This window comes from Colias eurytheme, chromosome 32, assembly GCF_061535395.1.
Source record: "Colias eurytheme isolate Ceu_HAF_F1 chromosome 32, ilColEury1 Martin Lab GWU primary, whole genome shotgun sequence".
Classification (NCBI taxonomy): domain Eukaryota; kingdom Metazoa; phylum Arthropoda; class Insecta; order Lepidoptera; family Pieridae; genus Colias; species Colias eurytheme.
This window is the reverse complement of record NC_143011.1, coordinates 4,200,375-4,261,322: the sequence shown is the minus strand read 5'-3', so window position 1 is coordinate 4,261,322 and position 60,948 is coordinate 4,200,375. Positions and strand designations below refer to the sequence as shown.

Here is a 60,948-nt window from a genome sequence, read left to right as displayed (position 1 = left end):
CTGCAGCGAGGCTCTCCGCGAAGCCTTCTTACGGAGAAACATCCCATCGGAAGCTGTCGAACTAATGTTGGCATCGCTTTCCAGTAACACTAAGAATCAATATAACGTAACTTATAAACTATGGTGGCAATTTTGTCTAGATAGAAATATTTCCAATTTTGAAAGTACAGTAGCGACAGTTATATCGTTTTTAACAAATGAGTTTAACAAAGGGGCTTCATATGGTACTTTAAACTCGCACAGGTCTGCCTTGTCTTTAATCTTAGGAAATAATATCGGGTCGGATGAATGCATAAAACGACTCCTAAAGGGAGCATTCAAATTGAAACCCAGTAATCCTAAATACAATTATTCTTGGGACCCACAATTAGTTTTGAACCATATCTCAAGCTGGTTTCCTAATATAAACATTAATTTGGAGCAGTTGACTAAAAAATTAGTAATTTTACTTGCGCTGTGTACAGCACAGCGGTTCCAAACTTTATCCCTTATCAATCTTAATAATATTTATTTCTCAGACAGTGGAGCTAAGATTTTCATAACAGACTTGATAAAAACTTCGGCTCCGGGTAGAGATCAACCCCTTCTTATACTTCCATACTTTAAAGAAAATATAAGTATTTGTCCCGCTACTGCACTTTCTGATTATATCAATGTCACAAAACATTTGAGGAATGAGGAGGACAATAGATTAATACTAACTTTTAAAAAACCTAATAAACCCGCCACAACTCACACAATCAGTCGTTGGATCAAAAACGTGTTATCGGAAAGTGGTGTCAACATTTCAATATTTAGTTCACATAGCACAAGACACGCTTCAACATCTACTGCTTGTGCTAGTGGTGTATGCGTTGATAATATACGTAAAACTGCTGGCTGGACTAAACATTCCGAAACCTTTGCAAGGTTTTATAAACTTAATGTAGTTAATGAAAACGAATTTGCAGAATCAATTTTGCAAGAATAATGTTTGATTATATTTTTGTTAATATACAAAATAAAACTACGCCTAGCGCTTTTATCTGCAATCCGCCACCACTTGTCATCCCCTCTATTGGCGCTGTTTTAGTTTTTGTCTAACACGGCCTCTCCTGACTGGAGGACGTCCTCGTTCTCCTTTGTTTTATGCGGAGAAGTACAGGCTCCTCTCGAAGTGCCTGATGCAGGTTCAACAACAACGACTGGGTCATTTGTGGACTCCTCATCTTCAATACTGGCAGCATCTGGGAAGGATTAATGATAAGGTATTAGCAACTAATAAACATTACACTCCCCTTATAACAGGTAAGCGCAATACACAGAGAGGAAGCACTACGTTCGCTATCTCTGACACCAATGACAGTATAACATGGGCACAACGTTCGCGTATTATACTTTACGCATATAAAATAAAACGACCATATGACATAGGCACGACGTTAGCATATCATGAGTCCAAAACAAATGACGTATAACATAGGCACGACGTTAGCATATTATACGTTACGCATATAAAATAAAACGACCACATGACATAGGCACGACGTTAGCATATCATGAGTCCAAGACAAATGTATAACATAGGCAGGTTATCACTAAATTAATATAACCATGTATAAATTTAGTTTATATTCTTTACACTAGCAACTCAATTTATTATATTATTTAGTGTTTTATATTAATAAATTAAATTAAAAAAAAAATCGTAAGTTGTTACTTTCGACCCCGTAAGCAGGTCGAAAGTAACACGTCGTGGGTCGAAAGTAACAAGACAAAGGGGTTGGTAATTAATACAATATTATGATGGTAAATCAACAAATTATTTGTTTAAAGACTTTGTATTAATAACACATATCAACTTTTGTATTTTAAATATAATACTTACAAATATAATAAAAAATATTCGAAGTTCAAGTAATGAGATTAATTAAGGGAATCATTCTTTTTATAATTAAAAATTCTGCATCCTGCATCCATCCACTAGCATTCCCAGCTCCAGAACAACCAACAAGACCCTCGGCAATACGAAAAAAGCGGAATGTGTTCTCCTAGAGCATTAATGGCAACAGCAACAGTTAGTAATTTTCCAGGCTCTGCTAAGGTTATGGCACCTACTTGTTTAACCCCTTTTTAATCTACAATTTTGCTAGGTTTTTGGACAGTGGTCACCCCTGTCTCGTCCATATTCCAAATATCTTTTGACTCAAATTGGTACCTTTCCCAATACCTCAGCAAGGTTATCAAAAAAATTATTCACATTATGCTAGTCGATGGAGATAACTGAAAAAAAACTGCAGAGCACTCGATTAAATAGTCGCGTAGATTACTTTACTTGTATTAGTAAATCTCGATCGACGCAAGGTAGCTGCACTAGTATTACCGGCTTTTATTTTTTTTATAAATCTATATAATGTTACATGGCAAATATTATTATATTTTTGCAAGGCCTCTAATTGTTGCACCATCTTTCAAAATGGTGCAACAATTAGAGGCCGTGTCGGTAATTCCTCGATCAGTAGTTCTAATGCGTTGTCGCGGCATTCTGTTGAAGTAAAGATGTACATAAAAATATACATAATCATAATGGGACAAAAATATCATGTTACTTTTGTACCCATAGGGCTATGTTACTTTTGTACCCGTCTATATTTTTGCCAAGACGTGCAACAAAACTTTAAAACGGAACGTGCTACATAAATATGATTATGAGCAATGTACAATTACTCTAATCAAGAATTGATATGCAAACATTCAGATTTCTATCATCCTTTTAAGACTACGTAAACGTTTAATAAAAAAATGTCGAAAATCTTACTTTTGATTCGTGAAAACACGTAGCGTCCTGTCACACAGCCTAACAGCGCGTTGCGCACGCGGCGAATGAATACAATTAAGGGGGACGTTCTCGGCTATCGCCTGACAGAGGCTAAGCGGTGTTCGCCCATTGGATAAATCTAGAGAGCATTTGTTACTTTCGACCCACCGTTACTTTTGTACCCGGTCTCCCCTAATATTATAAAGAGGAAAGGTTTGTATGTATGTATGGTTTTCACGCATAAACTACTGAACCGATTTTGATGAAATTTGGCACAGATAATCTTTAGACATTGAGAAAGAACATAGACTACCTTTTATTGTGAAATATGTACCACGGGCGGAGCCGGGGTGGACCGCTAGTTCCTAACTAAAACTGCACTTTTGTATTACTTTTTTTAATTAATTATACTGAAGTATAATTTTTTGTTGATTAATAATACCAATATTAGAGTTGATTGCCCATAGGTATTAAGTAAATAGTAAAAATGAGTCTTGAAACAAACAATAAATATAATTTCTTAGTTAACATTTGGTTTCATTAGACTACTTCCCATTAATATTTTAATACTAAGTTGACATAATTCAGGTTACGTCCAAATGCATGCATAGAACAAAAATACTAAAGTGACTCATTCCCAAACTAGTCAAAGATGAGTTACAAGTTTTCAGTACTAAAGTGACGCAATATCTAATGGTAATTTTTAAAAAAAGATAAAAAATATTTAAATTTAATTTAATTTATTTTTTATGGATTGTATGGGTGGATAATATCCTCTAAAATGATATCAGACTTTAATATCTTATATAACTTTGCATTCGAACAAATTATGACATGATTTGTAAATAGTTCTGTAAATTACGAACACTTTTTTGATGATTCCCAAAAAACACGAATTTCGTATTAGGTCACTTTCGTTCTCAGCGTGCGAATTATGATGTTAGACTATATTTTTACATATGAACACATGTTGTAACAACCCCAGAAATATACTTTTTTCGTGTTTTTTTGTAGTTGTGGCCTTATGAACGAGTACTTCATGGAATAACTCAATGTATTCACATAATTTTTTTTTTACTCTTTGCAATATAACGACTTATGCCCTTATGCACTATGTTCATAATCGCACAACACGACTTATATTATTGCCAGTTTTGGTTTTATAGAAATGATGTGACTTATTATGCTTGAAATTTGTGTACTTTATGACTCAATTGAGGCTTTTTAGTGGAAAAACTATGCACGTAGCTTGAAAAACGAATGAAATCAACGGGTTTTTTTTATCGTTATTAGATAATAAAAACAAAACATCATTTAGGCAATTTTGCGAAACGCGGGGCCTAATATTGTAGTGTGAACATATTCATACTAATATTATAAATGCGAAAGTAACTCTGTCTGTCTGTCTGTTACTCAATCACGTCTAAACTACTGAACCAATTTGCATGACATTTGGTATGGAGATATTTTGATACCCGAGAAAGGACATAGGCTACTTTTTATTGCGAAATATGTACCACGGGCGAAGCCGGGGCGGACCTCTAGTTATAGAATAATATCTAATGTTAATACGTAGCTGCTTTGACAAATATAATCTTTTTGTTCATCTTAAATTTTTGTGAATTATGTTCGTCAAAACTTTACGGAAGTTTTAGCGAATAATAAATATAAAGCGAATTCATACAGACCATTAACATAGCACAATAATTAGTTTACTTTCCTTTTTTCAATATAATTTTGCGTAGATATTAGGTAAGATCGAGCTGAGTGAATGAAATGATACGTCCAGGGTACTTTTTTCAAGTTTTGTGGTGTATTAGTTTCTAGATTAGTCAAGACTAATAAGGCGTGTGAATGTGTGCGTTTCGAGTCACGGGATCGTCCATTTGTTTTATTCAAGGTCGAACGCGGAGGGGGGAGGGGGGGGGGAAGTTGGTTAAGTAGTAGTTAGTAGTCGGAAGAATGTCACGAATTGTCAATAGAGGGGTTACCATGTTTTATAGGAGTATTATTTCCAATGTGGGCAAGTGATGGCGCTCGACTACTAATACAGGGTTAATGAAAATTAGCGCATAACCTCTTGTAGGCATCCTAACAGTATTTGTTCTACCTCTAATTTTCATTACCTAACCCTGTAGAGCGCTGTCATTTCCACACTGGATAAAATACTGCATTAAACATTATGGGGCGGGGCAGGTGCTAGGGGGGAAGAAATGAGATCACGTGTATTTTTAAATATAAGGTATATTTTTATATATAGGTAATAATAAGGTAGGTGTTCACCTAAGATAACACAAAACAAATACATATATGTCAATTTAATTAAGAGGGGTTAACATATGAATGAGAGATCTAAAATAGTATCTACATACCAGCAATGTGGCGTTCGATTCTAACAATTGTTTCAAAAGTCTAAAATTCTCATATTATCTGCGTTATATAAGAAATACACGTGAATTTGTAGGCGTGGTCGGTTTGTAGGTTGGGCGGGGGCGAGTTGGTCGTAAATATTGAGGGTAGATAAGAACCATCCCTGTGTGAAAACATTGAAAAACAAAGAGTCAAATACCGGCAGAAAAGATCAATATTAAAGTGATTTTCAAAAGTTATTACAACAATTTATAAAATTCAATCTTATAAATAAATAAATCGAAAATTCAAACTTAACAAAAATATTTCAAAATTTTCATTTGACCTAATATTACCTATGATATCAAACATCTAATAAGAAAGTATTTATGTAGTTACCAACTTTTCATCTATACTCTTTTATTATTGTGTTTAATTTCAAATCTTTTCTGATATTTGATGCCTTTAGACAAACAGTTCTTATAACCTTTTCCACGATTTTATTACCTTAGGACTTTATACCCATAATTTAAAATCATCAAGATTATATTATAGGGATGGTAGGGGGTTTGGGGGTCTAATGAAATAACGGACGACCCCATGACGATTAGAATGTATGTCATACAATTTTAGTACAAAACAATGTAGATACCACAAGCTACAAATGTATTTATTGGGCGATATAAGGGTATTATATTTAATAATTATCACATATGGGCACACGAAAAGATTTGTGTAAATATAGATTACTTATAAGATTCGAAATGTGATTTCGTATGTAGATATGTAAATATAGGTTTAAACAAATTCAAATGACCCGCGTATCTTAGTTATTAAATAGCTTATGTTACCTATTATAAATACCAACACAATAGCTGGTTAAATCTGAATTGATGGTCATTGGTTAAACTTAAGTGTTTTTATTAAAATTGAGACATTTTAATAGCTAACATTTAATTTCTGTCAGTTTTATCTGCAAAGTGTTACCTCACATGTGTTATAAAAATATTATTTCATCCACTTTAAATTTGTCGATAGTTTTTTATTGTTTGGATGAAATATAAAATCAACCGCGCTTTTTAACACGCATTTTGCTAGTAAACATCAAATTTTGTAAGGCCACCTAGGTTTAACCAATGTCTCCCGATTAAACTTCGTTCTAGCCATTATAAACAAGGTGCAGCCTCGATTCATATTATGTGGGTATCACTATTTATTGGTATAGAGTTTTTCAATAAGTAAAAAATGATTAATAAATAATAATAAAATAAGAGTTTTTCAATAATAATAAGAGGCGTAGGGATGTGACGACCCCACCGCCCACGGGCTGGATAACTGTGTGACAGTAGTTATCCAACCCGTGCAGCCAGTCAGTACCCATTCCCAGCAAGTGTGCAAACCGTGCTTCAGCTGGGGAGTACATAGGGTACTAAAAATATATGCAATTAACGGTTTCCTCGGGGAAGTGGGCGACCCTCGAGTGTATAAAGCCTGGTTAATGGATGGCAGACAACAGAATACGATCAGGGCCGCTTCCTGGGGGTCGACCGACCCGACCACCTGGTCGGTCGAACCCACCATCCCCACCAGTTAGCTTGACGACAGCAGGGCCGGCAACGACCCAGCATGACCCAACGACCTGCTGAATGACCGCCAATACGGCTTTCGACGTAATAGATCAACTGGCGATCTTTTGGTGCATGTGACTCATCTTTTAGGAGAAGCCGTTGAGGAATTCGGGGAGGCCCTTGCGGTCTCTTTGGATATCTCAAAGGCTTTCGATAGGGTTTGGCACGATAGCCTCTTAAACAAGCTCCCCTCTTATGGAATTCCAAGAGACCTTTGCACTTGGATCGCTGATTTTCTGCAGGACCGGTCTATACGAGTTGTTGTTGACGGATGCTCCTCCGAGCCAATGTCGATCAATGCCGGCGTTCCGCAGGGGTCCGTTCTCTCGGCAACACTGTTTCTTCTGCACATTAACGACATGATTGCTCCCAACATGTTTAGTTATGCAGATGACAGCACTATTGTCGAGAGATATAAATCCAGTGCCCGTACTTCAAAGGTTGAAATTGAATGTCTTCGGGAGGAAATGATCGATCGCTTAAACCTTACACTTCAGGCTGTGTCCGATTGGGGCGATGCCAATCTTGTTGGGTTTAATGCAGCGAAAACTCAAGCGTGTTTGTTTTCCGCAAAACGGAGTTCTATATCAACTACTCCGACCTTCCGAAATGTGCCACTAGTAATAGCCGACTGTCTGGAGTTGCTTGGTGTCTCCCTTTCGTCTACACTCAACTTTGGGCAGTTTATTGAATCCAAGGCCCATCTGGCCGCAAAAAAGCTCGGAATTCTGAACAAGGTCAAGCAGTACTTCACACCGGGACAGCTTCTTAACCTTTACCAAGCTCAAGTCCGTTCGTGTGTGGAGTACTGCAGTCACTTGTGGGCTGGCGCCGCTAAATGCCACCTAGGGGCTTTGGATTCAATTGAAAGACGTGCCAAACGTATCATCAACAACCCTTCCTTAGTTGAAGCTCGGCTCTTGAGTCTTGAGCATCGTCGTGAGGTGGCATGTCTTTCGGTGCTCTACAGATTGCATTTCGGAGAATGTGCGTATGGATTACACAATTTAATTCCTCCATCTCCATTACATAATCGTACCTCGAGGCGCTCCGAAGGATATCATCCTTTTATTGTGGATATCCCCAATATTCGAACTCGCCGCTTCGAGTCTTCCTTCATCATAAAAACAGCTAAGCAATGGAATTCACTCCCTAACACCATTTTTCCTAAACAATACAACTTGGACCTCTTCAAAGCCAGGGTGAATAGGCTCCTTCTAGGCAGACGTGCAACCAAGTAGGCCACATCACCGCTTCCCATCAGGTGGGATTGTGGCCAAACCTCTGCCTATTGTTAATAAAAATAAAAAAATAAAAAAAAAAATGTGGAGTCCGCTACTGGTGGAAACAGAAAGACTCGCATGAGATGGTCAGTAGACCAAAATAAAAATGCCATGCGAACATATTATAGGGCGACTGAGGGTGAAACCAACCGGACTGGATACCGAGTGAGACTGCTTCGCGAATTCAACACCTTGGAACCCAACATCGCCCTCACTGAACAAAATCTGGTTGACCGAGTTCGATACATCTTGCGCAGGAACATCTTTAGCGCCTCCGAACTCGAACAACTAGGATGTGCGGCTGTTTCCGCGGAAGCCCCTGAACCGACGCGCGTTGATGACCCACCCGATGTGTCAGTCCTTTATGAGGAGAACACCGGGGTGGAGATCAATGCGATCGGAGCGGAGGAAACTGAGGAAATAGCTGCCCAGGACATGGAAAAAATCAGGAGAGAGCTTGAGGAGATGATCTCTCATTACCGAGGAATACCGGTTAAGCAGCGCTCCCAGCTTCCTCGCGTTCCCTACAGAGCGTCGTAAATTGTTTATTCCTGTAATTTGGCATACATACTGATTTATCATATAAGCAACCAATAAAAATATATATTTTATACCTAACTATAGATGGCATCGATACGAAATTTCCGGCATAAGCTTCCAAAATCTACATACTAATACGTGCTTATTGAAAAACTCTATCTAAATTTCAGTGACACTTTCTACTTAGTCGTGTCTTGAAATAAAACTAGAAGATAAGGTACTTGAATAAAGTACTTAAATAAAAAAGTGGGATATTTCAAGGGCTTGCACACAAGTAGATTGTAAAGATTGTATATCATGTACACTGTGAGTACGTTATTTGTTCCTATAGAGCTAAATTATTGTTCATTTATATCTAGTTCATTCATTCATTCATTCATCAGCCCAAAAAAATGAAAAAAAAAAACAAAAAAAAAGTCACGCTGTCTCAATATTATTGATAAGAACACAATAGAAACACACTAAACTGTCTAGGTTAATTACCATAAAAATCATACTAATTGTATTCTAGTTGATAAGAAAAAAAAACATAATAAAATGAAAAAAAAATCACCCCGTTATTACTTATTATTGATAGGAACATTACAAATTGTCATCACACTATAATATCGATTACTCTAGAATATATTGTAAATTTTGTAAAAGTTACTAAATAAATAAAAAAAAATACAAAAAAAGTCATGCATACATCATTACTCATTATCGATAGCAACACAATGGGGATTGAACACAATATCGATGTGAATTACTTAAAAAAATAGTTACTAAGAAATAAACTTCTTATGGGCACTCTTCACAATCTTCGCGTCGGCGAGTAGTGCCTCTACTACGTTGAAAATGTTTAAATATCTAAAGTATTAAAATACATTTATTTTATGACTTTTTCGATTACGATATTGAAAAGTAAAAAGGGGTTTACAATCCCGATTATGGTTTATTTTCTCTTTTGTGTTTCAAGAAAATGTCAAGAAATTTAATTCAACACATCAAAGATAACTTTATGCATTGCTGCGTATAAAAGTTACATATTTATTAATCAATTCCTTGAACATAAATAACATTTGAACGTTATCGACGAATAGGTGTTTCAAAAGTTCAAAAGCTAATCTTAATTCCATCCACCAGGTAAATAATAAAAACATCACATAACTAATCGTTTAACAATTACTGGAAATACAAAAATACCCATTAATTAGAAAACATATGAAGCCTAGAACTTAAAGAAAGATATTCGATCGAAATCATTATTCATAAATCATTCTCATTCATGACGTCATTGTAAATATAACATTTAAAAATCATAAACTCTGGTGCGTATCACAATATAGTTAAGATTTGATGGGATTATGTGCACAACACTTATGATAGTTAAGTAATATAAAGGATTTGATGTATCCTATTTGGGGTATAAAAGACTGTCCTAATAGATATTATAAGTTAGGTAAGGCTATTTTAATTTTCGTTAACGTTAAAATCCAGTCAAATTACAGCCAGAAGCATCTAGAAGTAGCAGAATTCAAACACCCCTTATTGTGACAGGGTTAAAGCAAATCGCGCTTATAATATAAGAACATCATAATAGGCGTAAGAATCTGTAGAATTCGACATGTCATTGTAGAAGATATAACATGTAACGTGTTAATAAAAACGTATATAAAGCAAACATGTCAGTTTCACAGGGGTCTGTCTTTATTGTTCATGCAAAATATAACAAAAAAATATATATAGATTCGATACAAGACTGTTTAAATTAAAGACAATCTTTTGGCGTATGTATATTTCAAAATTTCATCAAGTTCCTTTATAATTAACAATAAGTAATTTTTCGTTTTTGACGTGACAACGTCTTATAATTCGATAAAGCTGGCTGCTCGCACGAAAAAACATGACTCATGCGGCGTTACCTCGCTCTGACTCATCTGAGGCGTTCCATGTAAGGCTTGAAGTGCGAGCGAGAGCGCGGAACGAGCGACAAAGAAGCACAATCGGACGTTGTCACGTTCAACAGCTATCGTCAGTAAACCGACTTTACAGACAACCAATTTTTTTGACGTGACAACGTCTTATAATTCGATATAGCCGGCTGCACGCACGAAAAAACATGACTCATGCAGCGTTACCTCGCTCTGAGGCGTTCCATGTAAGTCTTGAAGTGCAAGCGAGAGCGCGGAAAGAGCGACAAAGAAGCACAATCGGACGTTGTCACGTTCAACTATCGTCAGTAAACCGACTTTACAGACAACCAATTTTTTTTTATTAACACGTTATACAGACAGGACAAGCCATCATATACCTAGTTATTATATTATAAGGAGACACTATGATCATACTCTACTATAAATCTCGAGTTATAACCCAAGCCAATGAGTGGAGGATTGAATGAAAAAAATTGTACTATCATTTTATGTTCAACATCGTTCCAATCAGTAAATAACGGTACTTTAATATACTTTTTGCATACGTTTAACTTGAACAATGTATGAATTTTGGAATATAACACGTCCCGGAAAGTTCATTGAATAACAGCTTACCCTAGAATAGCCTTTTTTGGTGTACTTCTGTTATCAAAAACCGTAACAGTTACACTTATTTAAATCTGATGAAAGTGTGAGTGATTGATATTCCATTTGTATATACAGATCCATCTATATAATAATTATTAGACATTAATTGATTGAAATATGAAGCTGGATGAAATACACGATTTAAAATAGAATCGACACATATTTAAGTCTTCAAAATTTTTTGATGAGTGGTGTTTTGTATGTGAACCATTACGTTTTTGGGGTTTTAATTTGTCACGTCTAATTATATTATGTACTTTCAAAATTTCAAGGTCATAAGACTGTTAGATTGCACTACATGTGTTCATTAATTAGTGTAGGAGATAATCATCAAATTAACATACTTTAAATGTACATAAAATGTAAAAAGTATTCTAAGAGTTATTTGTTCAATACTAGAAAACTAATAAAATTGATCGACTCAGGCCAAACATCCTGATAAATAACTTTTTAATAAATAAGCTGTTGGGTTGTGGAATGAAACGCCTTCTTCACAACTGATATTTTAATATTCCTCCTTGTTACATTCACTTTTTACTATAATATTCGCAATCTTTCACAATCTTAAATAATAGATTTAAATAACCCTAAAACAAGCATGAGGCACGGCTAAGGCACTGACTTGTTGACCGCACTGGTCGGCTGTTCAGGATCAATTGCTAGCTGATCGTTTCTTCAAAAAATGTGAGCGATCGACTGACAACTAACCGACTGGAGGGGAGGTTAAGTTGTCAGGCGGTAGATTATAAATAACAGAAAACCTTGTCTATGGAAAATAATGTACTATGTATGATTTTAAGATTTGTAACAGCTCGGCCATCCGATCTTCAACGAGTGCCTTCGTTGGCTTAAATTAAATTTAAACAAAAATAAAATGTTAAAATATGGAAAACAAAATGCAACCATACTTACATGAAATTGAAACAAATACTTATAATAATATGTATTTACAACTAGTTCCCGAAGTTTGAATTGGTATGATTAGCTTTTACAAATAATCAAAATTACACAAGGAAACAAGCCTAGAATAAGATTTACAAATTTCGAAAAAAAAAGAAAATAAATAAATATATATATCTCTATTGGAACTACTTCGACAATCGCTACAAACATTTGTATAACAAAAACTCACTTCTCTATCCGTTTGATTAGGACTAATTCAAATTCAAATAATTTATTGCTCACCAATACATTTTTACATATTAGTGACCTTATGCAGGTATTGCAATACAATCATAATGTTATATTTATATTACATAATACTATCTCATACATTTAAATTTGACAATAATTAGATCACAAAAATAACAATGTACAATAATAATTGTTGCTTTCTTATGGGCGGCACACCATTGTACCCAGCATGCCCTCAACAGTAATCAAAATCACTCAGAACTCACTGCTTGCACATAGACTGCATATTGTTACTCTTTGGGCGGCACATCATTGTACCCAGCATGCCCTCAACAGTAATAAAAATCACTCAGTACTCATTGCTTGCACATAGACTGCATATTGTTACTCTTTGGGCGGCACATCATGCCCGGCATGCCCACAGTATGTAAGCTATTCGTTTTGGGCGGCACATCATTGTGCCCGGCATACCCATAATAATCATACAAAATCACTCGGTACTCACTGTTCACACATATACTGCATTTTGGTTCTCGTTGGGCGGCATATTGTGCCCGGCACGCCCACAATATGCAAGCTATTTCAAATTCCATGTGTTTGTTATAAACGTCGATCATTCTTCGTTCATACCAAACACGTAGACTTGACTCGTCATTTATAGAAGGATGTGTATTACAACATACATAAAGAACTTTAAACTACCTAATGTGTATGTATAAAATTTAATTATTTTGATTCTCAATGGCATCAGAACAACTATCATCACCGTCATTATCGCTATCAGACATCGATTTAAAATTTAACCAAGGGTGCATTTTGTCGGCTGCCACGACAGCTTCGTACCGCCTACCTTTTCGAGATAAAGGGGTATCCTCTACCACATAACGGTCGTTTGGTAAAACTTTAATTACGCGGTACGGTCCCTGTAGTTTGGGTTCCAACTTTTTAGACTGCCCGCTGCCAGATGCAACTGCTCTCAAAATTCGCACTAGATCACCTACTTTATATACTTTTGCCGCTTTTCTTTTTCTATTATACCGTTCTTCACTGACCTTCGCTTGCTGTTTCATCAGGCAGCGTGCATCTAATCTAATATCGTCAATCTTACCGTCTACTATTCCATGTCCTACATCCGAAATTACTTCACTTAATATACCTTGCGAAGGATTTGTAACTCTACGCCCAAATAATAATTCACTAGGAGTTTTTTTTGTGACGTCGTGTATTGTCGTATTAATGCCTAACTGTATATCCGATAGATTATCATCCCATGTTCTAGGATCTTTGCCATGGTTCATGGTTCCCAATGATGCCAATATAGTTCGGTTTGACCTTTCTACTTGACCATTTGCTCGCGGCGTGGCTACTGCATTCATAACATGCTTTATGCCTAAGGCCTGTATAAACTTCCTAAACCTCTTGCTGGTAAAACAGCTACCTCTATCAGAAATGAGGCGTGTTGGAGTACCAAAATACCCAATAAGATTTTTTTTAATTACTTTTATAGTTTCCGACGTTTTGGTACTTTTGACGGCAGCCAAAGAAACAAATTTAGTAAAGGCATCGATGATTACTAAGATATATGAGTTCCCCTTCTTACTCTTAATGAAAGGCCAAACATGGTCCACGTGGACCGTGTGAAAGGGGATTTCTACTTTTTCTATGGAATGTAGGTGACCTTGTCGAGCACCACCTGGCATCTTATGGTGAGCACATTCTAAACATGCTGAAACATATTTGGTGACAAAGGTTCTCATTTTAGGAAACCAATATAATGCCCGAATACGATCTAAAGTCTTTTCTAACCCAAAATGGCCTACGTCATCGTGATTGGCTTTAACAATTTGCCAGCGTGCGCCTCTAGGCACTACCCATTTGATATTATCATCAGCTATGATCCTGTATACACGTCCATTTTTTAATTTGTAATTTTGAAATGTACTTACTATGTTGGGGGATTCTGGATCACTTAATATTTCTTTAATACGCCTTATATCGTCATCTGAAGATTGAACAGTAGTAATCCAATCTTCAGCAGTAACACTAAGTATATCAATAACGTGCAAATCGTCTACTTTTGAGTCTGATGGAGCTCGACTCAGGGCATCCACATGTGACATCTTATCTCCTGGTCGATACTCAATTTCACAGTCATATTCTTGTAACTGCACCCACCATCTTGCAATTTTCGGGATCACATCTCGTTTTGTAAGTGTGGTGCGTAATGAATTACAATCTGTTAGTATTTTGAAGCGTAGGCCTAACAAGTAGACCCTAAACTTGTTTAATGACGCTATCACAGCTAGAGTTTCTAACTCAAACGAGTGAAGTTTCTGCTCTTCTACCGTGGTTTGACGACTGTAGTATGCTACAACTCTCCATAAACCTTTCTCGTCTTTCTGAAGAAGAATACCCGCGATGCCGAATCTACACGCATCCGTGTGTAACTGAGTTTCTAAATTTTTGTCGTATAGTGCGAGAATTGGTCTGCTGGTCAATCGTTTTTTTAATCTCTGTAAATGCAGTTGCTTCTTCTTCCCCCCATTTCCAAGGCGCATTTTTCTTTAGAAGACCCGTCAATGGTTTTACTATCAGAGCAAAATCCTTGACAAATCTTCTAAAGAAGCTGGCAAGACCTAAAAATCGTCTAACGTCATGCTGATTTAAGGGAGTAGGAAATTTTGAGACTGCTCCAGTTTTCGCAGAGCCTGGTTGGATACCATTACCACTTATTTCAAACCCTAAAAAGTCTAATTTATCAAACATAAATTTACATTTCTGCATTTTCAGTGTTAAGCCTCCTTCTTTTAATAAGTTCAAAACTTCTTCTAGTCTTTGCAGCGCTTCATCAAAGCAACGCGCGGGTATCAAAACATCATCCATATACACAATTACATAACTTAACCGTGCTTTATTAAGAATCTTATGCATGGCTCTTTGGAAAACCGAAGGAGCGTTTGCTAAGCCAAATGGCATTCTGGTGTATTCATATTGTCCATCTGGCGTAACAAACGCGGTCTTCTCTTGAGACTTCTCCGAGATGGGAATCTGATAGTACCCTGAAGCCAAATCCAGCGATATGAACATCTTATGGCCCGCTAATTGATCAAGAAGGTCTTCTACCCTAGGGAGAGGATAATGGTCTCACTTAGTCCTGCTGTTTAAGGCTCTGTAGTCAACACACATTCGCCTCTCACCACTTTTCTTTCTTACCAATACAATGGGGCTCGCGTAAGGTGATGAAGGTATATAAAGATGCCTACAAAAAAAAATCGCGAGAAACCCTTCAAAACTTTTTTTTTTTTATCGGCCAATTTGCATATGGCTAAATTCCTTAACGTTATGTTTACTTTTGAAAACTCAACTTAAAACAATTAATAAGTGTAGGCTTAAACTCATCTGTGAATCTAATATCGAACGGCAAAAGGGCTGAGCTAAATTTTAGTTTCAACGTAATAAGAATGAACTACTCAACAACTACTGTACAACTACCTAATTGATGTATTCAGTTGACGTCAAACTGCAGCTAGTCACAAAAACTATTATCAAGAAATTACATTAAATGCACACAATGTAAATCGATTAGGTACTATCGAATACTCCACGTTTAGGACTTATTTGAAGCTAAAAACCAAAAAAAAAAAATGTGTGCGTGTGCTACGCGTACGTGTACACACGTAAGAAATGAAACTTCTTTATGACCTTATTTTTTCAAAAAATAATTTACAATATGCAACTTTACAGAAATATGTCAAATCACGCGTGATAGGGATAAGAAAAAAAATGTATGCGTGTACTAGAGTACACACGTAAGAAGTGAAACTTCTTTATGACCTTAAAAATGTCACGAGTATGGCGTAACGCAAAAATGTCACGCGTACGGCGTAACGCAAAAATGTTACCCTAAATTTTTGTCCAACCCCGATAAAGAAGTTTCACTTCAAAAACTTTCAGAAAACCTGGATGGGTTTTTCTTTTCTCTATTCAATTAAACAGACATTATCTGACGATTGTATGTAAACTGTAAAGGCGCTATTAACCTTAAGATTATTTTCATATTCTTTTTTTTTTTTAACCGTCTTAATATCTTAACATTTAACTAACCTAACGTTGATGGGATAGTTAACGAGTTCTTAATTTTAAAGCAATCTAATGTACTAAAACCAAATGTAGATCCAATTATAAGATTTATCTTACGCCAGATGTTTATTTGAACACACGCTAATTATCTGTGACATTGTATTATGAACTGCCTAAATAAGGACCTAATAAATTCTCTGTAAAAATTCAAAACTAAATGCCTCGATTTACCTTTTATTCGATAAAACTAAATCTGCAACATTTCATAAAACTTCATATCGTAAAAACTGTATACTGTGAATTGTTCACAACTTTATTTTAAGAAATTACCTCAAATATCACCTTAAATAAAACCTACGAAAAGTTTTTAAACCTCTAATGCAGTAGTTAACGCATTACTTTTCGTTTTTAATCGAATAGCAATAAGGCTGTCTTTGTGTAGCAATTAATTGCTATTTGTCAAGGGTTAGCCTAAATAAAAAGTAACGCAGGTAGTTTAAGAAATTAATGCGGGTAGTCAAGAAACTAACGCGGGTAGTTAAGAAACTAATTTAAAAGTAATTCGCATACTGTTTTTGTTCTGATACACGGACAAGTGAATGTTTATTGTTTACGTTCGATTGAAGAATCTGGATGCAGTGTACAAATTAATGTGCTTTCTTTCTTTAGTGTTAGCTCACAAAATAACAAACATTAAAGCAGTTCGTTACTTAATTTATCTTGATGGCAGTGCTTACGCCACAAAGTATTTTTAAAATTACGTGAATTACCTACTAAAGTAAACCCGTCCCTGAATAAGTGAAATAGGTACTGTTAATTTATCACTGCGTAACTAAGATGGGCTGAATGTAGTGGAATAAGTTTTAACTAACTACAAAACCGTAACGCAATATCGCATGACCTAATAATAACAGATTTAACTATACACTGGTCTTGTAGGCTACAACTTTTAAAACAAAATCTAATCGTTACATTCGGTACAACCTGTAAATCAGCACTGTTTTTGTGCAGCATTTTGCCGAGGCTGTGACCATTTTCCTCAATTAATTTTAAAATAAATTTTGTAACTAATGTTTTTGGCAATAAATTTCTTTTTCTTTCGAATAAGTTACTACATTTTGAAATCCTATTTTCTTTATCTGACTGTACACTCAAAGTGAAATGTTATCTACTGACCGGTTTTGTATGAGATTGAAGGATAGTTGCACGACACGTCGACACGTCGCTCTGGTTCCGGTGATCTCAGGCTCGACGTGTTGATAGTAGTGATGGTAGCGCGACGCCCGGCGTGGTATTGCGGCGCCTGGCGTGGATGCGCAACGCCTGGCGTGGTGTCGCGGAGCCCAGCTTGGTGCCGCGGCGCACAGTATGGATGCAGCACCACATGGCGCCACGCATGACGCTCGACGCTCGACGCATGATGCTCGACGCATGATGCTCGACGATCGACGCATGATGCTCGAAGCCGGACGCTCGACGCAATGGCACGGTGCACGACATGATGACATGGCGCTGCTCTCGATGATACGGCTTCCGACGCGGTGATGCGAGCGGCAGTGTCATCCGTGCAGCGCGAGGCGAAGTTGCCACCCTGCCCGCACATAACGAGCTCTCCCTTTGTCACTGGCTGCTCAGTGACACGTATGCTCGTAGATCTGTAGGATGCTTCTTCCCGTTGAAACTGGATCGAAGTGCCACGTGGTTGCGGCGCTTTGACTTTTAATCAGGTTATCGTATATCTTATCGAGGTTATCGCCACGTGTTTTCTCATTTGCTCGATTTGATCCCAATTCTGATGTCGGAGCAAGGTGTAGAATGTGAATCTATTTTCAAGCTGTGGGCGTTGCGTTGGGTAATCGAGCAAAGAAACACCTCAAACTCAATCATTTCTTTATTTACCACCGATTCGGAAAGCAGTATCTACAGAGAAGAACCGGCAAGAAACTCCATAGTTGCTCTTTTTAATCATGTCAGTTTTAATACAATCACTTTAAATACAATCACTTAATAACCGTTACGTTACACATTTAAATTAAACACTAGCAAAGAAAAGGTTAACAGTTCCTAGTAGTGGAAGGTCCGAACTCTTCGATGTTCGAATGTGAAGTGCCGTCCCGAGGGCGAGCCTTCACGGGCTCGACCCGGTACAAGCATGAAGTAAGCCGCCAACTTCACTGTGCTGCCACCTCCCGGAACTCGTGCTTAGAGTCGTTTTACATCCGCGCTATTGACCGTCTCCGACATATATTTTTCAATAATTGATTATATAGATTTTTTAATAATTGCGTAATTCGTCTCTTAATTCAGCGAGTCGCCTGTCAAATTGAACTGCGTAGCGTTTGCCTATGTGTGTTTGCTACGCCAGCAGCAGCTACGTATGCTACGACACGTACGTAGCATACGTAGCTTAGCGTAACGAACGTAGCAGTTGTAAATAATCGAAGTAGGATGATCTTACGACTAAACTGCATTACTCTGGATTTTATGCACTAAAGAAACCTTTTTAGTACAGGCTGAAACTGAGTTTTGCTACCTTGCATACGTAAATTTAGTCGACATTTCATGGACATGCACAACTTCCACCTTGGAATTCTGGAATGAAGTAATGGATTATAAAGACGCAGCTGGTAATAACCCTTTTGCAGATTTATCACAGCTGGCAATATCATTATTATCACTACCACATTCCAACGCGGAAATAGAACGTGTTTTTAGCCAAATGAATGTCGTCAAAACTAAGCTTCGCAACCGTTTGTCGGTAAAAACTTTAAATGCCATTTTATACATAAGATTCGACCTAAAGAGGGCAGGAAAATGCTGCTACTCTTACACAGTTCCGGATAATGTACTGCGCTCTATAGGCACCAAGGAAATATATAGTCTTGGCAATGAGGCTTCCACGTCTACGTCAACATTATCGGCTGCGGATGAAGACCAAGATATTAATATTTTATTTGATAATAACACACTCCAGCCAGCAGTTTTACGTATATTATCAACGCATACACCACTAGCACAAGCAGTAGATGTTGAAGCGTGTCTTGTGCTATGTGAACTAAATATTGAAATGTTGACACCACTTTCCGATAACACGTTTTTGATCCAAAGACTGATTGTTTGAGTTGTGGCGGGTTTATTAGGTTTTTTAAAAGTTAGTATTAATCTATTGTCCTCCTCATTCCTCAAATGTTTTGTGACATTGATATAATCAGAAAGTGCAGTAGCGGGACAAATACTTATATTTTCTTTAAAATATGGAAGTATAAGAAGGGGTTGATCTCTACCCGGAGCCGAAGTTTTTATCAAGTCTGTTATGAAAATCTTAGCTCCACTGTCTGAGAAATAAATATTATTAAGATTGATAAGGGATAAAGTTTGGACCCGCTGTGCTGTACACAGCGCAAGTAAAATTACTATTTTTTTAGTCAACTGCTCCAAATTAATGTTTATATTAGGAAACCAGCTTGAGATATGGTTCAAAACTAATTGTGGGTCCCAAGAATAATTATTGTATTTAGGATTACTGGGTTTCAATTTGAATGCTCCCTTTAGGAGTCGTTTTATGCATTCATCCGACCCGATATTATTTCCTAAAATTAAAGACAAGGCAGACCTGTGCGAGTTTAAAGTACCATATGAAGCCCCTTTGTTAAACTCATTTGTTAAAAACGATATAACTGTCGCTACTGTACTTTCAAAATTGGAAATATTTCTATCTAGACAAAATTGCCACCATAGTTTATAAGTTACGTTATATTGCTTCTTAGTGTTACTGGAAAGCGATGCCAACATTAGTTCGACAGCTTCCGATGGGATGTTTCTCCGTAAGAAGGCTTCGCGGAGAGCCTCGCTGCAGCCAGCGTAAGGTGTGAGTGCAGTGGGCGCGACAGGTGACTGAAATGAGAATGCGTTAGATTCGTATCTGCTTTAAACTTGGAACCCCTACCCTTTACGAGAAAGCTCTGCCAAATGACTTCTCATTTCTTTGCTTTTAGGGGGGGGGGGGGGGCAATAAATGAAATGTACAGACTATACGGCTCTGAGTAAGTAGTGTGTATTGTGTATCAAACGTAACATTCAATTATGTATTGTGTTAATTTTATTTATTACGGATTCAACATCAAACAACTCTACGGTAAGTATCAAGGTGCGTATTAACTATAGAGCTATTGCACGCCTCATAAGCGAAGCGTTGAGGTGGGTACTACTGTCACTTCGCGCAAAACATCTGATTTTTCAAATTTAAAATGTCTTTATGTATCATACATTGCACTTGTAAGATAATACATACACACACATATTAAGAAAAAACACTATTTTTAACGTTCATGATATTTTTGATGTCATTTTTGTTATTTAAACTAGTTAAAAAACAGTTTAAAAAAGTTCTGTCTTGGACGTCCGTGTGTCTGTATGTGCGGATCCTTTTTCTTGTTAACACGATAGCGACCGAAATACTTTACTAATCGAGTCTTTTTTTTTCTCTTACGCTTGAGTATGCTCAGGAATAGAACCCTTTCATTTTTCAGGGTCTGATTCGATGTGGTTTAATTGTTATTAAATAAACAAAAATAATAATTAATAAATATTTATTAAAAAAAAATTATGAGGCGTGCACTTTTGGATTTTCCAAATTATTATTTATTACCTTACCTAATACCTATAGGTATGTTATAGCTAATTGCTGCTGGGCGCTGGCTGCGATTTCGTCCATGTATCTACTGAAAGGTTTCATGACATAATATGAGCACAGGGGAATAAAATAAAAATACCAGTATGTACATCCAAAAATATTTATTTCAATTATTACAAATTATCCTTAATCTAATTTTGAAAATCTAACACTGAATTAGATTCCTTACAATAATATTATTCAAATTAATAACAAAATAACGTATTTTACGGCTAAATTAATATTGAACTAATTATGTAGTTAAAACACGAAAGCGCATTACCTTGTTATACCAGCTGCATTAACCAAAAATTTTATATGATACAATATTTTCAACTGATATCGAAATGTACGAAAATAGTAGGATTTATTTTGTTTTTTTTATTACTATACTTCATAAAGACACAATTAACACTAGAGCGCACGCGCGTGGGACATAGGTCACCCAGTGCTATATATTGCTAAATATTTTTTTAAACAATCGTGCTTGAGTGTTGTTGTCTCAGGTATTCCCCGACTACCAATCACCGGACATTTTAGCAGCGTATCAGCTTCCTTGGTGCAACGAAGTGTACACTGCGAAAATATAAAAGTACATGGGTGACGCAGGTCCCCCGCGCGAGCGTTCTAGGAAGTTTTTGAAATCATACAATTACGAGTGAAAATCAAGTATACCGCTTTTATTTGTTACTGCTCTTATGATCAATTTATACTTTTAAGAAATTATTAATATATGGGTAACGAAAATCGAAATAAAATACTCATATTCGAGTGCTAGGACATACTTATTTTTTATCCATACTATAATATTATAAATGCGAAAGTAACTCTGTCTGTCTGTCTGTTACTCAATCACGCCTAAACTACTGAACCAATTTTTATGAAATTTGGTATGGAGATATTTTGATACCCGAGGAAGGACATAGGCTACTTTTTATCCCGGGAAAATCCCGGAAATCCCACGGGAGCGGGAACTATGCGGGTTTTCTTTGACGGCGCGAGCGAAGCCGCGGGCGGAAACCTAGTTGACAATAAAATTTTATTGGATAAGAACAACTTATTCTTAAACTTTATAATTAGATGATTATTTTTACCAAATTTGTAGTTTCCAAAGTAAAAAAAACTGATTGATCACAATAAGTAATAAATTAGTTACTTTTCACAGAGGTTTATGTTTAGCTCATAATTTAAGTAAAATGAGAAAATATTGATATTTTTTTGTTTCATCACTTAAAAATAAAGTTGATTCATAAATAAGTACTTCGTTTACTTTTTTAACTACGATTTTTATGAAAAAAACGTGCGTCGTATTGGGTGACATATGTGACCCACGCGTGCACTCAAGGAAAATTTTAGGCGCGAGCGCTCTAGTGTTAACTCGTACCTACTCATAATACGATACCTTGGAGTTGGAGCGAAAATATTGTTTGTAATAATTTGGCTAGGTAACTAATTATTGAAATGAAAATAATAATTAGAAAAATGCATTGTGAAACCGTTTTAACCCGGCGTCATTGAGGTTGGGTCAAAATGACCCGGCTTGTTTAATGTTTGATTATATTTTTGTTAATATACAAAATAAAACTAATAATATCTATATATGTTTTATTCTAAACTTGCACCCAAAATGATTCTTACAAAACTTTTATCTCTTAACATCTACATAGTGAATAATATCTGAAGAATGAAGCGATGAAATATAATATATGATCAAACGAACTTCAGAGTGAAGTTCGATCATTATTATATGAATCGCTTCATTCGAAGATATTAACACCCACCACACCCTAACCCAAAGTTTTGTAAGATTACAGACTCTAAAAATAACGAATATCGTACAAAGCGAGCAAATACTTGTCAGGTCGTAATACCCACAATTAAAAAAAAATAAAATCTAAAGGCGTGCGTAGTTGCTAGCATTGAAAAAGGGAACTACATAGTAAATAATATCTTCGAATGAAACGATTCATATAATAATGATCAAACTTCACTCTGAAGTTCGTTTGATCATACATTAGTACATTTCGCATTCAAATCATTCAAAATTATTGTAAAATACACGATGAAATTCGAAAATTTAGTTAAAAACATACTTTGTATAGAACGAATTGTAAAAACGCGTTCACTCGACCTAAGTAAGTATCTAATATGATATCAATAAACTAATCTGAATTATTACTGACTCTACAATTCCTATTTTCATTAAGTATTCCAATTATCTTAATATTAGATACCCAATCTCGATTAAACGCGTTTCTATCTGTGCTTTTCCGTAAATCATTGTTTCATTTTCGAATGTCACTTTTAAAGTAACAAAACACGGCTGACCTACCGTGTTTCGAACAAAATGCATGAAAACTTTCATTAGTAGATAGTTAAGTCTTGTATTTTAAAAGCATGCAATAATTTGTATTTCATTCAAAAACATAATTCGTTTATCGAAACGTTTTTTGCTTAAAACGGTTTCACAATGCATTTTTCTAATTATTATTTTCATTTCAATAATTAGTTACCTAGCCAAATTATTACAAACAATATTTTCGCTCCAACTCCAAGGTATCGTATTACGAGTAGGTACGAGTTAATTGTGTCTTTATGAAGTATAGTAATAAAAAAAACAAAATAAATCTCGTGTAGAGCCATTTAAATCTCGATAATTATTTCTATTAATATTACCTATAGGTACAAACTTTTAAAACTGTCAATTAATGTCAATTGCGCGGCAAATTTGTATTTTTTTTTTTCTTTTTGAAAATTTCATCATCTGTTGTTTTACAGTATTTTTCTATGAAAATATGTGCAGTTTACAATAAAAACTACGTATATCGAAACAATACAGCTTTGTCTGAATATTTAACTATTGTCCTAGTGAATCATTTTCACTATCGTCGAATCAATTTAAAATTCGATCAAGTGCGTTCCGTTTCGGAACGCCACAGATAATAAAATATAGATAATAAAAGTGGCAACGCCACAATGTCATGGTGGTATACATTGAGGATACAAGCACTATAAAGAGATAAGAGAAGCCCGAAAACCATATTCCTGTATGTTCAGTTAATACAGGAAAAGTTATAGGTGGTCAGTGGCGATATTTTACGGCATGATATAGAATTTTAACAATTTCTATATCATATAATATCAAAATAATGTAGATAAATGCTAATGCTTCCTTCTAGGGAAGCGCGCTCCATCATAGGCCACATCTCAGCTTACCATTAGGCGAGATCGTGGTCAAGCGCTTCCCTATCACACAATAAAAAATAAAAAAATAAATAAATAAATAAAATACAATGAGCCGCAAAGATTTTATGAAAAAATTAAGCACAGATTTGAAGGTGCCTTGGATGCAAATACGACTTTTAAAACTGTCAATTAATGTCAATTGCGCGGCAAATTTGTATTTTTTTTTTCTTTTTGAAAATTTCATCATCTGTTGTTTTACAGTATTTTTCTATGAAAATATGTGCAGTTTACAATAAAAACTACGTATATCGAAACAATACAGCTTTGTCTGAATATTAAAATATTATGTTCTCAGTTCAATTACATTATTACTATTTTCGTACATTTCGATATCAGTTGAAAATATTGTATATTTAGGAACAGAAGTGGGAATGAAATAAAAAACACAACGTTACAATTATTTACAAAACTCGTTAATAACTTTATTAACACTAATACCATTTAAATTTAAAACCAAGAACACGAAATACAAAATACAAAATTATAAAATAATTTTACACTAATTCCACAATAATTTCTTTAAACATTACAGTAAAAAAATCTTATACAAAGGAAAATAACTAGGCAGTTGACTTCACAAACGGGCAGAGTTGTAGTATGTCAATTGACTCGCGACGAATGGTGCCGCGAATGAGCGCGCCAGCGCTTTTATCTGCAATCCGCCACCACTTGTCATCCCCTCTATTGGCGCTGTTTTAGTTTTTGTCTAACACGGCCTCTCCTGACTGGAGGACGTCCTCGTTCTCCTTTGTTTTATGCGGAGAAGTACAGGCTCCTCTCGAAGTGCCTGATGCAGGTTCAACAACAACGACTGGGTCATTTGTGGACTCCTCATCTTCAATACTGGCAGCATCTGGGAAGGATTAATGATAAGGTATTAGCAACTAATAAACATTACACTCCCCTTATAACAGGTAAGCGCAATACACAGAGAGGAAGCACTACGTTCGCTATCTCTGACACCAATGACAGTATAACATGGGCACAACGTTCGCGTATTATACTTTACGCATATAAAATAAAACGACCATATGACATAGGCACGACGTTAGCATATCATGAGTCCAAAACAAATGACGTATAACATAGGCACGACGTTAGCATATTATACGTTACGCATATAAAATAAAACGACCACATGACATAGGCACGACGTTAGCATATCATGAGTCCAAGACAAATGTATAACATAGGCACGACGTTAGCATATTATACATTACGCATATAAAATAAAACGACCACATGACATAGGCACGACGTTAGCTTATCATGAGTCCAAGACAATTGTATAGCATAGGCACGACGTTAGCATACTATACGTTACACATAGAAAATAAAACAACCACATGACATAGGCACGACGTTAGCTTATCATGAGTCCAAGGCAATTGTATAGCATAGGCACGACGTTAGCATACTATACGTTACACATAGAAAATAAAACAACCACATGACATAGGCACGACGTTAGCTTATCATGAGTCCAAGACAATTGTATAGCATAGGCACGACGTTAGCATACTATACGTTACACATAGAAAATAAAACAACCACATGACATAGGCACGACGTTAGCTTATCATGGGAAAACTATAATTTGTGACATAGGCACGTCGTTCGCTTATCACAAATTAGGGATCAGCTCACCCTCAAAAAACGCAGCACATGTCTCAGGAGTCCACTCCCCACGCCACGGCACCATGAATTCTGTCGCAGCTTGCGTCGATTTGCCATAAGAGCCCTCCAGTAACTGCAGCTCGTATCGACCGTGGGGAAGCGTTTTGACCACGCGATATGGGCCGCGCATACCCGAGTCGAGTTTGCCAGTTGTTTGAGCCTGTTTTATAACAAAAAGCAAAGAATTAATTTCAAATAACCGTGATGCCTTTCGGCTAGCATTCACAGTTTTGTCTTGCCAACGTTGGTTATATTTTTTTTAAACGCTCAGAAACACGTTGTCTACGCATTTCTCGTAATGCGTCGCGATTGGGACGAGAGCCTTCTAGTGCGATGTCACCAATGAGGTAACGTAAAACAGGTCACGCAGCTTTAATACCCACCAATAGATTCAGAGGTGAAAAGCTTGTAGTTTTCTGTTTTGTAATGTTCAGAACCAGCTGTAGTCGCCATATGACATCAGACCAATCATTTTGTCGGTGATTGCATTCTATACGAACCATGTTGAGTAAGGTTCGACAATAACGTTCAACCTGCCCGTTTGAATTATGCATCTCTGGTGTTATGAGATGCATGTCAATGCCCAAGTCAGTAAAAAGTTTTGTTATTTCTGAACTCTGAAACATTCGACCCCGATCTGCCACAAATAATTTTAGAGGTCCCAAACAAAGAGATAACATTATAAAAAAATATTTTTAATTCAGTGGAATCTTGACCAAACATAGGATACAAATTACAAAAGACAGTATTTGGAAAAATGTGCGTTTTTATGTGCTATACATATCAAACAATGGTCAATGTATTTTTTTTTACAAATAATAACACCAACCAGATAGTGTCTATAATTTTGCAAGGCCTTTACAACGGCTAAAGTTTCAAGTTTCCAGCTCATAGGAATGATACCTTGGCTCAGCACCTTGAGTTTGTTTACTGAAGTAACTCACCACCCGCTTATGCCCCTTTTCATGAACCTGAAGAAGCACTGCACCATATCCTATACAGCTGGCATCTATATGAACTTCAATAGGTAAAGCCGGATCATACATAGCTAACACAGGTTCACTGGTAAGATGAGAAATAATTACTTGGCGTGCTTCTTCTTGTTCACTACTCCAAATAAAAGGTACCCCTTTTTTCGTCAACTTTGTAATAGGCACAGCCTTTATAGCAAAGCCAGCTATGTAACGTCGAAAATAACTTGAACTGTCTGGTTTGTTTAACGGTCTTTGGAATCGGTGCTTCGACCAAAGCTTTAATCTTTTGACCACTCGGTCGTACCTGACCCTGACTAATCGTACGTCCCAAATATTCGATTTAAGTAGATAGAAAAGAGCATTTCTTTAAATTTATGGAAAACTCCGCGCTTGTAAGAGTTTTAAGAACTCTACGTAAAATCGACAAACCCTCCTCAACCGTACCGCTCATAATGAGGACATCATCGACGTAAACTAGGGCTTCACGATTTAATATATCGGTGCCAATGATGATTGGTGTATTCATCAATTTTGAACTAACTACGTGTAAATCTACTTCTAAAGTAATTTCATTAAACTCTATTGGTAAAGTGACAAAATAAGTCGATTCAATTTCCTGCCCACCAATACCACGCAAGATCCTAAATGCAGGCATTCGCGCACATTTCAAATGCTTTAATAATGATAAGGAAAATAATGATATACTAGAGCCGCTATCGATTAAGACATCGACTGGGATTCCCTGGATGACAGCTACAACAATCTTTATTCTTACTGTCCGGGTTTTCTTCGCAAAAATTAACATTGTTTGTATTACGTGCCTCCCGACTTTAATTTTGCAAAACACGCCTCAGTTTTATGGCCGGGTTTTTTGCAGAAATCACACAATACAGATTTATTCGAATTATTAATAGAAAAATATTTATGGTCATTACTTTGATTAGAAAGAATCGACTTAGCTTTTTTAGAACAATTTGATTGTGTATGACCATGTTGACCGCACAAGAAACATTTCTGTTCGTTAAATCGTCGTTTACGATTATTAACTACATGTTCAGATTTTAAAGAACGATCATAGCGCGACCTGTGATCAAAATGTCTGTTTGAGGAGGAATTGGATTTAACGTAAATTGAAAAGAATTCAACCAATTCATTTGTCGTTAGCTTTGCATTAATGGCTGCAGCGCGAATCTGCGGATCCGTAATCCCTCGTATTATTATTGCAGATATAAGTTCGTCACTTAACCCCCTAACAACACGCAACCTTAGAAGAGAGCGACGAGCATAGTCTGCATACGTTAGGTATTTATCAGAATTGGTACTCATAACGTCATATAAAATATTCGCGATATCAGGTTTCTTAGGACACAAAGGTTTAAATTCTTTTTTAAAATTGCTCCAACTACGGTCTGATGTTACCCATTCATTGAGCCAGGTCCTAGCATCTCCCTTTAAACAATTACCTATACGAGATAGACACTCATTATCATTCCATTGATTTATAACCTTAGCGCAATCGACCTCCTCACACCAGGTTTCTATATCGTTTATACTCGGATCAAAATTTGAAATGTAATAAGATTGGCTCAACCTCACCGTCGTATTGATTGATCGTATAGCATCAACAATACGATTAGTAGCGTTACGATCGCAGCCGACTGTGGCGCTCCCGGAATGTCCCGGTGAAGAAGGGACCGCCGACCCTGAGTGCGCCGCAGGCTCCGGATGCACAGCGACGGGCTCGACGATCCGTGACCTCGGCGGCGTTGTTGTCACACCGCCAGTGTTGGATCCTCGTCGTGACGGAGAAGAGTGACGTTCTTCTAACGACTTTAGTCTATCTGAAATTTGTTGCATTTGTTGTGTTAATGCATCGTTGAAAGGACTATACCGTCGTCGGCTGCGTATAGGAGGTGTAGCACTACGATTCCTAGAACGGCTTCGGTCTTTGTGCTTCTTATTAGGCATCTCGTACGTAATTTTTTTTTTTTTTTACAATGGAGGAAAATGTCGATACAAGGAAACGATAAAAATTAAATATGAAGAAAAAAAAACTATTAACTTAATATTTCGTTAACGTAAAGAAAAAAACTAAGTTGCGGGTACATTTAAAAAAGAATACGTATCGTACTATACAAAGGTGAAATAAGCGTAATTAAATCATATGCTGTAATTTTGTTAAACAAAACACATAAATCACAAAAGGTTTAAATAAATGCTTCAATTACTATACCAAAGCTGCTTTAAGCTATAAATTGATAAGAAGCTCGCTTCTCCTTAGATAGCAAATGATCGGAATATACTCACCAAAATTTTGCGTTATATACTTAGCCACACAACTACTATTTTAATTTCACTTAAACGAAACAATGAAAAGTTTATAAAGTATTATTGAGGGTAATTTAAAAGTGTAATGAACTAATTCGTTTGAAGAGTCAAACTGCCATTTTCAGAAAGCAAACGGTTAAGGACGCGTGAGAATCACTATCCCTCTTCTGAATTTAGGAACAGAAGTGGGAATGAAATAAAAAACACAACACACCACTTTCCGATAACACGTTTTTGATCCAAAGACTGATTGTTTGAGTTGTGGCGGGTTTATTAGGTTTTTTAAAAGTTAGTATTAATCTATTGTCCTCCTCATTCCTCAAATGTTTTGTGACATTGATATAATCAGAAAGTGCAGTAGCGGGACAAATACTTATATTTTCTTTAAAGTATGGAAGTATAAGAAGGGGTTGATCTCTACCCGGAGCCGAAGTTTTTATCAAGTCTGTTATGAAAATCTTAGCTCCACTGTCTGAGAAATAAATATTATTAAGATTGATAAGGGATAAAGTTTGGACCCGCTGTGCTGTACACAGCGCAAGTAAAATTACTATTTTTTTAGTCAACTGCTCCAAATTAATGTTTATATTAGGAAACCAGCTTGAGATATGGTTCAAAACTAATTGTGGGTCCCAAGAATAATTATTGTATTTAGGATTACTGGGTTTCAATTTGAATGCTCCCTTTAGGAGTCGTTTTATGCATTCATCCGACCCGATATTATTTCCTAAGATTAAAGACAAGGCAGACCTGTGCGAGTTTAAAGTACCATATGAAGCCCCTTTGTTAAACTCATTTGTTAAAAACGATATAACTGTCGCTACTGTACTTTCAAAATTGGAAATATTTCTATCTAGACAAAATTGCCACCATAGTTTATAAGTTACGTTATATTGCTTCTTAGTGTTACTGGAAAGCGATGCCAACATTAGTTCGACAGCTTCCGATGGGATGTTTCTCCGTAAGAAGGCTTCGCGGAGAGCCTCGCTGCAGCCAGCGTAAGGTGTGAGTGCAGTGGGTGCGACAGGTGACTGAAATGAGAATGCGTTAGATTCGTATCTGCTTTAAACTTGGAACCCCTACCCTTTACGAGAAAGCTCCGCCAAATGACTTCTCATTTCTTTGCTTTTAGGGGGGGGGGGGGGGCAATAAATGAAATGTACAGACTATACGGCTTTTAAAATATAAGTCTGGTAAGCGAACTAAACTTTGCTGGTTTAGTTCTTGCTATATCGCTATCCGTGCCTGCTTCTCGTGTTTACGGGTGAATTAAGTTTATCAATAGTCATAAATGCAATGCTATACAGAGGATATACTGCATTTAAAACATGACAAAGTCTGGTAAGCGAACTAAACTTTGCTAGTTTAGTTCTTGCTATATCGCTGTCCGTGGCTGCCTCGCGTGTTTACGGATGAATAAAGTAATGTCCTGTCTTCGCATCCACAGCTAACTGTCCTATACTGTCATAATCTTAACACAGATTCATTCGACATAGCTCCCCACGAGCTCAGTTCTTCATTTTTGCACTCGCACAACTGTGGACAACACAAGAGCAATGCCTCCATTGGTAGCAGTTACAATCAAGGGCTAGCAAGGCAGGCTAGCCATATTACGGATGTTGGAACAACCGACTATATTTAGGGCAATTTTCTTTGTACAGTGTAACGTTTAGACTGTCGTAGCATTCCTACGGAACAAAGATGGGATCAGATCTGCATCCTTAATGAAGTTTATCGAAAGGAGATACTTTCAGACGACGATAGTATTCAAAATCCACCATATTCCTGAACATAATAATGCATAGTTAAGCTTATAATCTCTCTTGCCATTATCCTGCAGCAGAATTCCTTGGCGATAATTTGTTCTCGTTAGAACGAGCGAGGTTGTTACGATAATATGAGAAATCCTGTCAGTTAGAGACCTGAACGACGCGATAGAGTACCGCTATTTCAGTAGTAGTAGCACCTAGAAGGGTGAAGGTATTCTGGAAAGCGGAACTGAAGGCCCGGTCGGCAGCACCAGCCACCTAATAGACAGTGTTCAGTGCTGCACCACTATAATCTGCAAAATGACTCTGACGGTATGAAAATGTACCTACCGTACACGAACGTACATTTTCAAAATATCAAATGATATAGTTGGAATAAAAATCCTATTTGCCTCCGTCTACCCAAAAGACATACGGAGTAGCTAGTAGTAGTTGGTTGAATTAGAATAAAGTACCTATAGTTAAAATCCTTTGTTACTGACTGGATAAATTTGGCTCTTTTCCTATCTGACGTTCATATAGCTGTTGACTGCCTAGTGTTATGCACAAACACAATTGAGTATTTGAATAAAAAAAAATTATTGATTTTTTTTATGTATTTTGAAACTTTATTATTAATAATATTGATATTTAATACAAATAACTTCAAAAACATTTTTTTCCGTTAATTATAAGCAATTAAAAATTGATGAAATTTAAATTAGAATCACGTGACTACAAACGCGCCATGACTGGTCACCATATAGTTGTGACGTCATAATGTTATAACGTTTACGGCTATTACAATAATATTGATTTATTGCTAAGATACGATTTGTTTGTTGGTTCCGAATTAGTTAGTTAGTTACGAAAATAATATTCTTGATGTTGATATATTTATGATCACCGATTTTTGTCAGGAGTTGCCTTTGTAGTATTCGTACATAATGGTACAAAACGATAACTTTTGAGGTTCGCCATTTTTAATATAAATTTAAATAATATAATTAAAATTAATATAATTAATATGTAATTTAATAATGACAACAAAATTAAATAGATCAAAACCCTGTATTTATTATTAACACGCTTTTATTAGCTTCATCTGTATGTTTGTATGTAACCGACTCCTTTCGAAGTTTCGACCCGATTTTGACCCACTTAAAACCGACGGGTTTTGTTCTATCAAGGTCCGATGACAATACAATAATATCATAAATTTATCCTTTTATACTGATAAGGATCGCCAGGATCAGCTTAAAACATATGTTTGTAAGTAACCAATTCTCCTTTCGATTCGATTTAGACCCACTATAAACCGACGGATTTAATTTAAATTTTGTATACTTATAAAAACCCGGTAACAATACAATAATTTTATGAATTTATCTTATTATCCTGTTTAGTTTTTCAAACTACAATACATATTTATTTTTCTATCAACTGCAATGAGTGAAAACTAACATTATGACGTCACACGCATTCGGGTGACGCTTCGGGAGTTGTCGGCGTGTCTTCGGTACTGGATTCAAAGACTAATTTTTATTTTGAAATAACTTTTGAATTATTGCAAAAAAAATAAAAATAAAAACAGTTTTGTTATAAAACTAATATATGATCTTTCCATTTATCACAAAAAAATTTTTCATTCAAATACTCAATTATTATAAATAAGTCAGCCCGAGGCTTTCGGTATATAAGTTCTGATGTAAATCATAATTATATTTTAAAACCGAATTGATTAAAAGTAACGTACTTGGCTGTAGTAATTGCAGTTTTGGGACACAGATAAGCTCCTTATCATTTTAGTCTCTTGAGTTCAGTATATTTGTTTCCAGTACAGAGTTTATGACCTATCAGTTTTAAATAAATAATTCATGCATTGTACTGAAAGTACTAGCCATGTTTAGATTATGATTGGTGGCGTTGGCTCTAAACATTAATAGATACCGCACGGTTTGGTTGGATGTTAAAAATCTGTATTATAATTAAAACCGTTTACCTGTTTTGATATTTTATTGCCTTATTCAAGGGGTGACCTTTTAAATTTATTTCTGACCCCAAAAGTAAGGACCAAGGTCTCTTCTTGTCCGGTTGGGTTAATACTGTGTGAGTTGAGACAGGTGGCAATTCTATGTTAAGATGGTTCAATTGTGCTTCTGCAGAGTTCTAATTGAATAAATAAAGGTTTGAGTTTGAGGTATTTTTGCCTCGTCGGGATCAGCTGTTGCTTCATTTTGTAAGTAACATCTAAATGCGTAATTGAAAGTCGTTACTGGCGCTTTCGCAGATTTACGCTAAAGATAGTGGAAATTGTAGTAACTTTAACTTTTCAAGCCCAAAAGGTTAACTAAGGTACACTTGAACCAATCTCATAAGTTCTAATACTTTTAATCATTATGATTAAAAAAATACTGTAAAACAACAGATGATGAAATTTTCAAAAAGAAAAAAAAATACAAATTTGCCGCGCAATCGACATTAATTGACAGTTCTAAAAGTTTGTACCTATAGGTAATATTAATAGAAATAATTATCGAGATTTAAATGGCTCTACACGAGATTTATTTTGTTTTTTTTATTACTATACTTCATAAAGACACAATTAACTCGTACCTACTCGTAATACGATACCTTGGAGTTGGAGTGAAAATATTGTTTGTAATAATTTGGCTAGGTAACTAATTATTGAAATGAAAATAATAATTAGAAAAATGCATTGTGAAACCGTTTTAAGCAAAAAACGTTTCGATAAACGTAAGTAATTTTATAAGTACCCTCGATAACAATACTTTTTGCAATATCACGCGACACTCCATCGTATCGCATTCAAAATTGGGAATCGGAGTGCGAGGATCTGTGGGTCATGACTGAGGTATTGTTAAATGGTAAGACAATTAAGTTAGCTATTTATATATAATATAACGACTTATGCCCTTATGCACTATGTTCATAATCGCACAACACGACTTATATTATTGCCAGTTTTGGTTTTATAGAAATGATGTGACTTATTATGCTTGAAATTTGTGTACTTTATGACTCAATTGAGGCTTTTTAGTGGAAAAACTATGCACGTAGCTTGAAAAACGAATGAAATCAACGGGTTTTTTTATCGTTATTAGATAATAAAAACAAAACATCATTTAGGTATTTATGCATTTAACCCTAGAAGTCCAATCTACGTAAATTTGACGTATGAACTCTTCTATATTTACCATCGAATCGCTGCAAAATCCAGAATCAACTCATTAGCCGTCGAGACCTAGCAGTACATAGTTGGCTCATCCATGTAAATTCCGCCATTTGGTTGTAAAGAGGATGTTGTGCGTCATTTTGACGTATAATTGGGCTTTTCGTAACTTTTAAAATTGTTTCAAATTTTTATTTTGTGATTTATTTGAATGATTTTTTTCCAAGTCACGTTTCACATGATATCTATAACTATTGTCCTAGTGAATCATTTTCACTATCGTCGAATCAATTTAAAATTCGATCAAGTGCGTTCCGTTTCGGAACGCCACAGATAATAAAATATAGATAATAAAAGTGGCAACGCCACAATGTCATGGTGGTATACATTGAGGATACAAAGAGATAAGAGAAGCCCGAAAACCATATTCCTGTATGTTCAGTTAATACAGGAAAAGTTATAGGTGGTCAGTGGCGATATTTTACGGCATGATATAGAATTTTAACAATTTCTATATCATATAATATCAAAATAATGTAGATAAATGCTAATGCTTCCTTCTAGGGAAGCGCGCTCCATCATAGGCCACATCTCAGCTTACCATTAGGCGAGATCGTGGTCAAGCGCTTCCCTATCACACAATAAAAAATAAAAAAAATAAATAAATAAAATACAATGAGCCGCAAAGATTTTATGAAAAAATTAAGCACAGATTTGAAGGTGCCTTGGATGCAAATACGACTTGTGGCACGCACTTTGAAGAGACTCTACGTGACAATAGCCCAATTTTTTCAAAATATGTGGTACCAGAGTATCCATAAAATGTTTACGAAAATGCAGGACCAAAGTCGAGAAAATATCTTTTGTATATTATTTTGTAGTTTTTAATATTAACATCCTTCTTGACTTTTTGTGGCATAGAATTAAGTATAGTGGGTAATAAGAAATTAGCCGTACGCTTCCCATAAAGATTGTGTACTTTAGGAATAATTAATTTTTTATTAGTTATTTGTCTGGTAGCAAACTGATGCGAAATGGGATTTTGAAAGTTTATGTTATGAAATTGTTCTATGAGAAAAATCTTTTGAAACATTTGTCTTATTGGCAGTACATTACAATAGCTAAATAGTTCGAGAGGTTTATCTTTAAACTTGTTTTTAATATTAATAGGTACAATTTTTTTTATTAGTCTTAGTTGTAAATTTATGATTCTATCAATGTAAGTATTAAATGTACGTCCATAACTTGTGATACCGTATTGTATTATTGATTCTGCCAATGATCTATAGATACCGAGAAGAATTTTGTATGGTACTTTATTTCTGATGATATATAATTTTGAGAGTATGGCCCTAAGTTTATCACACAGATGGTCTATATGATGGTTCCAATTAAATCTGTTATCAACAATCAGTCCTAAGTAAGTATAATAAGGCACTTGGTCCACACATTCACACGAGCAGTCCGGGTTATAATATGTAGCTTTGTGAAGACATACGTGATTGTGTGCCGTGATTTTAAAATTATTAAAGTTTTTCAAATGACTCGAGTGTACATGTACTATTTTTGTTTTCTTAACATTTATGACAAGACCCGCATCGTGCGACCACATTAGGATACGCGTAAAATCTTCCTGTAACTGTTGAGCTGCAGTATTAATATTTTTGTCTGAGGCTATTAGACAGGTGTCATCAGCATATTGATAGATAGAACAGTGGTTGATGACATGTTCCATATCATTTACATACGCCAAGTACAATAAAGGTCCTAACACCGAGCCCTGTGCTGTACCCTCGGTGATGGTCATTTCATTGCTCATTTCATCGCCTACTTTAACACGAAATTTTCTATTAGCAAGATAATCTTTAAACCATCCCAGAAGAGGTCCACGGATACCGGAGTTGTCTAGTTTGTGTATAAGAGTGTCATGCCTGAGTGTATCGAATGCCCTACTATAATCGATAAATAATAGCAGTACATGTTTTTTGTTATCGAGACATGAGTTTACTTCATCTGTAAATTTTGACAAAAGTTGTGAAGTTGACTTACACGGTTGAAATCCAAATTGAGAGACAGATAAAATTTTATTTTCGGCATAGAAATTCTGCATTTGTTCGGCTATAAATTTTTCCACGATTTTGTCTAATACCGGAAGAATGGTAATCGGGCGATAATTTTCATACTCACTTCGCGTACCCTTTTTGTGAATAGGTCGGATTATTCCAGTTTTTAACTCTAAAGGATATTTAGCATTAACAATAGATGCATTAATAAATTTAACTATAATATCTACGATTTTAGTGCATATATTTTTTATGTCAATACATCGAATGTTGTCGAATCCGGGAGCTTTATTGATATTAAGTTTTTTGTTGTTAGCTTTTTTAAGTAGCATTGATTTATTTTGTGGATAATAATAATCATTTTCACATAATAGACGCTTATTGCATTTAGGAATGATTTTTTTAATACTATAATAAAATTCTTGTGCAAAATTATTAGCAATTGTTTTAATGTCTATGTTATTTTTATGAAATGCTTTTAAGATACAGTTGTCTATTGAATTTTTGCAGCGACCTGTTAATGAATTCAAAATTTGCCATAAAGCGTGACTATTGTTGTAGTTTTGATTAATTTGATTATGATAGTAATTATTTCTTGATTTTTCTATGAATTTACGCGTTTTATTACGTAATTTATTGTATTTTAATCGAAGTATTTTATTAGTCGGGTCATTTTTCCAGTCAATAAAAGATAAATCTTTTTTTTCACACATAGTTTTTATGGTGCTAGTAATCCAAGGATCTTTGTTTCTTTTACTTGATGTTGAAATTATTTGTTCAAATTGTGATTGATTATAACAATTTTGGATGGTATTTTTTAAGTTATCATATAATTTATATGGACACTCTGTATTCGTAAAATCATCCCAGCTAACATGATCAAGCAAATTATTAAGTTTATTGTTATCTATTTTTCGAATGACTTTAACGTCACCCTGTACATGTGCTAATGATTGTCCAATGCACGACAATACGATCATACGGTGATCAGCCATTGCAGTGCCGAGCGCGCCCGAGTACAGGTCTAACAATTGCGTCCTTACAAAAATGTGATCGATTACGCTACGCGTTATTATTTGGTTTCTTATTTCAATTCTTGTATAATCGGTTATAACACTTGTTAGACCGCACTCGGCCATGCTATTTATGTAAAAATCTTGAATGTTACCCTTTATTTTTATATCTATGTTCATGTCTCCTAAAACAAAAATATCTAAGTGTTTAAAAGGTTTACTAGATAAAAGATCCTTTATCTCCCTTACGAACAAGTATTTACTTTCGTTGGGTGGCCTATATATTGCACAAATTGTTGCAACGTATTTGTGATTAGTCGTTAAATGACCTATGATTGATTCACAGTGATTTAAAGTGTGATGTTTGAATGTAAATACGTGAACGTTCCGTATGTATATTATAATACCGCCACCTTTTTTATTCTTACGTAACTTTTTGTGCATTATATAGCCATTTACATTGAACATATTTGCGATATTATCTTTAATGTTTACTTCAGTTAATATGAGAATATCTATTGGTGAACATGAACTGTTTATTAATTCTAAAACATAACAAAAATTTTTAATTAGTGATCTTACATTTATATGGACTAAATTTAACTTAAATTGAGATTTCGCTAACGATGGAACATTTTTACAAAATGAGTTATATGTACTACAATTAAAAAGTTCTAAATTATTGCTTGGGATATTCGACTGAACTATGGTGACCTACATAAAATACTACATCTATTACCGCCGATGATGTGCTGGTGCTGCCTGGTTGAGGAGATTTTCAATGTCTGTTTCGCTTCTGATCACAATAGGTTTATTATTCTCTGATTTACGGATTAATATATTCCCATTCTGGAACCACACATATTTATAATTTGGTGTTAATTTTTGCTTAGCTTGCCACAGCAGGGTTTTATTCGCTTTAGTTAGGGCTTTGCGTACTATCACTTTGGTTTTAGCTGCTGGTACTGCTTCATCACATACCACCTGTCCCACAAGTACCTCTCTGCGTCTGGAAGCACGTACCCACATATTACATAATTCCTCCTGTTTGAACTCCAGTTGAATACATCCATCCTGTCCGTTTCTTCCTTCCAGGCGCTTCACGTTGGAGATTCCTTCTTTGGTTAGATTTAGGTTATCAGCTAACTTGTTACATAAGTCATTAAGGTCTTCATTAGGACGAGACGGAATGTTGGCAACTTCTATGACGGTATCCAGACGCTGCTGTTCCATATAGCGCACGTGTTGTTTTAATGCATTTATTTCTAGATCGAGGTGTGATTTTTCGTTTTTGAGGTTAGTATATTTTTTCTCTAGCTCTTTTATTTGTTTATTTTGGGCTTCAACAGTTCTTGTTAGTTCGTCGATTTTGTCACAGCAGAAGCTTAACGATGTTTCGATGGGCTGAAGCTCCTTCTTAAGTATTCTTTTCATTTCTAAAGTAATATCTTTTAGGAATTTGTTAGTATCTATACAACTTGTACCTTGGTTCCCTTCTGAAATAGTATCATCTTCTTCCTCCTCTAAAGGTATTATAAAAGATGATTTTTTGTGAGGCGAGTTAATTTGACAATCGTCACAGGTCCATTCCAGGCTCCCGGCGCCACGCAAGGCGGAGAGCTGTTTGGAGGACAGTCCAGTACATGATTGGGTTGCATGAACAACCTTTCCGCACTTGCTGCATTCCAATCCTGGTGTTCTTTTCGTTAGGCCCTTGTTACAGTTATCACACTTTGACATTGTAATTATTGCACGAGATGTATTGCACAGCAGAACCGGTCAGCGTAGCGGCGCGTATAAGACTCAAGTGTAGTACCTACTAAGAAAGTTCCCACCATAGGTTCACACGGTAACTCGTATATAAACAGTTTGTGCGTTATGCACAGTTAGTTAAGGGCTTGTCGGGACGCGGGTTGGTCGCATTAGGTCGAATATTAATTACATACGAATATATATATGTAGTTAACCTTTGCGTAGTTATTACATCTTTTATTACACCCGCACATAACAAGCCCCTACATTGGTGACCCCCGACGAAAAGTGAACATTATTATAGTGAATTGCATAGATTTCGTTTGTGTGATTATTTAATTTATTGATTAAATAAAAATTTAATTCAAAATGAATCCGGCAGTTCCAGTTAGAGCAGTTTCGTCGGTACAGTTAAACCTTCTCGAGCAGTTAGCACAATTAAAGCAGCGGGTAAACCAGCTGGAATGTGCAGGCTCGAGAGGCAGATCGTTTAGTGGTCGAAGGTATGGGAATCGCGCGCATCGCTCCGCATCCCGAAGTCGCGATCGTGCAGGGATATCAAAACAGAAAAATCCCAATTGGCTATGTTTTTTCATTACTGCTTTAAGCATATCGCCAGATTGTACTATCGTCAACCTTGTGCGTGGCAGAAGCAGCAGGAGAGCCGACTTTTAATAATTTTACCAGTGTCGAAAAATAACCAATCCGCGAGTGAGTGTACTGTGTAGTGATTATAAAGTGTAGTTTAGTGTAATTAAGACATTTGGTACTAAGTTAATGACTTTAGATCTTAGTTTACGGCGACCGTATAAATGGTTATTTATTATCGCCAAGGTAACTCAACTTATATTTTTGTTTATAAAGTGCAGATTTTTTTAGCACCCTAAGGCCGATGCATCGCTCGCACTTATGACGGACGCATCGGATACTCATGTAGGTTATTTTTCTAAGAATCTATCTAAGACTGAACGCAAGTATAGTACGTATGATAGGGAGTTATTAGCAATTTACTTAGCTATTCGTCATTTTCGGAATATGGTCGAAGGACGACAGTTAACGGTGTATACGGATCACAAACCGTTAATTTATGCATTTTCTAAAGTAAATAGCGAGAAAGAGTTACCCAGACGTACACGACACTTGATATTCATTAGTGAGTTCACAACGGATTTGAGGCACGTAAGTGGGCAAGATAATGTCATTGCAGATTCGTTATCACGAGTCGCAACAATAAGTTGTCCCACTGTAATAGATTATGCAGAACTTGCTAAGGATCAACAACAAGATTCTTATATGTTACAATTATCTAATTTGAAAGACGCTAATAATAGGTTAAAGAAAATAATGTTACCTGAAAGTGGTACATTTATTTATTGTAATTTAGATAATGATAAAATTAGACCCTACTTGACTGATAAATTTCGACGTATTGCCTTTGATAGTGTACATAATTTATGTCATCCCGGAATAAGGACTACACGCAAATTGATTCAAAATCGTTTTTATTGGCCAAATATGATTCGTCACGTTGGCCAATGGGTTAAAAGTTAAAACATGCATTGAATGTCAACGATCGAAGGTTAATCGACATACAATGTCAGGTTTAGGATCGTTTCTGCAGTGCGATAGGTTTGAACATATTCATGTTGATTTAATTGGACCTTTACCCACTTCACCCGAAGGTTTTAGGACGTATTGCCTAACCATAGTGATAGGGGGACGCGATGGCCAGAATGTTTTCCTACGAGAGATATAACTGCTGAAACGATTTCGCGTGTAATATATGAAGGATGGATCTCTCGTTTCGGTTGTCCGAAAAAGCTAATAAGCGATCAAGGACGCCAATTCGAAAGTCAATTATTTGCTACACTAATGAAGTTATTAGGTATTAATAAGTTGCGTACGACACCTTACCACCCACAGAGTAACGGGGCGGTAGAGCGTTGGCATAGGTCGCTTAAAGCGGCATTAACGGCTCGCTTATGCAATATATCATCTTCTTGGGTTACGGAATTACCAACTGTGTTGCTAGGACTTAGAACAGCAGTAAGAAGTGATACCGGCATAAGCGCAGCAGAAATAACGTACGGAACAACTTTACGATTACCAGGTGATTATTACGATAAAAAATCGAGTTTTGAAATAGATAGCAGTCTTGAGTATGTAAGTAAATTACGAGACTCTATTAGGAAATATCAGTCAGTAGCTATTAGGCAGAATGAAAGACGGAACATATTTATTCACCCCGATTTGCAAAAGTGCGATTATGTTTTTGTAAGAAACGACGCAGTACGTAAGCCTTTACAACCAACATACGACGGTCCTTATCGTGTGTTGAGTCGAGAGGAAAAGGTATTTTATATTCAAATGACTGGCAGGAAAGTTAGTATATCTGTAGACCGTCTAAAACCTGCATATTATTTGAATGATGATAGTGATACGACATCTGGGGCAGATACTGAGGTTCCGTTACAAATTCCAAGTAGCGAATTGCCTAATACACATACCACGCGTAGTGGAAGAGCTATACGATTACCAGTACGATTTAGGTAATAGTATTGTATTTGTAATTTTTTCAACTATTTTATATTTATTAGAATTACGATGATTATAAGTATTATTAAGTCTTCTTAGAAATGTATAATAAATACTTACTAATCAACACATCGTATTTAATAAATAATAGAACTTAAGTAATTTTGAAACGAGTTCATTGTTTAACGTTTTAAGTATGGTATTTCAAATTTATGTTTGTGTTGAGTTTTGATTGAAATGTTTACTACTTAGAAATTTAAGTACTTTTGATTTATGGCTTATGAGTGTATAGTAATAGCCTTTGTAATATTAAACGATACAAGTGTAAAGAACGTATTGAGATTTGAAATGTTGACGTTACTAAGTGTTAATTGACGTGTAACAATAATCGCACGCCACTTAGAAGACCCAACCGAGTTTTTGTAATAACATAAATAGTTTAACGAAATTAGGTGTTAACTGTAACCACTTGTATACGTTATGATTGATTTATATTGTGAACATTTTTTATACTTTATATTGTAAACATTTTGTAATCTTATATAGCGACACTTTATATATACCCCTTTGTTTATTGTTTAATTTTATTGTAAGATTTTTTTACTTGTATACCCTTTTTATTTTAACCCGCCAGCACTCGCGCCTCAAGAAATTACATCAGCACTCGCGTGTAGAGCATTTTGCTCACGTTTATGAATGTCAATAAATGCATGTTTTACCAAAAAATATGAATAAAAAAACATTTTATTCAATAAAATACACATTATTTATTCTACAAAATATATATTCAAAGAGTTAACAATATTAATCTTTTTTATTTTAATTGACAATCATAGAAACTAATTTGCCAGTCTTGTAAGGCAGTCTTACGGAAAAAATTCGACAAAAAAAACTTTTCAAAAAAAAAACTTAACTAAATATAAATAACTAATCTTCGTCGTATACGCGAGCTTTACACATATCACATACTGTACGACTATGCTCGGTACATAAAAATTTTTGGCAGTAAATGCAGCTCTTTTTGGTCTTGCGATTTTTGCGTCTTGGGCAAACCGCGCAGATACCATTTGGTTTTTCTTCTTCTGGTAACTCAGATTCTGGTAAAAAAACGATTCAACACTTGCTGAAGAGGATATGAAATATTTTGGAAGGTGCTTCTTCTTTGGATATGTGGCTGTGTTAGTTGAAAAGCTAGTTGTTTCAAGTAGTCTTTGCGCGTGATGATTATACCCGTATTTTCTTTGTAAATGATTTGACTGTTGATTCCGGCTATGTTTAGGATCGTGAAAAATAATCTCAGCGGCCATCTACATGCCACTCTTGCCACAGAATACTCTTCTTTTAGTCGATCCACAACATCAACACCTCCTTTCGGTTTATTATAAAAGGTGATAATTTCTGGTTTCGCGGTAGTTCCAGTTGTTGGATCGATTTGGTCGTCGTTATGAAGTGTACTTATCATAAGAACATTTTTTTATTCTTCTTGTTTGGTACGTAAGATACCAGAACCTTGCTCTTATGAAAACCAAAGATACTACTAGGTTTTGGTCTAAAATAAAATAAAATTTGTTCATCCCTTCGATCACGATCCATCTATAACAGAAATTCATAATAGATTACTATTTCAGTAATGTAAAATCATAATATTACATAAAAGTAGCAGTAAAACAGTCGCTAAGATGAAAAAAAATAAAGTCATGAGTAAAAAAAAGTACTTGCGTCGATACCCGCGCGATGAGCAAAACGCCGCCTGATGGTACACGGCGCAACAAACCACCTCGTCCAAGTGACTGGCGCACACTTTCGAGAAGTGAACTGCATACAGGGGTGGGGGACGGAACAAAACTCAGCTACCAAATGAACGATGTACGTACGAATAATTTTGACAAAATGGCGGATGTTTTAAATTTACTGTGAGCAAAATGCTCATAGCGCGAGTGCTCGCGGGTTAAGGGGGGAATGATGTAGCGACGACAAGCCAATTTACGAGTTACCGAAATATTTCAAGTGTAGTACCTACTAAGAAAGTTCCCACCATAGGTTCACACGGTAACTCGTATATAAACAGTTTGTGCGTTATGCACAGTTAGTTAAGGGCTTGTCGGGACGCGGGTTGGTCGCATTAGGTCGAATATTAATTACATACGAATATATATATGTAGTTAACGAAATATAACCTTTGCGTAGTTATTACATCTTTTATTACACCCGCACATAACAAGCCCCTACATCACTTTTAAAGTAACAAAACACGGCTGACCTACCGTGTTTCGAACAAAATGCATGAAAACTTTCATTAGTAGATAGTTAAGTCTTGTATTTTAAAAGCATGCAATAATTTGTATTTCATTCAAAAACATAATTCGTTTATCGAAACGTTTTTTGCTTAAAACGGTTTCACAATGCATTTTTCTAATTATTATTTTCATTTCAATAATTAGTTACCTAGCCAAATTATTACAAACAATATTTTCGCTCCAACTCCAAGGTATCGTATTACGAGTAGGTACGAGTTAATTGTGTCTTTATGAAGTATAGTAATAAAAAAAACAAAATAAATCTCGTGTAGAGCCATTTAAATCTCGATAATTATTTCTATTAATATTACCTATAGGTACAAACTTTTAAAACTGTCAATTAATGTCAATTGCGCGGCAAATTTGTATTTTTTTATTCTCTTTGAAAATTTCATCATCTGTTGTTTTACAGTATTTTTCTATGAAAATATGTGCAGTTTACAATAAAAACTACGTATATCGAAACAATACAGCTTTGTCTGAATATTAAAATATTATGTTCTCAGTTCAATTACATTATTACTATTTTCGTACATTTCGATATCAGTTGAAAATATTGTATCATATAAAATTTTTGGTATAACAAGGTAATGCGCTTTCGTGTTTTAACTACATAATTAGTTCAATATTAATTTAGCCGTAAAATACGTTATTTTGTTATTAATTTGAATAATATTATTGTAAGGAATCTAATTCAGTGTTAGATTTTCAAAATTAGATTAAGGATAATTTGTAATAATTGAAATAAATATTTTTGGATGTACATACTGGTATTTTTATTTTATTCCCCTGTGCTCATATTATGTCATGAAACCTTTCAGTAGATACATGGACGAAATCGCAGCCAGCGCCCAGCAGCAATTAGCTATAACATACCTATAGGTATTAGGTAAGGTAATAAATAATAGCTCTATAGTTAATACGCACCTTGATACTTACCGTAGAGTTGTTTGATGTTGAATCCGTAATAAATAAAATTAACACAATACATGTGTGATTTATATGTGATTTCACTAAGCCCAAATACATAGTCGTACGTACATCGACGATATATAGTTGTAGCATACTGATGGTTGTGTTGTCTCGTACGTTGTGAAGTAAATGTGTGTTGCGTGAAATAATATTGTGATGGTAATGTAGTTCATCGAAGGATGGTGGTGTTCTATCTGGCATGAGGTCCAGGATAGTAGATGTGTGTTCTGACCGGTCAGGAGGACCGGGGCAGTATGGTAACCCTGTAAGGTCAGTGTGGGCTGAGGCAGGATGGTAGTTATTTTGGTATCCCGAGATGAATTACCGTAGTAATGTAGTGTGAGAAATGGCGTACGGGGACACATGATTGTCAGTATGGCTGTATAGGAGATAACTTGAGTTTTAATATACTGTTGGATGAGTAATATTCAGTTCAGATAAGATTTCATTTTTTTTAACTGTTGAGCTATTGAATCCTATAAACACCAATAATCACTTTGAAAAGAAAGATGTTGTTTATACAATGTTCGGGTAACTTCACTTTGTCAATATATTGAGAATGCCTGAGGGCCAAGTACCACTTGAAGTTGATTAATGTTTGAAACTTGAGTTTGAGTTGAGTGATAGCGGTGAATCTTAGTTCGATTGGTCAGTGTGCCAGTAGTCATTTCGTAGCCGTAGTCCGTTGAAGTCGGTGTCTGCTATAAGGGGATTATGGCTGCTTATAGTAAACCGTGGATGCGCGGTATTACCGTAGTCCGTTGAAGCCGGCGTCTGCTATTAGGAGTACAGATAGCTGCTTATAGTAAACCGTGGATGCGCGGTGCGCGGGTGACGCTGGCGGAGGTTGGGTCTTGTAGAGACCATTAGATATGGAATATGGAGTCCGTGGGACTCGGCATTCGGAGGAATGCGTGTGGAACAAACATGAGGTTTGTTGTGGGGCTTAGTGAAAAGCCAGAGTTTGCATTCGGAGGAATGCGTGTGTGTTGTTGGGCTTAGTGAAAAGCCATAGTTGGCATTCGGTGGAATGCGTGTGTGATGATGGGCTTAGTGAAAAGCCAGAGTTGGCATTCGGTGGAATGCGTGTGTGATGATGGGCTTAGTGAAAAGCCACAGGCCTCGGATAAGATTCATGCTCTAGTTTTTTTGTGATACTTTAATAATGATCTTCTGATGACAATAGCAGTGAAAGTGGTGTTTGGTCGCTTATGCGTTATTTTCTTTTAGTAGTAGTTCATAAATTTAATTGAAATGATCAGAATTCAATGTTTCATTATTTTAATCAAAATGGTTAATTTCAAAGGGTTGAAGTTGGAAATTATTTTAGGATATTCAAATTAAGAAAAAAACCTGTTTAGTGTTTTCATATGAACTTAAATTTTGTTTTATGAGATTCTTTGCTATAAGACGTTTCTTGTACAAATTTCATGATTCTGTGTTCACAAGAAATATCCTGAAGGTATCGATTCCATGTGTCCGCTGCGAATGTCGAAAACTGCTATCTTTTGATCGACTGTTATAACTTTTCAAAGCTTAACGGGACGATGGTATGCGATATGAATTTCAAAGGTCTTGATAGATAGACTGATAGACTTACGGACAACTAAGTGATCATAAGGATTTAGTTTTTCAGTTTTGTGGTTTAAAAGCCTAAAAATTAAATATCAGAGTTTAATTGTAAAAATTTGTCAGGATTGGCCGAAGAGCATGTACTGTGCGAGATGTTTTCTGTGTTACAGCACCCACAAACACGAGGACGTGTTCAGCGCAGGATGGCCGTGTCGGAGACGGTCAATAGCGCGGATGTAAAACGACTCTAAGCACGAGTTCCAGGGAGGTGGCAGCACAGTGAAGTTGGCGGCTTACTTCATGCTTGTACCGGGTCGAGCCCGTGAAGGCTCGCCCTCGGGACGGCACTTCACATTCGAACATCGAAGAGTTCGGATCTTCCACTACTAGGAACTGTTAACCATTTCTCTGCTAGTGTTTAATTTAAATGTGTAACGTAACGGTTATTAAAATTGATTGTATTTAAAGTGATTGTATTTAAAATGACTGTATTGTAAAACTGACATGATTAAAAGAGCAACTATGGAGTTTCTTGCCGGTTCTTCTCTGTAGATACTGCTTTCCGAATCGGTGGTAAATAAAGAAATGATTGAGTTTGAGGTGTTTCTTTGCTCGATTACCCAACGCAACGCCCACAGCTTGAAAATAGATTCACAATCTACACCTTGCTCCGACATCAGAATTGGGATCAAATCGAGCAAATGAGAAAACACGTGGCGATAACCTCGATACGATATACGATAACCTGATTAAAAGTCAAAGCGCCGCAACCACGTGGCACTTCGATCCAGTTTCAACGGGAAGAAGCATCCTACAGATCTACGAGCATACGTGTCACTGAGCAGCCGGAGACAAAGGGAGAGCTCGTTATGTGCGGGCAGGGTGGCAACTTCGCCTCGCGCTGCACGGATGACACTGCCGCTCGCATCACCGCGTCGGAAGCCGTATCATCGAGAGCAGCGCCGTGTCATCATGTCGTGCACCGTGCCATTGCGTCGAGCGTCCGGCTTCGAGCATCATGCGTCGATCGTCGAGCATCATGCGTCGAGCATCATGCGTCGAGCGTCGAGCGTCATGCGTGGCGCCATGTGGTGCTGCATCCATACTGTGCGCCGCGGCACCAAGCTGGGCTCCGCGACACCACGCCAGGCGTTGCGCATCCACGCCAGGCACCGCAATATCACGCCGGGCGTCGCGCTACCATCACTACCATCAACACGTCGAGCCTGAGATCACCGGAACCAGAGCGACGTGTCGACGTGTCGTGCAACTATCCTTCAATCTCATACAAAACCGGTCAGTAGATAACATTCCACTTTGAGTGTACAGTAAGATAAAGAAAGTAGGTTTTCAAAATGTAGTTAACTTCAAGTAACTTATTCGAAAGAAAAAGAAATTTATTGCCAAAAACATTAGTTACAAAATTTATTATAAATTAATTGAGGAAAATGGTCACAGCCGCGGCAAAATGCTGCACAACAAGTCAATAACTGCGTTAAAAACAACCGACTTCAAACTTGCACTTGCAACATTTACAAATACAGACAAAAATGCTCATAAAATAAAACTACGGGGCCTATCCGAATAAAATTTTTATGGGACCAATTCGACACCATCCCGCATCGAACAAAAAAAGAATCACGTAAATCGGTTCAGAAACCTCTGAGTAATCGGTGTACATACATAAAAAAAAAAAAAAAAACATACCGGCCGAATTGATAACCTCCTCCTTTTTTTTGAAGTCGGTTAAAAACAGTGCTGATTTACAGGTTGTACCGAATGTAACGATTAGATTTTGTTAAAAGTTGTAGCCTACAGACCAGTGTATAGTTAAATCGTATTGCATTACATTTAACTCAACTTATTTACGCAGTGTTGTTGTTATTAGGTCGTGCGATATTGCTTTACGGTTTTGTAGTTAGTTAAAACTTATTCCATTACATTCAGCCCATCTTAGTTACGCAGTGATAAATTAACAGTACCTATTTCACTTATTCAGGGACGGGTTCACTTTAGTAGGTAATTCACGTAATTTTAAAAAATACTTTGTGGCGTAAGCACTGCCATCAAGATAAATTAAGTAACGAATTGCTTTAATGTTTGTTATTTTGTGAGCTAACACTAACAAAGAAAGCACATTAATTGGTACACTGCATCCAGATCCTTCAATCGAACGTAAACAATAAACATTCACTTGTCCGTGTATCAGAACAAAAACAGTATGCGAATTACTTTCAAATTAGTTTCTTAACTACCCGCGTTAGTTTCTTGACTACCCGCATTAATTTCTTAAACTACCTGCGTTAGTTTTTATTTAGGCTATAACCCTTGACAAATAACAATTAATTGCTACACAAAGACAGCCTTATTGCTATTCGATTAAAAACGAAAAGTAATGCCTTAACTAGTGCATTAGAGGTTTAAAAAAAAAACTTTTCGTAGGTTTTATTTAAGGTGATATTTGAGGTAATTTCTTAAAATAAAGTTGTGAACAATTCACAGTATACAGTTTTACGATATGAAGTTTTATGAAATGTTACAGATTTACTTTGATCGAATAAAAGGTAAATCGAGGCATTTAGTTTTGAATTTTTACTTGGGAGAATTTATTAGGTCCTTATTTAGGCAGTTCATAATACAATGTCGCAGATAATTAGCGTGTTCAAATAAACAGCTGGCCTAAGATAAATGTTATGATTGGAATACGGGTCTAGATTTAGTTTGAGTACGTAACTTGATTGCTTTAAAATTATTTTAACTATCTCATCGACGTTTGGGTCCGTTCAATGTAAAGATATTAAGATTTAAGACTGTTGAAAATAATCTTAAGGTTAATAGCGCCTTTACAGTTTACATACTATCGTCAGATAATGTCTGTTTAATTGCATAGAGAAAAGAAAAACCCATCCAGGTTTTCTGAAGGTTTTTGAAGTGAAAGTTCTTTATCGGGGTTGAAAAAAAATTTAGCGTGACATTTTTCCGTTACGCACCATTTTTTTTCTTATCCCTATCACGCGTGATTCGACATATTTCTGTAAAGTTGCATATAGTAAATTATTTTTTTTGAAAAAATAAGGTCATAAAGAAGTTTCATTTCGTGCGTAGTACACGCACATATTCACACCTCGATCTAGAAATAAATGCATTAAAACAACACGTGCGCTATATGGAACAGCAGCGTCTGGATACCGTCATAGAAGTTGCCAACATTCCGTCTCGTCCTAATGAAGACCTTAATGACTTATGTAACAAGTTAGCTGATAACCTAAATCTAACCAAAGAAGGAATCTCCAACGTGAAGCGCCTGGAAGGAAGAAACGGACAGGATGGATGTATTCAACTGGAGTTCAAACAGGAGGAATTATGTAATATGTGGGTACGTGCTTCCAGACGCAGAGAGGTACTTGTGGGACAGGTGGTATGTGATGAAGCAGTACCAGCAGCTAAAACCAAAGTGATAGTACGCAAAGCCCTAACTAAAGCGAATAAAACCCTGCTGTGGCAAGCTAAGCAAAAATTAACACCAAATTATAAATATGTGTGGTTCCAGAATGGGAATATATACAAAATATACAATTGCCTTGGACTCATGATAAGCTAACGTCGTGCCTATGTCATGTGGTTGTTTTATTTTCTATGTGTAACGTATAGTATGCTAACGTCGTGCCTATGCTATACAATTGTCTTGGACTCATGATAAGCTAACGTCGTGCCTATGTCATGTGGTCGTTTTATTTTATATGCGTAATGTATAATATGCTAACGTCGTGCCTATGTTATACATTTGTCTTGGACTCATGATATGCTAACGTCGTGCCTATGTCATGTGGTCGTTTTATTTTATATGCGTAACGTATAATATGCTAACGTCGTGCCTATGTTATACGTCATTTGTTTTGGACTCATGATATGCTAACGTCGTGCCTATGTCATATGGTCGTTTTATTTTATATGCGTAAAGTATAATACGCGAACGTTGTGCCCATGTTATACTGTCATTGGTGTCAGAGATAGCGAACGTAGTGCTTCCTCTCTGTGTATTGCGCTTACCTGTTATAAGGGGAGTGTAATGTTTATTAGTTGCTAATACCTTATCATTAATCCTTCCCAGATGCTGCCAGTATTGAAGATGAGGAGTCCACAAATGACCCAGTCGTTGTTGTTGAACCTGCATCAGGCACTTCGAGAGGAGCCTGTACTTCTCCGCATAAAACAAAGGAGAACGAGGACGTCCTCCAGTCAGGAGAGGCCGTGTTAGACAAAAACTAAAACAGCGCCAATAGAGGGGATGACAAGTGGTGGCGGATTGCAGATAAAAGCGCTGGCGCGTTCATTCGCGGCACCATTCGTCGCGAGTCAATTGACATACTACAACTCTGCCCGTTTGTGAAGTCAACTGCCTAGTTATTTTCCTTTGTATAAGATTTTTTTACTGTAATGTTTAAAGAAATTATTGTGGAATTAGTGTAAAATTATTTTATAATTTTGTATTTTGTATTTCGTGTTCTTGGTTTTAAATTTAAATGGTATTAGTGTTAATAAAGTTATTAACGAGTTTTGTAAATAATTGTAACGTTGTGTTTTTTATTTCATTCCCACTTCTGTTCCTAAATATACAATATTTTCAACTGATATCGAAATGTACGAAAATAGTAATAATGTAATTGAACTGAGAACATAATATTTTAATATTCAGACAAAGCTGTATTGTTTCGATATACGTAGTTTTTATTGTAAACTGCACATATTTTCATAGAAAAATACTGTAAAACAACAGATGATGAAATTTTCAAAAAGAAAAAAAAAATACAAATTTGCCGCGCAATTGACATTAATTGACAGTTTTAAAAGTCGTATTTGCATCCAAGGCACCTTCAAATCTGTGCTTAATTTTTTCATAAAATCTTTGCGGCTCATTGTATTTTATTTATTTATTTATTTTTTTATTTTTTATTGTGTGATAGGGAAGCGCTTGACCACGATCTCGCCTAATGGTAAGCTGAGATGTGGCCTATGATGGAGCGCGCTTCCCTAGAAGGAAGCATTAGCATTTATCTACATTATTTTGATATTATATGATATAGAAATTGTTAAAATTCTATATCATGCCGTAAAATATCGCCACTGACCACCTATAACTTTTCCTGTATTAACTGAACATACAGGAATATGGTTTTCGGGCTTCTCTTATCTCTTTATAGTGCTTGTATCCTCAATGTATACCACCATGACATTGTGGCGTTGCCACTTTTATTATCTATATTTTATTATCTGTGGCGTTCCGAAACGGAACGCACTTGATCGAATTTTAAATTGATTCGACGATAGTGAAAATGATTCACTAGGACAATAGTTAAATATTCAGACAAAGCTGTATTGTTTCGATATACGTAGTTTTTATTGTAAACTGCACATATTTTCATAGAAAAATACTGTAAAACAACAGATGATGAAATTTTCAAAAAGAAAAAAAAAAATACAAATTTGCCGCGCAATTGACATTAATTGACAGTTTTAAAAGTTTGTACCTATAGGTAATATTAATAGAAATAATTATCGAGATTTAAATGGCTCTACACGAGATTTATTTTGTTTTTTTTATTACTATACTTCATAAAGACACAATTAACTCGTACCTACTCGTAATACGATACCTTGGAGTTGGAGCGAAAATATTGTTTGTAATAATTTGGCTAGGTAACTAATTATTGAAATGAAAATAATAATTAGAAAAATGCATTGTGAAACCGTTTTAAGCAAAAAACGTTTCGATAAACGAATTATGTTTTTGAATGAAATACAAATTATTGCATGCTTTTAAAATACAAGACTTAACTATCTACTAATGAAAGTTTTCATGCATTTTGTTCGAAACACGGTAGGTCAGCCGTGTTTTGTTACTTTAAAAGTGACATTCGAAAATGAAACAATGATTTACGGAAAAGCACAGATAGAAACGCGTTTAATCGAGATTGGGTATCTAATATTAAGATAATTGGAATACTTAATGAAAATAGGAATTGTAGAGTCAGTAATAATTCAGATTAGTTTATTGATATCATATTAGATACTTACTTAGGTCGAGTGAACGCGTTTTTACAATTCGTTCTATACAAAGTATGTTTTTAACTAAATTTTCGAATTTCATCGTGTATTTTACAATAATTTTGAATGATTTGAATGCGAAATGTACTAATGTATGATCAAACGAACTTCAGAGTGAAGTTTGATCATTATTATATGAATCGTTTCATTCGAAGATATTATTTACTATGTAGTTCCCTTTTTCAATGCTAGCAACTACGCACGCCTTTAGATTTTATTTTTTTTTAATTGTGGGTATTACGACCTGACAAGTATTTGCTCGCTTTGTACGATATTCGTTATTTTTAGAGTCTGTAATCTTACAAAACTTTGGGTTAGGGTGTGGTGGGTGTTAATATCTTCGAATGAAGCGATTCATATAATAATGATCGAACTTCACTCTGAAGTTCGTTTGATCATATATTATATTTCATCGCTTCATTCTTCAGATATTATTCACTATGTAGATGTTAAGAGATAAAAGTTTTGTAAGAATCATTTTGGGTGCAAGTTTAGAATAAAACATATATAGATATTATTAGTTTTATTTTGTATATTAACAAAAATATAATCAAACATTAAACAAGCCGGGTCATTTTGACCCAACCTCAATGACGCCGGGTTAAAACGGTTTCACAATGCATTTTTCTAATTATTATTTTCATTTCAATAATTAGTTACCTAGCCAAATTATTACAAACAATATTTTCGCTCCAACTCCAAGGTATCGTATTATGAGTAGGTACGAGTTAACACTAGAGCGCTCGCGCCTAAAATTTTCCTTGAGTGCACGCGTGGGTCACATATGTCACCCAATACGACGCACGTTTTTTTCATAAAAATCGTAGTTAAAAAAGTAAACGAAGTACTTATTTATGAATCAACTTTATTTTTAAGTGATGAAACAAAAAAATATCAATATTTTCTCATTTTACTTAAATTATGAGCTAAACATAAACCTCTGTGAAAAGTAACTAATTTATTACTTATTGTGATCAATCAGTTTTTTTTACTTTGGAAACTACAAATTTGGTAAAAATAATCATCTAATTATAAAGTTTAAGAATAAGTTGTTCTTATCCAATAAAATTTTATTGTCAACTAGGTTTCCGCCCGCGGCTTCGCTCGCGCCGTCAAAGAAAACCCGCATAGTTCCCGCTCCCGTGGGATTTCCGGGATTTTCCCGGGATAAAAAGTAGCCTATGTCCTTCCTCGGGTATCAAAATATCTCCATACCAAATTTCATAAAAATTGGTTCAGTAGTTTAGGCGTGATTGAGTAACAGACAGACAGACAGAGTTACTTTCGCATTTATAATATTATAGTATGGATAAAAAATAAGTATGTCCTAGCACTCGAATATGAGTATTTTATTTCGATTTTCGTTACCCATATATTAATAATTTCTTAAAAGTATAAATTGATCATAAGAGCAGTAACAAATAAAAGCGGTATACTTGATTTTCACTCGTAATTGTATGATTTCAAAAACTTCCTAGAACGCTCGCGCGGGGGACCTGCGTCACCCATGTACTTTTATATTTTCGCAGTGTACACTTCGTTGCACCAAGGAAGCTGATACGCTGCTAAAATGTCCGGTGATTGGTAGTCGGGGAATACCTGAGACAACAACACTCAAGCACGATTGTTTAAAAAAATATTTAGCAATATATAGCACTGGGTGACCTATGTCCCACGCGCGTGCGCTCTAGTGTTAATTGTGTCTTTATGAAGTATAGTAATAAAAAAAACAAAATAAATCCTACTATTTTCGTACATTTCGATATCAGTTGAAAATATTGTATCATATAAAATTTTTGGTTAATGCAGCTGGTATAACAAGGTAATGCGCTTTCGTGTTTTAACTACATAATTAGTTCAATATTAATTTAGCCGTAAAATACGTTATTTTGTTATTAATTTGAATAATATTATTGTAAGGAATCTAATTCAGTGTTAGATTTTCAAAATTAGATTAAGGATAATTTGTAATAATTGAAATAAATATTTTTGGATGTACATACTGGTATTTTTATTTTATTCCCCTGTGCTCATATTATGTCATGAAACCTTTCAGTAGATACATGGACGAAATCGCAGCCAGCGCCCAGCAGCAATTAGCTATAACATACCTATAGGTATTAGGTAAGGTAATAAATAATAATTTGGAAAATCCAAAAGTGCACGCCTCATAATTTTTTTTTAATAAATATTTATTAATTATTATTTTTGTTTATTTAATAACAATTAAACCACATCGAATCAGACCCTGAAAAATGAAAGGGTTCTATTCCTGAGCATACTCAAGCGTAAGAGAAAAAAAAAGACTCGATTAGTAAAGTATTTCGGTCGCTATCGTGTTAACAAGAAAAAGGATCCGCACATACAGACACACGGACGTCCAAGACAGAACTTTTTTAAACTGTTTTTTAACTAGTTTAAATAACAAAAATGACATCAAAAATATCATGAACGTTAAAAATAGTGTTTTTTCTTAATATGTGTGTGTATGTATTATCTTACAAGTGCAATGTATGATACATAAAGACATTTTAAATTTGAAAAATCAGATGTTTTGCGCGAAGTGACAGTAGTACCCACCTCAACGCTTCGCTTATGAGGCGTGCAATAGCTCTATAGTTAATACGCACCTTGATACTTACCGTAGAGTTGTTTGATGTTGAATCCGTAATAAATAAAATTAACACAATACATAATTGAATGTTACGTTTGATACACAATACACACTACTTACTCAGAGCCGTATAGTCTGTACATTTCATTTATTGCCCCCCCCCCCCCCCCTAAAAGCAAAGAAATGAGAAGTCATTTGGCAGAGCTTTCTCGTAAAGGGTAGGGGTTCCAAGTTTAAAGCAGATACGAATCTAACGCATTCTCATTTCAGTCACCTGTCGCGCCCACTGCACTCACACCTTACGCTGGCTGCAGCGAGGCTCTCCGCGAAGCCTTCTTACGGAGAAACATCCCATCGGAAGCTGTCGAACTAATGTTGGCATCGCTTTCCAGTAACACTAAGAAGCAATATAACGTAACTTATAAACTATGGTGGCAATTTTGTCTAGATAGAAATATTTCCAATTTTGAAAGTACAGTAGCGACAGTTATATCGTTTTTAACAAATGAGTTTAACAAAGGGGCTTCATATGGTACTTTAAACTCGCACAGGTCTGCCTTGTCTTTAATTTTAGGAAATAATATCGGGTCGGATGAATGCATAAAACGACTCCTAAAGGGAGCATTCAAATTGAAACCCAGTAATCCTAAATACAATAATTATTCTTGGGACCCACAATTAGTTTTGAACCATATCTCAAGCTGGTTTCCTAATATAAACATTAATTTGGAGCAGTTGACTAAAAAAATAGTAATTTTACTTGCGCTGTGTACAGCACAGCGGGTCCAAACTTTATCCCTTATCAATCTTAATAATATTTATTTCTCAGACAGTGGAGCTAAGATTTTCATAACAGACTTGATAAAAACTTCGGCTCCGGGTAGAGATCAACCCCTTCTTATACTTCCATACTTTAAAGAAAATATAAGTATTTGTCCCGCTACTGCACTTTCTGATTATATCAATGTCACAAAACATTTGAGGAATGAGGAGGACAATAGATTAATACTAACTTTTAAAAAACCTAATAAACCCGCCACAACTCAAACAATCAGTCTTTGGATCAAAAACGTGTTATCGGAAAGTGGTGTCAACATTTCAATATTTAGTTCACATAGCACAAGACACGCTTCAACATCTACTGCTTGTGCTAGTGGTGTATGCGTTGATAATATACGTAAAACTGCTGGCTGGAGTGTGTTATTATCAAATAAAATATTAATATCTTGGTCTTCATCCGCAGCCGATAATGTTGACGTAGACGTGGAAGCCTCATTGCCAAGACTATATATTTCCTTGGTGCCTATAGAGCGCAGTACATTATCCGGAACTGTGTAAGAGTAGCAGCATTTTCCTGCCCTCTTTAGGTCGAATCTTATGTATAAAATGGCATTTAAAGTTTTTACCGACAAACGGTTGCGAAGCTTAGTTTTGACGACATTCATTTGGCTAAAAACACGTTCTATTTCCGCGTTGGAATGTGGTAGTGATAATAATGATATTGCCAGCTGTGATAAATCTGCAAAAGGGTTATTACCAGCTGCGTCTTTATAATCCATTACTTCATTCCAGAATTCCAAGGTGGAAGTTGTGCATGTCCATGAAATGTCGACTAAATTTACGTATGCAAGGTAGCAAAACTGTAGTTGGTTTCATATGGTTTAACTTTTATTATATTATAATATTGTTATAAATTAATTCCCAACTGGCAACCCGAACCGAGTGGGTGTTTATAAAAATGAGCTGAACAGCGGATTTGACACACTTTCCGTTGGGCTCTCGGACGTAACGGTCGTTTTGGTTGTGCTTAGTTGTGTTAATAATTATTTGAGTCGATTATTATTTTATTGTTGAAAGTAGACATATAAAGTCATTTTGTAAGGAATAAAACTTTTCTAGGTTAAATTTAAAATCGTTAAGATCAGAATTGGGATTGCCACGCGTTTTAGACCGTTTGCCATCTAAATTTAGTGCTTATTAGTTGTTGTTCAGTTCAGTTGTTCAGTGTTGAAAGAACATTATCTCAACCGTAGCGAAATAACATCCGTTGCGTCCTGTGAGCGGGAGTCATTAAGTACCTTGGGGCTATTGATTAGTCATGGTCAGGTTAGGCCGAGTCGGGGAAGCAAAGTTGTCAAGAAAATAACTAGTTGCTATGATAATAACAGGTGCTACGGGACAGTTCTCAACATGCTACGTGTTGAAGGAGGCAACAAGGGTTCCCAGTGGTACGATGTGCTGTGCGCTGGCAATGGCACGTGCGCTGTACATCCACTGCGCCGCTGCAGGTGCTGACAACGGGCTTCCGGGCTGCTTGCAACCAATCTACGGCGCCGGGATGCCTGCGTGAACGAGGAACGACGGTAGCCACTCACCGCTGCTGTCGAAGACTTCCTAGAACGCTCGCGCGGGGGACCTGCGTCACCCATGTACTTTTATATTTTCGCAGTGTACACTTCGTTGCACCAAGGAAGCTGATACGCTGCTAAAATGTCCGGTGATTGGTAGTCGGGGAATACCTGAGACAACAACACTCAAGCACGATTGTTTAAAAAAATATTTAGCAATATATAGCACTGGGTGACCTATGTCCCACGCGCGTGCGCTCTAGTGTTAATTGTGTCTTTATGAAGTATAGTAATAAAAAAAACAAAATAAATCCTACTATTTTCGTACATTTCGATATCAGTTGAAAATATTGTATCATATAAAATTTTTGGTTAATGCAGCTGGTATAACAAGGTAATGCGCTTTCGTGTTTTAACTACATAATTAGTTCAATATTAATTTAGCCGTAAAATACGTTATTTTGTTATTAATTTGAATAATATTATTGTAAGGAATCTAATTCAGTGTTAGATTTTCAAAATTAGATTAAGGATAATTTGTAATAATTGAAATAAATATTTTTGGATGTACATACTGGTATTTTTATTTTATTCCCCTGTGCTCATATTATGTCATGAAACCTTTCAGTAGATACATGGACGAAATCGCAGCCAGCGCCCAGCAGCAATTAGCTATAACATACCTATAGGTATTAGGTAAGGTAATAAATAATAATTTGGAAAATCCAAAAGTGCACGCCTCATAATTTTTTTTTAATAAATATTTATTAATTATTATTTTTGTTTATTTAATAACAATTAAACCACATCGAATCAGACCCTGAAAAATGAAAGGGTTCTATTCCTGAGCATACTCAAGCGTAAGAGAAAAAAAAAGACTCGATTAGTAAAGTATTTCGGTCGCTATCGTGTTAACAAGAAAAAGGATCCGCACATACAGACACACGGACGTCCAAGACAGAACTTTTTTAAACTGTTTTTTAACTAGTTTAAATAACAAAAATGACATCAAAAATATCATGAACGTTAAAAATAGTGTTTTTTCTTAATATGTGTGTGTATGTATTATCTTACAAGTGCAATGTATGATACATAAAGACATTTTAAATTTGAAAAATCAGATGTTTTGCGCGAAGTGACAGTAGTACCCACCTCAACGCTTCGCTTATGAGGCGTGCAATAGCTCTATAGTTAATACGCACCTTGATACTTACCGTAGAGTTGTTTGATGTTGAATCCGTAATAAATAAAATTAACACAATACATAATTGAATGTTACGTTTGATACACAATACACACTACTTACTCAGAGCCGTATAGTCTGTACATTTCATTTATTGCCCCCCCCCCCCCCCCTAAAAGCAAAGAAATGAGAAGTCATTTGGCAGAGCTTTCTCGTAAAGGGTAGGGGTTCCAAGTTTAAAGCAGATACGAATCTAACGCATTCTCATTTCAGTCACCTGTCGCGCCCACTGCACTCACACCTTACGCTGGCTGCAGCGAGGCTCTCCGCGAAGCCTTCTTACGGAGAAACATCCCATCGGAAGCTGTCGAACTAATGTTGGCATCGCTTTCCAGTAACACTAAGAAGCAATATAACGTAACTTATAAACTATGGTGGCAATTTTGTCTAGATAGAAATATTTCCAATTTTGAAAGTACAGTAGCGACAGTTATATCGTTTTTAACAAATGAGTTTAACAAAGGGGCTTCATATGGTACTTTAAACTCGCACAGGTCTGCCTTGTCTTTAATTTTAGGAAATAATATCGGGTCGGATGAATGCATAAAACGACTCCTAAAGGGAGCATTCAAATTGAAACCCAGTAATCCTAAATACAATAATTATTCTTGGGACCCACAATTAGTTTTGAACCATATCTCAAGCTGGTTTCCTAATATAAACATTAATTTGGAGCAGTTGACTAAAAAAATAGTAATTTTACTTGCGCTGTGTACAGCACAGCGGGTCCAAACTTTATCCCTTATCAATCTTAATAATATTTATTTCTCAGACAGTGGAGCTAAGATTTTCATAACAGACTTGATAAAAACTTCGGCTCCGGGTAGAGATCAACCCCTTCTTATACTTCCATACTTTAAAGAAAATATAAGTATTTGTCCCGCTACTGCACTTTCTGATTATATCAATGTCACAAAACATTTGAGGAATGAGGAGGACAATAGATTAATACTAACTTTTAAAAAACCTAATAAACCCGCCACAACTCAAACAATCAGTCTTTGGATCAAAAACGTGTTATCGGAAAGTGGTGTCAACATTTCAATATTTAGTTCACATAGCACAAGACACGCTTCAACATCTACTGCTTGTGCTAGTGGTGTATGCGTTGATAATATACGTAAAACTGCTGGCTGGAGTGTGTTATTATCAAATAAAATATTAATATCTTGGTCTTCATCCGCAGCCGATAATGTTGACGTAGACGTGGAAGCCTCATTGCCAAGACTATATATTTCCTTGGTGCCTATAGAGCGCAGTACATTATCCGGAACTGTGTAAGAGTAGCAGCATTTTCCTGCCCTCTTTAGGTCGAATCTTATGTATAAAATGGCATTTAAAGTTTTTACCGACAAACGGTTGCGAAGCTTAGTTTTGACGACATTCATTTGGCTAAAAACACGTTCTATTTCCGCGTTGGAATGTGGTAGTGATAATAATGATATTGCCAGCTGTGATAAATCTGCAAAAGGGTTATTACCAGCTGCGTCTTTATAATCCATTACTTCATTCCAGAATTCCAAGGTGGAAGTTGTGCATGTCCATGAAATGTCGACTAAATTTACGTATGCAAGGTAGCAAAACTGTAGTTGGTTTCATATGGTTTAACTTTTATTATATTATAATATTGTTATAAATTAATTCCCAACTGGCAACCCGAACCGAGTGGGTGTTTATAAAAATGAGCTGAACAGCGGATTTGACACACTTTCCGTTGGGCTCTCGGACGTAACGGTCGTTTTGGTTGTGCTTAGTTGTGTTAATAATTATTTGAGTCGATTATTATTTTATTGTTGAAAGTAGACATATAAAGTCATTTTGTAAGGAATAAAACTTTTCTAGGTTAAATTTAAAATCGTTAAGATCAGAATTGGGATTGCCACGCGTTTTAGACCGTTTGCCATCTAAATTTAGTGCTTATTAGTTGTTGTTCAGTTCAGTTGTTCAGTGTTGAAAGAACATTATCTCAACCGTAGCGAAATAACATCCGTTGCGTCCTGTGAGCGGGAGTCATTAAGTACCTTGGGGCTATTGATTAGTCATGGTCAGGTTAGGCCGAGTCGGGGAAGCAAAGTTGTCAAGAAAATAACTAGTTGCTATGATAATAACAGGTGCTACGGGACAGTTCTCAACATGCTACGTGTTGAAGGAGGCAACAAGGGTTCCCAGTGGTACGATGTGCTGTGCGCTGGCAATGGCACGTGCGCTGTACATCCACTGC

The 60,948-nt window shown here is 35.9% G+C and overlaps 3 protein-coding genes and 1 pseudogene across 3 annotated transcripts; 1 reads left to right on the top strand and 3 right to left on the bottom strand.

Annotated features, from left to right (window-relative positions):
- The first annotated feature begins 6,644 nt into the window (after positions 1–6,644).
- LOC149895203 (uncharacterized) lies at positions 6,645–8,597 on the top strand. Its single transcript, XM_090119184.1, has 3 exons — positions 6,645–6,735; positions 6,865–8,011; positions 8,186–8,597. Exons 1-3 carry the CDS (start codon positions 6,645–6,647, stop codon positions 8,595–8,597), a joined length of 1,650 nt encoding a protein of 549 aa, XP_089975310.1.
- A 4,420-nt stretch (positions 8,598–13,017) lies between these two features.
- On the bottom strand, positions 13,018–13,593 carry LOC149895202 (uncharacterized). The gene has a single exon (XM_090119183.1). It carries the CDS (start codon positions 13,591–13,593, stop codon positions 13,018–13,020), a length of 576 nt encoding a protein of 191 aa, XP_089975309.1.
- Positions 13,594–24,690: 11,097 nt separating this feature from the next.
- LOC149895201 (uncharacterized) lies at positions 24,691–26,650 on the bottom strand (annotated as a pseudogene).
- Positions 24,691–28,927, bottom strand: LOC149895200 (uncharacterized). Its single transcript, XM_090119234.1, has one exon. It carries the CDS (start codon positions 28,910–28,912, stop codon positions 27,758–27,760), a length of 1,155 nt encoding a protein of 384 aa, XP_089975360.1. The 5' UTR covers positions 28,913–28,927; the 3' UTR covers positions 24,691–27,757.
- Between the last annotated feature and the right edge of the window lie 32,021 nt (positions 28,928–60,948).

Excerpts from the sequence above, each read along its gene's own strand:
- LOC149895203 (XM_090119184.1), top strand. The coding sequence starts at position 6,645 with ATGGATGGCAGACAACAGAATACGATCAGGGCCGCTTCCTGGGGGTCG. Across the intron at positions 6,736-6,864 it reads CGAACCCACCATCCCCACCA|GAGAAGCCGTTGAGGAATTC; the intron begins GTTAGCTTGACG and ends CTCATCTTTTAG. Across the intron at positions 8,012-8,185 it reads CTAGGCAGACGTGCAACCAA|GGCGACTGAGGGTGAAACCA; the intron begins GTAGGCCACATC and ends AACATATTATAG.
- LOC149895202 (XM_090119183.1), bottom strand. The coding sequence starts at position 13,593 with ATGAACCATGGCAAAGATCCTAGAACATGGGATGATAATCTATCGGAT.
- LOC149895200 (XM_090119234.1), bottom strand. The coding sequence starts at position 28,912 with ATGCCTAATAAGAAGCACAAAGACCGAAGCCGTTCTAGGAATCGTAGT.